General features: G+C 35.8%; 1 long non-coding RNA gene across 2 annotated transcripts; it reads right to left on the minus strand.

Moving 5' to 3' along the window:
- Window positions 1-30859: 30859 nt before the first annotated feature.
- On the minus strand, window positions 30860-43049 carry LOC127806009 (uncharacterized). 2 transcript variants are annotated; one of them, XR_008024317.1, is made up of 4 exons: window positions 42917-43049; window positions 41672-41750; window positions 34652-34946; window positions 30860-34549 (listed from the first exon to the last, which is right to left on the minus strand). It is a non-coding gene; the product is annotated as an uncharacterized LOC127806009 (long non-coding RNA). The 2 variants fall into 2 exon arrangements; XR_008024316.1 differs by lacking the exon at window positions 42917-43049 and having other exon boundaries at window positions 30861-34549; window positions 41672-42886.
- Window positions 43050-72089: the final 29040 nt, after the last annotated feature.

Raw genomic sequence — 72089 nt, forward strand, 5'->3', positions numbered from 1 at the left:
TATTATTATTATTATTATTATTATTTTCAGATCTTTACATTCTCCCCCCTTATAAAATTCGTCCTCGAATTTCAGGGGAATAAATAGGGATATTTCTCTTTCATGGCATCTTCCATCTCCCAAGTGGCCTCATCCTCACCATGATTGCACCACTGAACTTTAACGGAAGTTATTTCTTTAAATCTAAGTTTTCTGACTTGCCTATCTAAAATCTTAATAGGTTGCTCTTCATGTTGCAAGCTTGGTTGCATAATAATGGGTGCTGTCGGGGGCAAAACGTGAGAGGGATCTCCAATAACCTCGCGTAACATTGACACTTGAAATACGGGGTGCACTCCAACCATCGATGGTGGTAGTGCCAATTCATAAGCTATATTTCCAATTAGCCTAAGGACTTGGAAAGGTCCAACATACTGGGGACTGAGTTTGCCCTTCCTCCCAAACCTCATTACCCCATTCATAGGCGATACTCATAGGTACACTAAATCATCAACTGCGAACTCTAAGGGTCGACTCCTACGATCCGCATATGATTTCTGACAACTCTGAGCCGTCAAAAGTCTATCACGAACTACCTGGACAATCTCTATGCTTTGGCCGACCAAATATGGGTTAATAAGTCCTCTTTCAGCATCCTCAAACCAACCCAAGGGTGACCTACATCGTCGACCATACAACGCCTCGTAAGGTGCCATCTGTACGCTGGATTGATAGCTATTGTTATATGCAAATTCGACATACGACAAGTTCTTTTCCCAACTACCCTTGAAACCAAGGGCACACGCTTTAAGCATGTCCTCAAGTATTTGGATAGTCCTCTCTGACTGCCATCCGTTTGGGGGTGAAATGCAGTATTCAATGCTAATTGCGTACCTAAGGCCTCATGAAACAGGTACTCTATGATACCGTACAATCTCATGAATAAACTTCTGGGTTAATTGAGAGGTAGTAAATGACGTATGCACTGCAATAAAACGAGTTGTCTTTGTTAGGCAATCTACTACTACCCATACTGAATCATGTCCCGCAAGGGACCTTGACAATCCTGTAAACATATCCATGGTGATATGCTCCCATTTCCATTATGGAATTGGGATGTTCTCTAACAAGCCTCTTGGCCTCTTATGCTCCGCCTTCACTTACTGACAGACTTGGTAAGTTAGACACGTACGAGCAACATCTCCCTTAAGGTATGACCACCAAAACAATTGCTTTAGGTCCTGATACATCTTAGTAGTCCCTTGGTGAATGGCAAATCGAGAGTGATGAGCCTCCCTAAGGATCCTACTCCTCAACTAGTCCACCTCGGGGATACAAAGCCAAGTCCTAAATCTCAACACTTTAAAAGGGTCAACAGAAAAATCCAATGCCTTACCTTTTTCGATATCCTTAATAATCTTGGCTAGACTAGGGTCCTTAACTTGATCTACCTTAGTCTCCTCCATCAAGGTAGACCTAAACTCAATATGTGCCAAAAATTCTTGAGAATTAGATATCTCTAGATGTGCACCACTCCGCTCTAAACTACGTCACTGCTCCACTAACGGTCTCCTCCAATTGGAAATATGAGCAAGGCTGATCATAGACTTCCTACTCAAAGCATCTACTACTACGTTAGCCTTTCCTGGGTGGTATAAAATATGGACATCATAGTCTTTGAGGAGTTCCATCCACCTACGTTGTCTCAGATTCAGGTCCTTCTGGTAAAAAATGTACTTGAGGCTCTTATGATCTGTGAACACCTCACAGGTCTTGCTATACAAGTAATGCCGCCATATCTTGAGAGCAAATACTACGACATCCATCTCGAGATCATGAGTAGGATAGTTCTTCTCATGTTTCTTCAACATCCTAGAAGCATACGTAATAACTCTCCAACGCTGCATTAACACACATCCTAATCCAACCGTCAATGCATCATAGTGCATAACATAAGCCCCATTCCTTGACATTAGGGTCAACACTGGCGCTGTAGTCAAACATCGCTTCAACTCATTGAATCTTTGCTCGCCTGCATTTGACTACTCAAATTTTACATTCTTTTGGGTGAGATGCGTCATTGGTGCTGTAATCTTAGAAAAATCCTTCACAAAGCAACGGTAGTATCTTGCTAAACCTAGGAAACTACGTATTTCAGTGACTGTAGTGGGTCTAGGCCACTGTGCCACAACCTCTATCTTCTTTTGGTCCACTTAGATCCCTTGACTAGATATAACATGCGCCAAAAAGCCAACACTCTCTAGCCAAAACTCACACTTTGAAAACTTGGCATATAGCTTATCTCACGAAGGGCCTACAAAACCGTCCTAAGATGGTGCTCATGCTTAATATCACTCATCGAGTACACCAATATGTCATCTATGAACACGATGACAAATCGATCCAAGAAGGGTCGGAATACCCTATTCATCAAGTCCATGAATGCTACCGGGGCATTCGTCAACCTGAAGGACATCACCAAAAACTCGTAATGTCCAAATCGAGTGCGAAAGGTAGTCTTGGGAATATCCTGATTCCTAATCCTCAATTGATGGTATCCTAATCTCAAGTCAATCTTAGAAAATCGCCTCGCGCCTTGCAACTGATCGAATATGTCATTAATGCGTGGCAACAGATATTGGTTACGAATAACAACTTTGTTTAATTGTTGATAATTGATGCAAAGTCTCAAACTCCCATTCCTCTTCCTCACAAATAATACCGGCGCACCCCATGGCGACGTGCTAAGCCTAATAAATCCCTTATCTAAGAGTTATTGTAATTGATCAATTAACTCCTTTAACTCTGTTGGGGCCATCCTATACGAGGGTATCGAAATAGGTCGAGCCTCCGGTACTAGGTCGATACAAAACTCGATCTCTTGATCGGGTGGTAATCTTGAAAGCTCCTCGGGAAAAACATCTGGAAACTCACACACCATCGGGACTCTATTAACCTCCCTAGCTGATCGCTCTCAATCTCTCATAATCGCCAAGAACCCCTCATAGCCTCTGCCCAACATACGCCATGCCTTTATAGCTGATATCAACCTGTTAGCCTTTCGAGTCCTATCCCCCTAGATATAAAACAAATCCTCACTAGGTAGATCAAAGTAAACACATTTATGATGACAGTCTAGGCTAGCATGGCAAGAAGCTAACCAATCCATACCTAAAATGGCGTCAAACTTCATAGGACCGAGTAAGATGAGATCTGCTAGCGTGTCCCTACCCACGAGAGAAACAACACAAGCCCGATACTCTCGCTCTACTTGTAGGGCATCACCCACGGGAGTCCCCACTAACATGGGCTCAACTAGAGGAGTGGCACTTACTACCAAACAGAGAGCAAACTGTTGTGATACAATTGAATGTGTCGCCCCGGGATCGAATAACACGTGTGCATTGTGACCACAAATATGGACCGTACCTGTTACCACCTGATTGGATGCTTGGGCATCCTGAGTCATCATATGGTAAACCCTCGGTTAACTCTATGGGCCAAGTCCTCCTTAAGATTGAGGAGCGCTACTTTGAGCTCTAGGTGCTAGCTGTTGGGCTGAAGCTTGCCGTCCTTGAGGGCCTCGCCCTAGCTGTGGGCAATCCTTCTGCATATGAGCTGGTTGTCCATACATAAAGCATGAAACTGAAGCCCTCGCGTACTTGCACACCCTTGAGTGTTGCTTCTTACATATCGAACATTGAGGCCTCTCTTCTTGTCTTTGTTGCCACTATTGCTGTCTTTGGGAAGGGGGCGCAGGCAATGGTGGAAATGGTGACGCTACTGTCAATGACTGCGAACTCATCAAGCCCTTCCCCTTCTTCCTAGAAGAGAATGAAGTACTAGTATCGCCTCTAGCCCTCTTCAGGTCTCTAGCTACTCTCTCATTTGCTGCACGTGCCTTAAAGGCTAAGGCACTATCAACTGCCTCCTTATAAGAGTCCCAAAATGAGAGGCGTGCAAATCTTGAACCACGGCTCAATCAGTCGAGACACAAAGCGGGTGATCCTGTCCTACTCTTTAGGAACCAAAGCAGGTGTATACTGTGAAAGCTTAGTGAACAATGCATCATAGCACTCGACGCTCATATTCGGGGTCTGCCTTAGGGTAGTATATATTGAGGATAAGTAAGAAATGAAACAACAACAACTATTTACCTTTTGGGCTGAATGTAGGTAAAGAACTCTCAGGTTAAGAGTGCTTAAGCTGTGGAAGCTTAAGGATGGGTGATCATTGGGAAGTTCGCATAGGCCTATTAGGGTAAGTGGTTCTGGTCATTCCTATCGCTTGATGCGGGAAGTTATAGGTGGTATCGGATCCGACCCTTGGTGAAGGCGGTCCGATGAGGGCGGGGAGTGGCGTTAGGGCTCGAGGGCCTGTACAAGGAGCGACTTTTGGCAGGCTTCTAGGATGGCAGCCCCCAAAGGGGAGAAGATCTGGGACTAGTTGTAAGGTCGCATGACGAGGATGTCATGCGCTCAAGGAGGGGATAATGTAATACCCTAAGAGCCTAAAGAATGGTAGTATATATCGAGGATAAGTAAGGAAGGAAACAACACCAGTTAGTTACCTTTTGGGCTGAATATAGGCAAAGAACTCTCGGGTTAAGCGTACTTAAGCTGGGGAAGCATAATGATGGGTGACTCCTAGGAAGTTTGCGTAGGCCCATCAGGGTAAGTTGTTCCGGTGCTTCCTATCGCTTGATGTGGGAAGTTATAGTGATGGTGGAGAAGAATTCTCAACTCTGTTTTTTCGAAATGCACTTGTATTTCTCCGAAAGGCATTCTCCATTGGCAAGAATTGCCTTTAACAGTCAAAAAATGACGTCTTTCCACCATACTTGAGGTTGAAAGTTTTAGTTTTCTCCATACAATATGGACATGCTAATCTACCCAATGTCATCCAACCAGATAACATTCCCTATATAGGAAAATCATTGATGGTCCATAATAGAGCAGCCTTTATCAAAAAATTATTCTTTGTTGATATATCATAAGTTATAACTCATTCATACCACAACAATTTAAGTTCATCAATTAGAGACTGTAAAAACACATATATCTTATTTTTTAGATTTGATGGACCTATAATAACAGTCAGAAAAAAAAACTTTCTTTTCAAACACAATCCAGGAGAAAAGTTATATGGAGTCACAATGACCAGCCAACAAGAATATGGGCGACTCGATTTACCATACGGAGTGAACCCATTTGCACAAAGACCAAGTCTCACATTTCTAGGATCAACGAAGAAGTTAGAATATTTCTAATCAAAATGTTTCCATACTTCCCCGTCAAACGGGTGAGACAATACACCAAGCTCTCTCCGACTTTCACGATGCCATCTCATGCTCGCAGTTGTAACCGTAAAAGCATATATTCTCTACAGTCTTGGTATGAGAGGCAAATACAACATTTTTTTATAAGAAATTTGTTTAAATTTTCTCTTCCCACTTCTTACAGATTTTAAACAAGGATGACTACAAAACTTAAAATTCATCTCGTATTCATCATCCTTATAATACAACATACACCCATTTGAACAACAATCAATCTTTTGATTACCAGTTGTCATTGTTTGATGCATAAACTGCATGATTTCATTATACCCACCTTTTGAAATGTTGTAATCAGACTTAATACTCAATATTCTAATTGCAACAGAAAGTTCACTTTCTACTTCGTAGTTCGGATACAATAGAACTTGTACAGCAGACAACATATCATAAAATGTTTGCGCATTTTCATTCGGTGCTTCATCTACATTGTAAGTATGATAACCACTTCAACTACCAGTACCTTGTATTATATATGGCGCATTCGATGGTCTGACCGCATCCATTACCATTTGTTCATAGGAATTAAACGAATCCCTAAAATTGTTTTTTCTATAATATTCATTTTCAACAACCAAATGAGGCACAACAGACAATTCTTCACCATGATGCGTATAATAATAATAACTTTTCATGAATCTATGTTTACAAATATCTCTTTTTACCTCATTGATTGATTTGAACCTCAGACTCAAATTGAATAAACTCATAGACACTCTTATAAAATTCTCTAGTAATACCGCCCCTTCTTGGGTTACACCTATTTCAATCCACTTACGATGCGATAAAATTTTTATTTTAAATTTAATAATATATATATGACGAAAAAAACTTTCTTGAAAATCCACAAAGTCATCTTTTAGTACTACAGACCAACATAATTTTGAATTGCACTTTCAGGCATACACTACTTTAAATTTTTTACCAAGTAACAAATGTTTTAACTAAATAATAATATTGTATTTGTAGTTATAATTTAAAAATTATATTTAATAAATAACTAACTCGACAATAATATTATCGACATTCAACTATTAGATTTAAACATATTGTTGATCGTTAAACTAATCATTTTTTACACCAAACAACTAAACTAGATCACAAATTTTTATTTATTTCAATTATATATTATTGTCTAATTTTGTTAAGATTTGTCTTCATTAAACCTAGAATAAGAATATCTAATTTAATAGTCAAATTTTTTTATTTGTATCTACAATATTATTTAGCAGCCATATTATTAATTATTAATTAATATTAATAGCATTACAAATTTTTTAATTTTTAGTTTAGTTTTAATTTTTAATTACAACTAAACTAAATTTTAGTTAAAATTTTATTCAAAATTTTAATTTAAACCAATTTTTAAATTTTGGAACCCCTCCTTAAATCTGTCAACCAATCCCTCGCTCAATTAAATCCTCCCACTTAAATCTTGAACCTCACCCAATTATTTTAAAAAAATTAGAAAATATAAATTTAATATTTTTAATTAATAGGAGAAATACAAAATTTATAATTTTTTTTAATTTCTAATAAGAGATTTAATAAAACATTAAGTTAAAAATTAAAAAATATTCTTAGCAACAAAACTAATACACAATTTTTTGTTTATTTCAATTATATGTTATTATCTAATTTTGTGAAAATTTGTTTTAATTAAATTTAAATTCAAAATATTTCATTTAATATTAAAAAAAATTAATTTGTACCTACAAAAATTATTTAACAACCATATTATTAATATTAATGTAATACCCTATGTTTGTATGAGGTTGCCACGTAATTTTGATAATTTTAGAATACCGAAAAATTGGATTGATAATAATTATAAGTACTGAATTGACTGCAGGGAGTGCCTCAGAGTGAAATTGTCTGAGGAAAATAATATGGTTTCGATGAGCGTTCCGAGATAAGATTTATGGTATCGAAAGAAATCAGATCAGAAACGATTTTCAGTACAGCTAAAACCCAGCTGCCATTTAGGCTGCAAAACCGAATCTTTGTAGGAGACTTCCGGGAAATCAACAGAAGTTTAAGGGGGCTCCGATTTTTCGTAATGAGCAACTCTTCAGTGGTTTCGAGATGAAACGATGGCCCGGTGAGAACACTGGGGCAAAATCGTCATTTTTAACTAAGGTTCAAGTTATTAATTTTGTGTTTTCGATATCGCAATGTCAATTAATTCAGTGTTTGAGGATATTATTACAATTAAAGAATTATTCCAATGAAATTAAGAAGGAAATTGGGGTTTATGTGTAATTTTTTTTAGTTAAATGTGTAATAAATTAACGTAATATATAATTATATATATATATCTATGCGTGCTCAGACATGCAACAGTCACGCCTCTGCAAATCTCCATGCCCTGCAACTCTCAATCTCCATGTCCTGCAATCGTGATGGCTGGTAGTAGGGTTGATTGCACGCAAAGAAAGTATGGGTAAGGCAAGGGTGAGGCGATGAAAATGGCTATAAAAGGGGGAGGAGATGTGAGAAAGTGAAAGTAAGAAGGAAATGGTAATGAAATAGAAGCAGAGGAAGAAGGCAACCGCGACAACAAGCTATGGCCGAGAAAGGTAGTGAGCAAGCGATCGGGAGATCGTGAGGGAGAGGTCAGTCAAGGAGTGGCCATTTCTAGTGGCCAAAGGTAGCCATGGCCGCGAAGCAGAAGCTTCGATGCTCGACCATGGCAGATGAGGAAGAACGAAGCAGCAGCGGGGAGGCCGATTGCGGCGGATGATGGTGGGTGTGTGCGTGCAGGTGAGGCCGGAGGCTGGTGTAGCGACCAGCAGTGGCGCAACGCGGTGGCTAGTCATGGCGCAGGGGCTGCTCGCGTAGAAAGCAGGGGAGAGAAGAAGAAGAAGAGAAAAAGAAGGAAGAAGAAGAAAAGAAAAAGAAAAAATAAAGAAAGAAAAGAAAAAAAATGATGAAGAATTGCGTATACAGTTGTAGGAGCGGGAGGAAGAAGAAGAAGGAGGGAAAAAAAAAAGAAAAGAAAAGAAAAGAAAAGAAAAAGAAAAAGAAGAAGAAGAAAAATAAGAAAAATTCTCAAAAATAATCCCCAAAATAGGAAATGAATATTTATTAATATTTCAAAGATTTTAGATGAGAAAACGATTCGGGCACGCATTTCAAGGATATGACACGCATACCGAGAAAGCTTGAGGGGCTAAATCAAGGTGAGTAAAATTTCTTAGAAAATTTTAAAAATTCAAGAATATTATTTTATGAATTGTTATAGTGAAATATTTGAGAAATATTTAGTTTGAATTTATTGAGGAAAAATAGGTAGAAATAGAGAGAAAAATAAAGAAAATGCAAGAAATTATGGAAAAATAGGTTTTAATTCTTATTTAAATAAATATGGTGATTAAGATACTTTGAGGCTAAAGTTGAAGTGGCTTGTGCAAATTTTGAGGTTGGCACGCAAATCGAGGTGATGCGCGTATTTCAAGGCAAGGTACAAATATCGAGATAGTTCGACAAGCTTGAGAAGGTAAGTAATACTTCCCAACTTGACTTAGTTTTATGAGAAATGGTTGGTTGTAGGTGATTTATGTTTCAAACCCCGATTCTCGAGAATGCTTCCATCATATTAACATGCCTTGATATGTATTCATCACGTAGACTACATACATGACATGCTATGAAATGCATATGTACACGTTGATATTATTGATCACACGCATTGTGGCCGTAAAGAGTACAAACTGGCATCGCTGCTTTATTAAGGGTGCACCCACCCCCTTAACCCCAATGTACCCCTCCATGATAAATTTATAATTAAAATTAAATTTTTTTACTAACCTTCCCCCCTACCCACCCACCCTAAACTCCCCCGAGAAAATAAGAATAAGAGTTAAAGTAAGAAAGAAAAAATTTAAAAAAAAATAATAAAAATAAAACACTAAGAGTACTTGAAGAACAATGATTAAAGAAGGAAATAAATTATTATTTAATTAAAATATTTTTTAATAATATGCAAGTTTATTCTTAATTATAAAATGAGAGGTCAAGATTAATCTTTTATTTTTTAAATGATCAATAGTTTTTATGTTATAAATAATAATAATTATATAAATTATTTGACTAAGTAATTTTTAATTTTAAATTATATATATAGCTAAAAATTACTTTTAACAAGTGCATTTAATGCAGCTCAATCATCCTCAACGGCTCAACCGTTAACTATAAATACTTGGTGCAGCATTTATGGGGTTAGAGAGCATTCATTACAAGTGTCCAACTGTTCTAACTTATAGGTGCTCATATTTTATCTCTCATGTTTTAAATTGATACAATTTTTCTCAAAGCTATTGTTGCATTCATTGTTATTATTTATTTTTTAAGACTTGTATCAATTGAGAGATTGTAATTGAGAAATTTAATTCTCATATTCTCTTTTGTAAGACTTAACAAGTGCTATAGGGCCTACAAGTATTGTAGGAGATTGTATCATCTAATATTCTTGCTCGAAAGCCTATTTTGTGGATAGAATAAGTCTCCTAAGAGAAAAATAAAATGAATAATCATTTATTTAAAAGTGATCTCTTTGAGATAAAGTTGAAGATCATTTCACTGATTAAAATATTGTTCAAATGAGTAAAACAATATAGATATAATATAGTAGCAAAAACGACTTTATAGTTTTGCTTTTATATTTTTCACTAAAAATATTATTAAAAATTATACAATTAATTGGGTATGATATTACCTAATTAAATATATAATTTTGAGTATGATATTAGAATTAAAAATATGTATCCACTAATGGACACTTCTTACTCCACTATTAATAAAAATATGTATCTACTCCTGGGAATTATTACTTAGCGAGTCATTTTTGTCTTTTCCAATAATTGAACCCTAGACCTCCCAACCTGAAAAAACTTACACGCGCATGCGTGACCAGTTAATCTGAATGTCACCTTGATTTATTATGCGCATAAAATATTTTTATTGTATTTTTGTTTAAAATGTTTAGAATTACATTTGCACCCCAATATTTTTCAAACTTAAAAATATGTTTGAAAACTCATTTTGAATTTAATTTGTAATTTCATGTTTTATTAATTTGCAACTTAAAAAAAGAATATTCACTCACTAATTTTGAATTTAATTGAAATTTTTATAAATTCTATATTTAACTATGAAAATTTTCATTTTCAAATCAAATTTTAAATTTAATTTAAATATTTTATGAATTTCACATTAAATTTTTATAAATATTTTGTTAAAGGTTAATTTTACCAACATTACTAAGTTCCTGTGTAAACTCCTGAATTATATAGCGTGATATCATATAATTAATGATAAAATTTAAAAGAAGTAAAACGTATCATATGAACATCGTGGATATTATTTTTATTCTATCTGCTTATTATTCAATTAAAAATATAAGCATCCACTAAAGGATAATATATTACTCAATAGTAAAGATCAATATTTTTTTAAAAATGTATGCGTATATGGGGAATATCTAGATTTTTATTTGCATACTATTATTATTATTATTTTTTTTACAATCATTTGAATTTTTTATTTTTTAATTACACTTCTTTATTTATATTTTTAAGTTACATTTATTTTATATATCTATATTTTTAATTCAATTTAACCACTTTATTTTCGTAATCAAAATAACGAAAAGTTTACGTTGTCATAATTAAAAAAGTATATTTAATTAAATTAAGTCAAAAATATAAATTTAGTTACTAAAATATAAAATTAAAGTATGAATTTCACATTTTATAAATTTAGTTGTTAAAATATAATTTTTTTTAGCGATGAATTTGTTTCGTTGCTAATGTTTAAATTTTTTAATTTATTTTTTTGACAATATATTTATTCTGTAGCTAAAGTTCTTATTTTTTATTTTAATTTAATTTTTTTTAGCGATAGATTTACTCTGTTGCTAAAGTTTGAATTTTTTTTTAATTTTTTTCATTTTTTAGGAACGGATTTATTCCATCGTTAAAGTGTTAAAGTTTTAAAATTTTATTTTATTTTATTACTTTTTTTTGACGATAGATTTATTCAATTGCTAAAGTTTTAAATTTTAATTTTATTTTTTTACTTTTTTAACAACGAACATTTTTTGTCACAATTTTTTATTTTTAATTTTATTTTTTTTACTTTTTTGCTACAAACATTTTTCATTGCTATAATTTTTATTTTTTATTTTACTTTTTCAACGACGAACGTTTTCCATCAGAGTTTAAAGTTTTTATTTTATTTGTTTCTCATTTTTTAGTGATAGACGTTTTCTATCACTAAAGTATTAAGTTTTTATTTTTTTTCCATTTTTTAGTGAGACATTTTTCGTAGCTAAATATTTAAAATTTTATTTTATTTTTTCAATTTTTTAGCAACGAACATTTTTCGTCGCTAAATTTTTTATTTTTTAAATTTTGTTTCCCTTTTTTGTAATGGGTATCCCGTTGCAAATTTCTTCGCTAAATTCAAAAAAATTTAGGGACAAAATAAAGCGTTGCAAATTCGTCACAAAAAATTAATGACGAATTTCCATCTCTAATTAGTGACGAATTTTATCCCGTTACTAAGAGAACAAACCAAAAAGAATGCATACAAGAAACACCAACTCTTGCATTGCTCTAACCCTAATCAAGAAAACACCATTCCTTTGAAAATATAGGGTAAATCAAGACCCTATTGAGACTTCCAATAAGACTCATCAACACTTCAAGAAAAACCATAAGGTTTACTCAATACGAAAATGTAACTCACTTTGAAAAAAACTAAAGCCCACCAATGAAGAAACCAAGATAACTGAGCTGAGAAAAAGAAAAAAAGGTTTTGGACTTGTAGTTGAAAAGAAGATAGGAGAAGAACTTGCGTATGAAACGAAGAAAGAGAGGAACTTGCCTTGATATTTCCTTGGATGAATGATTCGAAGAAGCAACTTGCTTGAGATTTGCAAATCCCCACCCTTCTTGAAGCTCCAAAATTAGAAAGAAAAAGAAGGAAGAATGAGAGAATGAGAAGAAGAAGAAGAAAGAAGAAAGAAGAATAATGGAGAAGAAAGCTTACACGCCAAGCTCAATTTGGCCACTTGCTCCATCTTTTCTCTTATTCTTTTCGTGTTGTACTCCTCGCTTTATACATTCATATATATATGTTCATATATATCCATCTCCTTTATATAATTACAACTAATATAATATAAATATATATATATATATATACATGGTAGCCCAATTCCCAATTCCATCTTTCTAATTTTGACTTTTCCACCATTTCTCACAACCCCATTCTTTGACTTTTCAACCCCCCTCCTACACCATACTTTGACTATTCAACACAACACTTCTAAATTATTTTGACTTTTTAACTTTATTCTACTTGACTTACACACACATAATTTTCCCTTTCATAAGTTGACTCCCTTTTCATCACATAAAATATTTTCAACACTTTACTCAATTAATGACACTATATAACACACATAAAAATAACGACAAAATAATCTACACCCATTAACGGGTTGTTATAATTTCTCCTCCCTCATATTTCTCATTTTCTCTTGTTTTGGGGTGTAGGAAAGTGTAATGGCTTTTGTGGTGGATTTTTCAAGTAAGACTATGGGGGAAAGGATTATTAAGGCAAGTTCCTATCTCTTCTTCTTCATTTAACTTATTGGACTTGATGTATGGAGGATTTAGTCAAGAAAATCTTATGGTTTTCCTCAAAGAATTGTTGTATATCCTTCTATGTCGAGAGTTTTGTAAAACTCTCATTCTCTCAAATTAATCCCATTAGTTTCATTTGGATTTTGAAATGGAGGTTGTAGCACCTTTTGAGATGAGGGAAAATGATGTGAATTGAGTTTGATGGAGTATTGAAAGATTTGGGATGGTTTTGGGGTGTGCTCGATCATTTCTGTGCGTTTCTGGGTTCATTAGTCGACTATTTCGGTCAATAGTTCGAAAGATCAAGTCTTAGCCCAATCGACTAAGCTTTTAAATATTTGACTAATCTTCTCATTAGTTGTGACGCCCTGGCCCCACTACGAAGTGCCACCGTAACCTACGGTTACAACCCCGGCCTGTCTCGAAGGACAGTTATGCCCTGCCAACATAAAATATTAAAATAATATTGGGCGCCCTGGGTGGGGTCCAGGCTTTGCCGCATTCGACTATCAAAAACTCGGGTTTAAAATACTTAGGCAACAAAAATTTACCCGATTCTCGAACTCAATTAAGCCCTTAAAATATAAATCTAATTTCAAATAAAATAAATAAATACCAACATGCCCAATACAATACTCCAATGGTTAAGCATATATAGTTCACACTCACTGAGTTACTTATAGTTGGAACCTTAACTTGGCCTAAACCAAATTTTATTTAATTCATTATCATCTCCCATAGTTAAATACAAAACATATAAATTACATAAACAACACAAAACATGATCTACATTCTCACTGCCTGCAATCACTATTGACCGGCGACCTTTCCACTAGTACTGATTTCCCTTTCTTAGATCCCTGAGCTATCTGTTGGGTTAGTGGAGTGAAGGGGGTGAGTTCGGGGACTCAGTAAAGGCAATATGCAATGTAGTAAATTAATAAACGTGACATCATAGACAAAAATGAAGTACAGCATGCATGCAAGCCCGTCCATCGCACCTATATCAGGCTCTAGGTAGCGCCTAGTGGTTCCATCCATGACCTCGTCCTAGGACCCTCACGGTCAAAAATTCACTGTCCCATGTCTAGGCACTTTCTCAATATTTTATGCAAGCCATGATAAAAGTAATTTACACACAAAACATATTAAACCCTTACCTTAAATTATTTGTTACTCGGTGACCAACGTTACTTCGTTGTACAAGCTGGTAGCGTAGCAACACCTTTATCACAATTATATACATTCATAAGGCCAAATAATTTGTCGGCTAATCACAGATTAAATTACTAATTTAACTAATTCAAATATTAGCTACTGGTTTAATTTAGCTAACTAATTAACTAATTAAACTACATATTAAACTTAATTTAATTACCTCACTACCAAATTCTTCTTCTTCAGCTCACGGGACTTCTTCCTCACTTAATGCCTTAACCTCCCAGCCATGCTCGCCTATTTATAGGCTCGACCACCCCCTGAATTCTATCATAAACCATGGATTTACCCCCTGAACTAGGCTAATAAATGCTCTGATTTTACCTTGCTACGTGGCTGAAATTTGGCAAGCAATGGAGGTTAAATTGAGGCAAAACGGATAAGTGGTAGAGGAAGCGGAAGCACCAGCGTGCGCCACGTGGCGTGCCTGGGCCGCGCAAGGCCAGCACATGGCCTCCCCAAAACGACATCGTTTTGGTGTGCCTTGGCTGATTAAAATCAGCCTTTTTTTCCCAGCGCGCCCGCCTCCCTCACGAATCGAACCCGCGCCCCTTGCCCGGAGCCCTTGCGCTCGACCGCTCGTGTTACCACACGTCTTCAACCTATATATACATTTCATTCTATTTAACCAATCTTCCAGACTTTTTCTAGAATTACACTAGCACCCCAAAGCTTTCAAAATTCACACACATACCCCACACCTCATTTCTCTTTATCTCACTTACACTCTAAAATTTTCAAAAAAATCCACTAACTTAATTCATTTTATTCTTTCATTATTTCCATAAATATTCTCACAAAATAATTAATTATCCTAATTGCCCATTTTCTCAAAACCACACACACAACTCGATAAATCTCCTTAAAACCCATAAATTAATTATTTCCAAAGTCAGGGATGTTACATTAGTCGACTAAACTTCTCATTAGTCAACTAAAGGTTCTACATAGCTTTGTGCAGTAGTATGGTTTTGGCCATAACTTTTTGTGTAGATATCTGATTCATGAACCGTTTGAAAAGTTATAAACTAGAATCGAAGGGTTTCGATTTGGTATAAGACTTGGGACATTCGGACAAGTCTTGAAACTGTGAGTTTCCTTCGAAATTCTTGCATGAAATCGAGGAATTGGAAATTGTGTCTATTGAATATCCTTTGTTTTGTCTATCCTTTTTTATGGATGAAATCATGACTCGTGCCCATTTCGTTGTATTGTAAACCTTTTAGTATTATTACATTCATGTTGAATCTTGTTGAAAGCTTAAATAGGGTTTTATTCACCCTATCTTTCTTAGGGAATGATGTTTTCTTGGTTAAGGTGTAGTTTATGCAAGACTTTGGTGTTGTCTTGCTTGTATTCCCTGGCCAATCAACATTGCTATCTAATTTTTAGTGCAACCATTGAAATTGACATGTGTGGGCATATGATTGGGAAGGAAAGGGCATGGACATAAATACATGTGTTCATTTATGATGGTTGCGATATGGCGGGTGGGTATAGAGATTGTAATGTGATGAGGATATAACCTAGGCTTGTCAGAATATATCTATGTATGGGAGTTAGCCTATGAACTATAACTTGGTATAGCATGAATGCAGGGACTGTGGTTGTAACATCTCGCATCGAGCGATAAGAAGGACCGGAACAATTTACCCTGATCGGTCTACACGAACTTCCCAGGGGGTCACCTATCCCTGAGCTTCTCCAGCTCAAACACGCATAACCTTGGAGTTCTTTGCCTACATTTAGCCAAAAAGGTATCCAACTGGTGTTGTTTCCTTCCTTCCTATATACTATCCTTCTTTGAGCTCTTGGAGTATTACATTCTCCCCCCTTGAGCACATGGCGTCCTCGTCATGCGACCTTACAACTAGTTCCATATCTTCTCTCATTTGAGGGCTACCATCTTAGAAGCCTGCCAGGAGCCGCTCCTTGTTTAGGCCCCTCGTTTGTGGCATCACAAACGAGTGCTAGTGTTGCAGAGTGGATTGGATTTATAGGCCCAGAGTGGGTTGCCTTGTGACATGAATGTACGATACTCCAAGATAATAAGTATTGTGCTTAGAGCGTTAGATGGGTTCCAAAGACTATATAATAGCGAGGCTATCAGAGTGTGCCTTATCCATGCTATATATGGTAGGAGTTTATTACTTGTGTAGATTGTACAGATCTCGATTACGATTATGACCATGATATTCCATGTTACAATTATGCTTGTTTTACTCCATGCCATAATCCTACCATATATTGCTTGTTATTGTTTACTGAGTCTTTGCTTGGATATATCTTATGCTCTATTTTGTTGTATTATACTTGATGGGCCTTACGGCTCATTCATTCTCTTCATATCATTCTAAGTGCAGGTAAAGCGAAGAACAAAAGAGATCCTAGCAAGGCATGATCTATTGGATTAAATGTGTACAAAGGTCACCTGAATAAAAGGTTTTGGGGCATTTGTTAGCTGGTTGGGTTGTTCTACGTTATTGGTTGTATTTTATTATTGGGGTTTGTGGTATTCCCCTTTGGGATAACCTAATGAATTGTAAATGATAATTATTTTGCTGTATAAAAAAAAATGGTGAAATTATTGTTATTTGTTGTATTGGACCTCCGGGTCATTACAAATCTTCTCCAATCATATAGGCAATCTACATGGCCTGCTATAAAGTGCCTCGTAAGGAGGCATCCCAATGGTAGAATGCTAAATATTATTATATGCAAATTGCACCAATGACAAATCATCATCCTAGTTGCCATGAAAGTCCAACACGCACACCCTCAACATATCATCCGAAGTTTAAATGGTTCACTCTGTTTGCTCATTATTCCTTACGGCCACGATGCATGTGATCAATGATATCAACATGTACATATGCATTTCATAGCATGTCATGTGTGTAGTCTACGTGATGAATACATATCAAGGCATGTCAATATGATGAAGCATTCCCGAAGATCAGGTATAAACATAACTATTTATAACCGTACTAATCTTGAAACGGTACACTTACCTTCCACAATTTAAGTTGCTTCGAAAAATGTGTCATCCTCGAAAGATGAGCTATTTCCCAATCCTCGTGCCCCAAGGATTCTTAAAACATTAAATTTATTCCAAAATGTTAATTTATTATTTTCTCATAATTTCTACAATTTCTCTTTATTTTCTAAATCTTATTTCCTCAAAATTTTATAATAAATATCTAAACTTTCATATAACCCAATTTCTCTTTACTAATATTCTTTAAATAATATTTCTAGCCTTCTGGAATTTTCTTGAAATTTTTCAAATTAAATTCTTATGTTTTCCTTATTTCCATAGTAACAAAATTACTTAAATAATTAATTAATTTAGCATTTTCCAGAAAATTTTCACAAAATAAGACATAAACAAAATTCTAGATTTCTGGAAATTTTTGCAAAATTTTTTCAATTTTCTTTTTATTTTTCTTCTTTTCTTTTCTTCATTACTTTTTTTTCTTCGGACGGGCGTGTGCAAGCCACAAGCCTTCTTCCTATTGGCAGGCGTGTGCAGCCACACGCTCGACTGAGTCGCCTTCTCCGGCGGTTGCCCCGTCGCCGGCGACCCTCCGGCTGCTCAAAGCTTCGAAAGAGGCCTCTCTCCCTCCTAAATCCAACCCCCCGAACTCGAAAACAACCTTAAAATTTTGAAAAATCAATCAGAAATACCTCGATTTTGCGTTTGAAGGCGCGGCTCCGGCGGTTGTGCGATTTTTCGGCGAGGCTCGATTCTCCTTCTCTGCTGCTCCGTTGGCCACCAAACGCTCCAGAAACCTTGCCCACGATGCAAGGACCAAAACCCCACTCCCAAATCTCTCAAACGCTGCTCCAAATGCCCGATTTATGAAGTAAAAGTTTCGGATGAGTGGGGCTGCTCGATTGCGGCTATTTATATCTGAAACTCGAAGTGAGTTGTCCCATCACGAGCGCCACGCATCCTAGAAGGCCACTCCGACGACCATTTCTTAATGAATGCCCCTCATCTCCTCTGTACTCGATTGCAGGCACAGCCAGAGCATGGCCGCACGCCTACTCCGAATTTTTGTGATTTTCTGCTTTTTTTTTTAATATAATATACATATATACGTACATATGATTTTATCATATCTAATATACATATATACACTCAACATTATATAAAAAAATCCTAATTTAATACATAATATAATTTATGGTATTTAAGCTATGATTAACTATGCAATGAATTTAACTATGATTAAAACTTTATAAATTTAATTACAATATAAATAAATATACCTTACCCTATTAAATTACCGATAAACACTAAAATTCCACTAATTCTCTAGGGTCCAAAATTACAATTATTATTTACGGTGCCTTAGGGTATTACATTCTCCCCTCCTTACAAAAATTTCGTCCTCGGAATTTGATCATTCTTCGCTTATTTTGACTATAGGGTTCTCAAATAGGTATGAAAAATTAAGCTTCATGTCTTCTTCCCATTCCCAAGTTATCTCCTCACTCACCAGGTTTCTCCACAGGACTTGCATAAGGGGAACTAATTTATTTCTCAGAACTTGATCCCTATGATCCAAAATTTTAACCGGTTTCTCAAAGTACGAAAGATTTTCTTGAACTTGGACAGTTTCGGTCGGCATTACTTAAGAGGGATCTGGCTCATGCTTACGGAGTTGCGATACATGAAATATATCGTGGAGGTTTTATAGGGCCAGGGGTAAAGCAAGTTGATAAGCGACCCGTCCAATTCTTTCTACTATATCATTCAGACCTATATACCTGGGATTTAATTTGCTCTTTTTCTTGTTGCTTCGAGTTACCATTCTTAGTGGAGATATCTTTAGATACACTTTATCACCAACTTAGAACTCTAAATTCCTTCTTCTAGTGTCCGCGTAGGACTTCTGACGATCCTAAGCTTCTTTAATTCTTTCCCGAATGATTTTTATCTTTTCTGACATCTCCTGAACTATCTCGAGTCCCAAGATTTGACGTTCACCTACCTCAATCCAGCATATCGGGAACCTACATTTCCGTTCGTATAAAGCTTCATATGGAGCCATTCCAATGCTGTTGTGATAGTTGTTATTATAAGCGAACTCCACCAATGGTAAATGTTCCTCCCAGCTTCTTGGAAAATCAATAGCACAGACTTGCAACATATCTTCTAAGGTTTGAATGGTTCTTTCTGATTGACCATCAGTCTGGGATGATAGGCTGTACTTAGCCTAAACTGAGTACCTAAACACTTTTGTAGGCTTCCCCAAGGCATCAGCCACAATGTTAGCTTTACCTGGATGGTATTGGATAGTGCAGTCGTAATCTTTTAACAACTGCATCCATCTCCATTACCTCATGTTCAATTCTTTCTGCGATAATACGTATTGCAGGCTTTCTGTGATCAGTAAAATTTTGAACTTCTCACCATATAGATAATGTCTCCAAATCTTTAAGGCGAACACCACTGCGGCCAACTCCAAATCATGGGTCGGGACCCATAGGCAATGACCCTACCGTGCTACATCAGCACACATCCCAAACCGTTTCTTGAGGTGTCGGTATACACCATAAATCCTCCCGATCCGTTTGGCATAGCTAGTATTGGAGCGGTTGTGAGTTTATTTTTAAGCGTCTGAAAACTTTCTTCGTACCACTCGTTCCAATCAAACTTCACCCCATTTTGGGTTAACTTGGTAAGGGGCGTTGTAATCCTGAAAAATCTTTCCACAATTTTCTATAATACCCAGCTAATCCCAAAAAACTCTTAACTTCTGTAATAGACTGAGGTTGCTTCCAATTCTGCACAGCCGCTATCTTCGCTGGGTCGACCGATATTCCCTCGGCCGATATAACATATCCTAAAAATGCCACTTGGTATAACCAAAATTTACATTTCGAGAATTTGGCAAACAACTTATGTTTTTGCAACGTTTGCAATACCACCCTTAAATGCAACTCGTGCTTTTTTTTTGAGGGAGAATATATCAGTATGTCGTTTATAAATACGATCACGAACTTGTCCAAAAATGGTCTGAAAACTTGGTTCATGGTATCCAAAAAGGCTACTGGGGCATTGGTTAGCCCGAACGACATCACCATAAATTTGTAGTGCCCATATCAAGAATAAAAAGCTGTTTTAGGCACGTCATTTGCCTTGATCCCCAATTGGTAGTACCCTGATCTTTGATCAATTTTTGAGAAGACTTTAGCTCCTTGTAACTGGTCAAACAACTCATCTATTCTAGGGAGTGAGTACTTATTCTTGACAATTATCTCGTTCAGCTGTCGATAGTCTATGCATATTCTCAAACTCCCATCCATTTTCTTAACAAAGAGTATTGGTGCATCCCATGGTGACATGCTCGATCTGATGAATCCCTTGTCTAACAGCTTTGAAGTTAGGCCTTTAATTCTCTTAATTCTGCGGGAGCCATTTTATATGGCGGTATGGAAATCGGTCCTACCCCCAGCACAATTTCTATTAAAAAGTCAATTTCTCTCTGGGGTGACAATCCAGGCAATTCTTTGGGAAACACATCCCCGAATTCTCTAACGATTCGCACTTCTTCGATTTTTAATGGTTCCTCATTTTTCCCTTGAACACACGCCAAGGATCCTTATGTCCCTTGTCGCAATAGTTTCTTGGCCATTAGAGCCGAGATCTACTTCCTTTCACTTGCCCTCGAAACTTGACATTCGAGTCTCCGCTTTTGAGGCTGACTATCTTAGTTTTATAGTCTAATGTAACCTTGTATTTGGTTAGGAAGTCCATTTCTAGAATCACGTCAAAATCTTGAAATTCTAGGAGAATTAGATCCACCAGAAACTCAACTTCTCCTATCTGAATCTTCATATTTTTGTATCCTAAGGAGGTTTCTAGAGACTTCCTCACCAGGGTTGCCATGATCATACGACAATTCAGGTTTTTCTCCTAGTACTTCAGCAAATGCATGCGATATGAATGAATGACTTGCTCCTGAATCTATTAAAACATGAATAGGAATACCAGATGTAGACATGGTACCTTCGATTACAGCTCGATCTTCTGCCGTATCTTGCCGAGTTAGATGAAATACTCTTCCTTACTGTACCCTGACATTTCCTGACGACCCTTGAGGTTGGCCCATCTGCCGCGGCTTGGGGCAATTCCTTGCAAAATGTCCTGTCTACTGGCAGTTAAAACAAGTGATTCATTTCTTGGGGCAATTTAGATTGATATGTCCTTCATCTCCGCAGTTGTAGCAACATTTCGTTCCTAGTTGGCACGGCCTTCCGGGGTGTTGCTTCTGGCATCTTGTGCACGGATTACTAGGCTTGAACTTAGGCCTCTTGAGGTCCAGCTTCTTGCTTGCTCTTTGATTACTTGCTTGCTGACTTTCTCCCTGAATAGTTTCGATCCAACTCAGATTAGTCTCAGTTGTGATGGCTTGCAGCACCACTTCTGCATAAGACTTGGTACTTACGCTGCTCAAGGCTCGCCGAAGCCTCAGATTTAGCCCCCCTAAGAACTTTCGGGCTTTGATCATTTCATCTCCTTCATAAATGGGCATGTACCTGATCAACTGGTTGAAAGCATCTTCGTACTGGGCAACGGTCATGTCCCTAATTTGCCTTAATTCCATAAATTCTCTCTCTTTCTTCACTCTCAAAGTTAGAGGAAAGTACTTCTCATCAAAGAGTTCTTTGAACCACTCCCAGGTGACGTATGGTGCCCTAGCTCGAGGGGTCAATGCTCGTTTAAGTCCTTTCCACCATCTGTCTACCTCGTTTTGAAGCATGAAGGTGGCACAGTTGACCTTCTCCTCTTCTCCACAGTGTAAGTGGTCTAGCATCTTCTCTGTTTGTTCAATCCAGAATTCCCGTTCGCTGGGGTCCGCGCCAAGTTTCCCTTGAAAGATGGGAGGGTTCTGTCGACGGTAGAGGTCAAGCATGTTGACTGCATGGCCGTCCCGGGAATGAGTTCCTTGCATAAATCCCACCATGCTTCCCATTATTTGCTCCATTTGGTCAAGTCGACTGCTTCCCGTCTCCTGGCTAGAGTCGCCTTCCAGGTTACCACTTATGTTTCTCTCTGCATTGCTAACTTATTGATTGGGTGCCCTAGGTCCTACTGTTATCTCCCTTTGAGTGTTCACCATTTGAAAAGAGAATAATATTCTCGATTAGCTAACAGGGTCTTACCATTCGATAAAACTAATCCTTCATTAATTTTACAGATATTATACATCCGATTACAAAATGTCATAGGCAACACACTACATAAGTCATGGAGATAGTTATGGCATTTCTAGCTATATCTACTTTGGTCCGGACGACCTCTAGATCCAGATGTTCTTTTTGTCTTCAGACTCGTATGGTGGTCCCTCAAGATCGTCCATAACCACTTCGTTCTCTTCCTCATCTTCGGAGTCTGTGTCCTCAAACTCAAGAGGGTTAATATTGATCCAGAATACGGGTACTTCGTCTTCCTCTTCTGCCTCGATCGGGTCTCCCATTTCTTCTTCCTCTTCCGCCTCGATCGGGTCTCCCATTTCTTCGTCAGACTCCTCCACTAGCATCGGCTCATATAGCTCTACCAGTTGCTCGTGAATCCGCTCGCAATAAAGATGAATTCTGGGAATTGCTCACCCTGCCGGACGATGATTTCTTTCATTTGGACCAGATACTCCATGATGCCTTCATTCGGTTCCGGGTCTCAAGACGATGTGCCCAATGACCGACTAATACCTATTCTGAGAAGTTTCCCGCCATCCTGTCATCACAACTCCCATTAGTACCCCTAATTGATCTCGAGTTGGTACTTCTAATCCTCTTAGATTCTCGATATAAGTGCTAACGTTTAGTCTAAGTTCTCATTTCTAGGTACTCTACTTAGTTGAGCTCTGATACCAACTATAACACCCCACCTACTCAAGGTGTGTTATGTCTTAAGGAATTTAGGATTTTTTTTTTCCACTACCTCACCTCGAAATTCCCTTAGACCTATCTAGTGCTTGACGAAATAATTTATACTCTAGAGATAAATAAAATCTCATAAAGTGGAAGTTAAAATTGAACTTGATCATAGCATTTCATACATAGATAAGTGAACATGGCACTTATTACAAAGTTGATACATAAGCTTCTAAAGATAATTTAAAACGTACATAATACTTGAAATATTCATACTACAACATAACATGGTACATTTGCATATTCCTTGACGACTCGTGTCGCTACACATCTTCGACTTTTGTACCATCACTGCAAGTCCCGACTGGAACGTTGAATATTTCAGGGGTAAAACCCAAATTAGATGATGAACCATCTAAGTAAGGTACAAGATGTTTTTAACATGTGTGTATGTAATGTCTTACTCATCGTAGGTATCAACTGCACCATTCATGCTATTTACCATTTTTACGGCCACCTCTTTCGAAGCCGAGGTGTATGGGGGCACCCTTGATACAGTAGCGGTGCTAGTTCGTACTCCCTACGGCCACGATGCATGTGATCAATGATATCAACGTGTACATATGCATTTTATAGCATGTCATGTGTGTAGTTTATGTGATGGATACATATCAAGTCATGTCAATATGATAGCATTCCCGAAAATCAGGTATAAACATAACTATTTGTAACTGTACTAATCTTGCAACAGTATACTTACCTTCCATAATTTAAGTTGCTTCGAAAAGCGTGTCATCCTTGAAAGACGAGTTATTTCCCAATCCTCGTGCCCCAAGGATTCCTAAAACATTAAATTTATTTCAAAATGTTAATTTATTATTTTCTTATAATTTCTATAATTTCTCTTTAATTTCTAAGTCTTATTTCCTCAAATTTTCATAATAAATATTTAAATTCCCTAAGACATAACACGCCTTGAGTAGGTGGGGTGTTACAGTTAGTATCAGAGCTCAACTAAGTAAAGTACCTAGAAAGGAGAATTTAGACTAAACGTTAGCACTTATATCGAGAATCTAAGGAGGTTAGAAGTTCCAACTCGAGAACAATTAGGGGTACTAACGGGAGTTGTGATGACAGAATGGCGAGAAACTTCTCAGAATAGGTATTAGTCGATCATTGGGCACATCATCTTGGGACTCGGAACCGAATAAAGGCATCATGGAGTATCTGGTCCAAATGAAAGAAATTATCGACGACGTACCCCCGAGTTACCGACTCTGGCCTGACCCAGTCCAGCTCCAGATAAATATGCTGGTTGGTGTTTTGAAAGGCGATCTGCAAGACTTCGCGGATTGGGTTCAACAGGGTGAGCAATTCCCCAAATTCCATCTTTATTGCGCGCGGATACGTGAGCAACTGGTAGAGCTATATGTGCCGGTGTTGGTGGAGTTTGATGAAGAAATGAGAGACCTGATCGAGGCAGAAGAGGAAGAAGAAATGGGAGACCCGATCGAAGCAGAAGAGGAAGACGATGTACCTATACTCTAGGTTAAGAACAACCCTCTTGAGTTTGAGGACACAGACTCCGAGGACGAGAAAGAGATCGAAGCGATTATAGACGATCCCGAGGGACCACCATACGAGTCCGAAGATGAGAAGAACGTCTGGATATGGAGGTCGTCCGGACTAAAGAAGGCATAGCTAGAAATGCCCAAACTATCTCTATGACTTATGTAGTATGTTGCCTATGACATTTTACAATCGGATGTATAATATCTATAAAAATTAATGAAGGATTAGCTTTATTGAATGGTAAGACCCAGTGAGCTAATAAGGAATATTATTTTCTTTTTAGATGGTGAACACTCAAAGAGAGATAACGATAGGACCTAGGACAACCAATCAACGAGCTAGCAATGCAGAGGGAAATGCAAGTGGTAACCCGGAAGGCGACTCGAGCTAGGAGACGAGGAGCAGTCGACTTGACCAAATGGAGTGAATAATGGGAAGCATTGTGGGATTTATGCAATGAACTCACTCCCAAGACGGCCATGCAGTCAACATGCTCGACCTCTACCATCGACAGAACCCTCCCGTCTTTCAAGGGAAACTTGGCGAGGACCCCAGGGAAGGAGAATTCTGGATTGAACAAATGGAGAAGCTGCTAGACCACTTACACTGTGGAGAAGAGAAGAAGATCAACTGTGCCACCTTCATGCTTCAAAATGAGGCAGACAAATGGTGGAAAGGAGTTAAACGAGCAATGACCTCTCAAGCTAGGGCAATATACGTCACCTATGAGCGGTTCAAAGAACTCTTCGACGAGAAGTACTTTCCTTTAAGTCTGAGAGTGAAGAAGGAGATAAAATTTATGGAGTTAAGGTAGACCGAGGACATGACCGTAGCCCAGTACGAAGATGCTTTCAATCGATTGATCATGTACGTGCCCATTTATGAAGAAGATGAAAGGATCAAAGCCCAAAAGTTCTTAGGGGGGGCTAAATCTGAGGCTTTAACGAGCCTTGAGTAGCATAAGTACCCAGTCTTATACAGAAGTGGTGCTGCAAGTTGTCACAACTGAGGCTAATCCGAGCCGGATCGAAGCCGTTCAAGGAGAAAGTCAGCAAGCAAGTAATCAAAGAGCAGACAAGAAGCTGAATCTCAAGAGGCCTAAGTTCAAGCCTAGTAATTCGTGTACAAGATGCCAGAAGCAACACCCCGGAAGGCCATGCCGGCTAGGAACGAAAGGTTGTTACAATTGCGGAGAAGAGGGACATGTCAACCTGAACTGCCATAAGAAAAGAATCACTTGTTTTAATTGCTAGCAGACATGACATTTTGCAAGGGATTGCCCAAAGCTGCGATAGATAAGTCAACCTCAGGGGTCGTCAGGAAATGGCAGGGTGCAGCAGAGAAAAGTATTTCATCTAACTCGTCAAGATACGGCAAAGGACGTAGCTGTAGTCGAAGGTACCATGTCTACATCTGGTATTCATATGCATGTTTTGATAGATTCAGGAGCAAGTCATTCACTCATATCGCATGCATTTGTTGAAGTACTAGGAGAAAAATCGGAATACCTGAACTATCGTATGATCGTAGCAACCCCGATGGGGAAGTCTATAGAAACCTCATCAGGATACAAAAATAGGAAGATTCAGATAGGAGAAGTTGAATTCTTGGTGGAGCTAATCCTCTTGGAATTTCAAGATTTTGACATGATTCTAGGAATGGATTTTCTAACCAAATACAACGCTACATTGGACTGTAAAGCTAAGACAGTCAGTTTCAAGAATGGAGACTGGAATGTCAAGTTTCAAGGGCAAAAGAGGGCAAGAGAAAGGAAATGGATCTCGGCTTTAAAGGCCGAGAAACTATTACGACAAGGAGCACAGAGATACTTGGCATGTGTTCAAGGGAAAAATGAGGAACCATTAAAAATTGAAGAAGTGCGAATTGTTAGAGAATTTGGGGACGTGTTTACCGAAGAATTGCCTGGATTGCCACCCTAGAGAGAAATTGAGTTTTCAATAGAAATTGTGCCGGCGGCAGGTCCAGTTTCTATACCCCCGTATAAAATGGTCCCCGCAGAATTAAGAGAATTAAAGGCCCAACTTCAAGAGCTATTAGACAAGGGATTCATCAGACCGAGCATGTCACCATGGGGCGCACCAGTACTCTTTGTTAAGAAAAAGGATGGGACTTTGAGAATGTGCATAGACTATCGGCAACTGAACAAGATAACTATCAAGAATAAGTACCCACTCCCTAGAATATAGGAGTTATTTGACCAGTTAAAAGAGTTAAAGTCTTCTCGAAAATTGATCTAAAATCAGGGTACTACCAATTGAGGATCAAGGCAGAGGACGTGCCTAAGATAACTTTTCGTTCTTGATATGGGCACTACAAATTTATGGTGATGCCGTTCGGGCTAACCAATACCCCAACAGCTTTTATGAATACCTTGAATCGAGTTTTCAGACCATTTTTGGACAAGTTCGTGATCATGTTTATAGACGACATATTGATATACTATCACTCGGAAGAAAAGCACAAGTCACATTTAAGGGTGGTATTGCAAACATTGCAAAAACATAAGTTGTATGCCAAATTCTCTTAATGTGAATTTTGGTTATACCAAGTGACATTTTTAGGGCATGTTATATTGGCTGAAAGAATATCGGTCGACTCGGCAAAGATAGCGGCTGAGAAGAATTGGAAGCAACCTCAGTTTGTTACGGAAATTAAGAGTTTCTTGAGATTAGCTGGGTATTATAAAAAATTCATGGAAGGATTTTCCAGGATCGCAACGCCCCTCACCAAGTTAATTCAGAAATGGGTGAAGTTCGATTGGAACGAGCAGTGCGAAGAAAGTTTTCAGACCCTTAAAACTAAACTCACAACTGCTCCAATACTGGCTATGCCAAACGGATTAGGAGGATTTATGGTGTATACTGACGTCTCAAGAAACGATTTGGGATGTGTGCTGATGTAGCACTGTAAGGTCATTGCCTATGGGTCCCGACAACTTAAGAACCATGAGCGAAATTACTCGACCCATGATTTGGAGTTTGCCGCGGTGGTGTTCGCCTTAAAGATTTGGAGACATTATTTATATAGTGAGAAGTTCGAAATTTTTACTGATCACAAGAGCCTACAATACATATTCTCGTAGAAAGAATTGAACATGAGGCAACAGAGATGGATGGAGCTGTTAAAAGATTACGATTGCATTACCCAATACCATCCAAGTAAAGCTAACGTTGTGGCTGATGCCCTGAGTAGGAAAGAAACCACCTATGTGGCTGGAAAGATGGTATCTGAGTGGAAACTAGTTGAGGCTTTTAGTTTTATGACAGTGGGAGTGGTCTACCAATCTGCCTATGCAGCTAGTCTCACTCTGCAATTATAATTAATGGATCAAATACGATAGACTTATTCAGAAGATTCCCGAATTAAGTTATGGATTGATGAACACGGACAAGCAAAGAGACCGGAATTTGATGTAAAAGAAAACATCATTCGGTTTCAAGGAAGGATATATGTACCTCGCGTGAGGGAATTGCGACAGGTAATTATGGGAGAAGCCCACAGATCCAGATACTTGATACACCCCGGTGCCACTGAAATGTATCAAGACTTAAAGGCTGTGTACTGGTGGCCGAGAATGAAGAAAAACGTGGCAAGATACGTTAGTCAATGTGACATGTGTCAAAGAATCAAGATTGAGCATAAAAAATCGGGTGGAAGTTTGCAGCCATTAGCAATCCCGAAATGGAAATAGGAACATATTACGATGGATTTTGTGACAGGGTTGCCAAGAAGTTCCAAAGGGAATGATGCAATTTGGGTGATTGTCGACAGATTGTCTAAGTCTGCTCATTTTCTGGCTATGAAAGTAGGCCAACCAATCAGCAAGTTAGATCAGCAGTATCTTAGCGAGATTGTCAGATTGCATAGAGTGCCTGTAAGTATTGTGTCAGACCACGACCCAAGGTTCACTTCTAGGTTTTGGGGAAGCCTACAAAAGTGTTTAGGTACTCAGTTTAAGTTAAGTACAGCCTATCATCCCCAAACTGATGGTCAATCAGAAAAGACCATTCAAAGCTTAGAAGATATGTTGCGAGCTTGTGCTATTGACTTTCCAGGAAGCTGGGAAGAACATTTACCATTGGTAGAGTTCGCTTACAATAACAAATATCACAGCAGCATTGGAATGGCTCTATATGAAGCTTTATACGGACGAAGATGTAGGTCCCCGATATGTTGGATTGAGATAGGTGAACGTCAAATCTTGGGACCTGAGATCGTTCAGGAGACGTTAGAAAAGATAAAGATCATTTGGGAAAGAATCAAGAAAGCTCAGGATCGTCAAAAATCCTACGCGAATATTAGAATAAGGCATTTAGAGTTCCAAGTCGATGATAAAGTGTATCTAAAGATATCTCCACTAAGAATGGTAACTCGAAGCAACAAGAAAAATGGCAAGTTAAATCCCAGGTATATAGATCCGTATGATATAGTGGAAAGAATTGGACCAGTTGCTTATCGACTTTCTCTGCCCTTGGCCCTATCAAACCTCCACGATGTATTTCATGTATCACAACTTCGTAAGCATAAGTCAGATCCCTCTCAAGTAATGCCAATCGAAGCTGTCGAGGTTCAAGAAAATCTTTCGTAAATTGAGAAACAAGTCAATTTCCCTTGTGCAAGTCCTATGGAGAAACTTGGTGAGTGAAGAGATAACATAGAAACGAGAAGAAGACATGAAGATTAATTTTCTATACCTATTTGAAGACCCTATAGATAGAATGAGCAAATAATGATCAAATTTCGAAGACGAAATTTTTCTAAGCATGGGAGAGTGTAATACTCAAAGACATCATGAATAATAATCACAATTTTAAATCCTACAGAAATTATTAGAATTTTATTGTTTATCGGTAAGTTTAATAGGGTAAGATATATTTATTTGTACTATAATTAAATTTATTTATATAGTTTAATAATAGTTAAATTCATTGTATAAAATATATAGTTTAAAAATAGTTAAAAAAATTCCAAAAATTATTTATTTGGATTTCTTTACTGATATAGGTATATTAAATATGATATAATCGTAAGTATGTATATATGTATATTATATATGTATATGTATGTATATATGAATATTATATATATGTAAAAAAAAGCAAAAAATTAACAAAATATCGGAGCAGGCGGGCGGCCATACTCTAGTCGCGCCTGTAAACGGCTATCAGAGGAGATGGGGGCCATTAATGCTGAAATGGCCGTCGGGATGGCCTTCCAGGACATGTGGGTGCTGTGATGGGACAAGACATGTCGAGTTTTGGTTATAAATAGCCGAGTTCGAGCGAGACTCTTCATCAGAATTTTTTACTTCATAGATCGGGCGTTTGGGGCAGCGTTTGAGAGCTTCGTGAGTGGAATTCTAATCATTGCATCGTGGGCAAGGTTTCTGGAGCGTTTGGTGGCCAACGGAGCAGCGGAGAAGGAGAATCGACCCTCGCCAGAAAATCACACAACCAGCGGAGTCGCGCCTTCAAACGGGAAATCGAGGTATTTCCAATTGATTTTTCAAAATTTTAAGGTTGTCTTCAGGTTTGGGGGGTCAGATTTAGGGGGGAAAGAAGCCTGTTTCGAAGCTCGGAGCAATCAGAGGGTCGTCAGCGACGGGGTAGTCGCCAGAGAGGATGACCCAGTTGGGCGCATGGCTGCACGTGCCTGTGAGTAGGAAGAAGGCGCGTGACCTACACGCGCCCGCTAGGAAAAAATAAAGATAAGAAAAAGAAAAGAAGAGAAGAAAAATAAAAAGAAAATAGAAAAAATTTTGCAAAAATTTCTAGAAAATCTAGAATTTTGTTTATGTCTTATTTTGTAAAAAATTTTCTGAAAAATGTTAAATTAATTATTTATTTAAGTAATTTTGCTATTATGGAAATAAGAATTTAATTTAGAAAATTTCAAGAAAATTTTAGAAGGTTAGAAATATTATTTAAAGAATATTAGTAAAGAGATATTGCCTTATATGAAAGTTTAGATATTTATTATGAAAATTTTTGAGAATCTTTGGGGCACGAGGATTGGGAAATAGCTCGTCTTTCGAGAATGACACGCTTTTCGAAGCAACTTAAATTGTGGAAGGTAAGTGTACTGTTACAAGATTAGTACGGTTATAAATATTTATGTTTACACATAAATATTTATGTATATGTACACGTAGATATTATTGATCACATGCATCATGGCCGTAGGGAGTACGAACTAGCACAGCTACTGTACCAAGGGAGCCCCCATACACCCTGGCTTCGAAAGAGGTGGCCGTAAACATGATAAGTAGCATGAAATGTGCAGTTGACATCTAATTTAAATATTTTTTTTTGTCTTCCAAAGCTTTATTTTATTAAGAAAAGGCTTGAGCTGAGTTGTCGACAGCCCTGGTACTGTAAGAGGTTTAAAAGTGAAAATCTAAGACAAGTTCTTTTCACTCTCCTCCCATTTGGTCAGCTCTCTATCCTTTTATGCAAGTTCTCCTCCTTTTTACGTGAGTTCTTATACTCTTTGATTGTTCGATCAATTGGTTCCTGATTGAACTGTGATTTATACTTAAAAATTCTTATCCTTGAACACTTGCATAATTTTATAGGGTTTGCATCGCCTTATAACTCTTGTGGAATGATTCCTAACCATGCGGGGATAGGTTTCTAGATGGTATTGAAGGTGGTGTTTGTATGCTTAGAGCTTTATTTTATTGTTACATGGTTAAAGGTGGCTGGCATTTGGGGGGTTCATGTGTTCAATATGCAAGGGCATGAGCATGTTAATGTGTCGCGAGTGTGCGTTTAGGATGCATCTGCATGGCATTCGTATTCCTATGTGGGCATAGCATGGCTTTATGCGTGGCTTATGGAATTATGTATCATCGTTAATGCTGCATTAGCCTTGCATCCATATATGTTGCATTGCATGGTTATTGTTGTGTACGACTGATTTATTCGCAGAATGTACATCCACGAGCTCGGGTGACAGGAAGACCATTCCGAGGGAGCTTCGGCTCGGTTGTTGTGGGAGCTTTGGGCTCAGGAGCATTTGGCTCGGGATATGTTAGCCAATTCATGGCTGCATGCAGGTTTGTATGGAACCTTGGGTGCCAGTCTGCATCTTATGTGTAGGCTCTTGGTTCATTATTTGTGTATTGTTGCATCTCTTATTGTGTAGCTTGAGTTGTGGTTCATGGCATGATTTGTATGCGAAACATGTGTAAGGTAGTTTCTAGCCTTGTAGCCTTTTTATTTCCTTATGTTTGCTGAGTCTTGCTCCTCACTTTTGCTCCCCATCATTCCAAGTAGGGGAAAAGCGAAGGTCGAGGGCAATGTCTAATTTGACAATGTAGAGTGTGTACAGGGCAATCCCAGTCAAAGACCCTTGGGAGAGTGGTTGGTGTTCTTGGGTGCAGGAGGATGTCATTTTGTTCTTTTTGTAGTTGTGTATGGTAGTACGCTAGCGACTGGCTAATGGTTCTTGTGGTGTACTTAACAGCTTATCTATGTATATTATGCTTCCGTTGTGTTTGTATATGTCTTTTTCTCTTCTCAAGGGACTCCACCTTGGCTTCCCTGGCTCAAGGGTTGCTGAGTTGGGGTTTCCTACATATTTTGTATCTTTTTTATGTGGGCTTCAATATATGTATTGCCTTTGTCTCATGGTATATGTATATATATGTATTTTGTATCTCTTTTCCTTTGGCTTTAATATATTTTATGCATGTTACAATTTTTGTGCACTATGTTACAGTTTTTAGATTTTCATTTGCATCATCATCATCATCTTCTTCTTTTTCTTTGTTCCTTCTTCATTTGCATCTTCTTTTTCCTCCATTTTTCTGCTTGCTTGGAGTTTCAAAGAGTAAGGATTTCAGCTTCAACGAAAGGCTTCTCTTTTTCTTCAGTTTTCATTAATAAGGCAAGTTCCTCTGGCACTTTTTTTATATTGTGTAAGTTTTCCCCTTCTTTCGGTTGGAATGTCAAAATATGTCTTTGTTTTCCATATCCTTGTTAAAACTATTTTGTATGGGTTGTGTGATTATCTGTATTTTCCCCTTAAATATTGTGGCTTGTCTAAATCTCTTGTCGGGTCTTGTTGTTGGTCTTGTTGGGGTTGTTCATCTCATTTTCTTTAAGGAATGGCAACTTGGGGGTTAGAAAATCATCCATAAGAGTTTTTGTGTATTGTTGCTCATATTTTTTGTTTCTGGGTTCTTCATAGTCGATTTTGTAAGGGTAGGAGTCGACTGTTTTGTGTAAAAGTCAACTCTGCATGATAAGTTATTGGCCCAGTTGACTAAGGTGACCAAGAGTCGACTCCCATATCCCTAGAGTCCACTCCTCTTTTCCAAAAGTCTACTCTTTGCCCTAGACAACTTTGCGTTCCTTGTACTCTTTTAACCATAACTTTTTGTCTAGATGTTGAAATTAAAATTCGTTTTTTGCGTTGTTAACCTAACTCAATAAGCTTTGTTTTGAGACAAAATATGAATCATTTGGATTCAAATTGAGCTTATAGTGATTTTTTAATCCAAGCCTAAAATTTGAAAATTTTTAGCTTCTTAAATGCCTATAATCTTTTCCCCAAACATCTTGTAGTGTTCAAATGAGACTTAAAATACTTCTTGATGATATGTGGGTGTCCTAAGGGGGAGAAATTTATCATGTGTTATAAGAAACGAATGGCATGAGACTTTTATGATGAACATATGTAATTAATCTACTTGATATTGAGAAATGGTATGGAAATGAAACTCAATGAAGGATGTTAAATTTTGTGGATAAAAATACAACAGGCTCATAAATGAAAATGATATTGAAATGTTTAAATGTGCATGATAATCGTGATGTGAACATTTCTATAATGAAGCATGCATGTCATATTTACACGTGACCTCATGAGAATTCCATGGCATTATTTTTAGCGCCCTTATTATTATTTTAGTGTGGCGGTTATGTTGCGTGGGATGAGAAAGAAAATGATATCCTATAGAGCGCTTGACGCGGGTGAGGTGGCCATATAACCCAATAGACAATGCTCAAGCCAAGTGAATAGCTGATTGATGTTTCTATATATATCTATACACATGCATGCATGTGAATGGAAGACTATGTGAGTCGATATGATTCATGTGAATGGAGGCTTTGAGAGCCGATGTGATCATATGGAGGGCCGTGTGAGCTGATGCAATGCTTGGAAATCTATATGTTTATGGGAAATGAAATGTTGCATAAAATGCATAATGACGATGGTGAGGGATGGTATTAATGATGGGAAATTAATAATGAAATCTTTATTGTATTTTGGGGAGTTGGGTATACTCTATTTGATCTATCCATGACTTGATTCTACGATCTCACTTGTTGATTATATATACTTTTTGAGTCTTGTGCTTCACAGTGCTTACTCTTATCATTCTAGGTAAGGGAAAGGAAATTGTAGAGAGCGAGTCTAATGGAATTAGAGCCCATGTCTAGAGGTGTACAAAGGCATTCCCAACTAAAAGGTCCAGGGTGTATTTTGTTTATTTTGTTTGAAGGCTTGTAGAGTGAAAAATTTGTTGTGCAATTTGTAATATTGTCCTTTTATTTTGGATGGTATGGCCATTTAGCCTAAGGGATTATATAAGTCAAGTTGTTAATGAAATGTATTATTTTTGGCTTCTGTTATTTAGTGAGCAAGAAAAAAAAAATGTTAAGTGTTTTATTTAAGTATCGTTCTATATGATTTTTGTGATGACCTCTTTTCGAATTTTTCTATGTTAGTGGGATAATCCGAGAGTGGGCCACTACAACTAGAGCTTACAAGAGAGATAAAGAGGACTAAAACTTGCCTTAAAAGCTTTTCTTGATGATCATACTTGAGATGATGCTTTCAAAAACCCTTTACTTCACATCCCCAACAAATGAGCCTAACAAGAAGATAAAAAGAAGGAGAAGATGAAGATAACTCCAAATCCCACAATCCTTTTGAACCATAAACAAGTAAGAAAGAGAAAAGAGAAAGAACGTACCTTCTTGCTTCCTCTCTCCCGATCGACCACTCCTCATCGTCTTCTTCTTTCCTTTGCCTTCTTGTTTCTTCCTCTCAGGCAAAATGACCATTTCTTATATATATACAAATATCTCCCTTTTTACTTAAATGCCCATATGACATAGTCTCTTAAATGAAAATCATTCTAATGTTAGATTAGACATAAATAAACATCACCAACACCAAATAACATTTCCATGAATACCTTGATTTATTTCAGGTCCCTTTACCACTTAAGTCAAATATTTGACTTTTCCACTTTCTTTGCACATCACCTAAAAATATCACAAATAATTCGTTAAACATTATCACTCTAGTAAAATAAATGTTCCATTCCAATTATACCACTCAGGCCCACTAATGGGTCATTACAAATTATCTGCCCCTACTAGGTTCACCTTCTGCCTTACTTTTGCCTTTACTTGGAATGATGTAAATAAGAAAATGAGCCACAAGACCCAACAAGTATAACAACGGGATATGAAAAACATGATCAATAAGAATAAGCCACAAAGAAATATAACCCAATACGAGTAAGCTATGGTGCCCCATACAAGATACACATACCAAAAGGTGAAACACTAGCCCAACCACACCATGCACACAAACCTAAGAACAAAGGATGATACAGGCACACACCCATATCCTAGCACTATATACATAGATAATATCGGACACTTAGGGCTAGATAACTTACTCCCAAGGAGATGCTCAAGGCCAGTTAGCTCCTAAGGTCTATATACATATTAACTGTGTAACGACCCATTAGTGAGTCTAGACGTTATTGGTAATTTATTTCGGCATTTGAACTTTTGCCTTAATTAATTGTTGAAAATAATTTGTCTCGACGCAATTAATGAAAATAATAATTTTGTGGGATGATAAATGTAAGTGAAATTAAAATATAACTTAAGTAGGGAAGGCAATTTATCCAATTTTAGAATTAATAAAACTAAATAAATGGATGTAACATGATATATAGAAATTGACAATGATAACCTACAACATTCAAGTTCAAGATTACCAGATGCACATTAAGATTCTGAAAATGATGATTTACACAAGACCATTTTCATTAAAATTTATCACTTAGCAATTGAGAATTGTGCTTCTTTCATGAATACATTACCAAATAACAATAGAATTACTTGGTCTACTCAAACTTCTCAAATTAGTGTAGAAAAATGGCATGCTCCATATACTAATAAACATAGTTAATACCTGCATGAATGAGTCTCTAGATATTTATTGGGCACAAATATAAAAGGGTTTCTTCAGGCCCCAGTCAGCGGCCACAAGTAAACCGTAATTGACACTAGAAAAGTATATATTCAAGTTTGTGAATTGAAGTGAAGGAAACTAGGAAAGACAGAGTGAGGAAAAGATAGAGATTCAAGAAACATGAACAAGTAGGTGAAAACCCAAGATGGTCAAATTAGAATGAAAATATGACCAAAATTTAGATCATTTAATCTGAAATTTTAAATTTCACCTGCCTGTTGAAATAATAAACAAAACAAGACAACTCTGTTATGAGCACCATGAAACTTGTGATGCAAAATTATTATGTAATGGAACTCAAACTATGCGTATCCTTCCATGCTCAAAATTATAAATGTATAGAAACTGTCAACGCAATGGCAAGGTTCCTCAGAAGTAATAAGCAGAAAAATTCCAATTTCACTAAGGAAAATAATCACTTTAATGCAAAAAGTTGGAAACCAGCCCATGTACACAATGAGAACATATAAGAAAATGATTAATACAGTAGTCAATTACAAGTAATGGTGATTGAAAACTAACTATTAACTAGTAATGTAGGCCTAACCATTTCACAAACTATTCAAATATAATGGCCACAACTAAATCATTTTTAGATATGACAGTCAAGCTAAGCGATAAAAGGTCCAAAAAAGAGTTACCTGAGCACTGTGAATTACACTGACATTTATTAATAGACTGAGAAAAATCATTCAACAGTTATAAGAAGAAAATTGCAAGAAACAACACTCAACTCTGCCCAAGATTGAAGAAAAATAAGAACAATGCTCTTCAACCTTCACAAGCTATAAGATTTCTTTCTCTATATCCTCCACATCATGAAAGGAGGAGATAGACAACCTTAGAGGACCAATCTTAACCCCAATAGGACAAAAAATCCATGTAGATGGAACCATTGCGCCACAAGGTGAATAACCATTCCTCAACACCCCCCGGTCCCCCCCTCCCAAAAAAAAACAAAAAAACAAAAAAGGTCAATAAAAAATGACGGGGAACTTATGCAAAAACGCACAACTATAAGACTATCAGTATCCTTGCTCTCAAATTATTTGTTATAAGAATGAAGCCAAGAGCAACTACCCAAGCAAACACGACATTTTTGGGTGGGGATTTTGTTTCGAGTAAAAATAATAATATAAAAAATAAAGTTAACCCCCTATTTATCAAGTTAAACTTTTAGATTAGATGGTTGTTAACAAATCAACAAGGTGTTAAAGCGGGCAAAGGTCTTAAATTCAAACCTTAACCGCTAACCCAATGTTTAAATAGTTACACGCATTTAAACTAGTTATGTAGTGAAGCCTAGCCATACGTGAGAGGGTGCGTTGAGAATAAACATAATAATATAAAAGAATAAAGTTAGTTCTCTAACTACTAGCTTAAGGTTTTAGATTAGATAATTGTTAACAATTCAACATATTTCAACCCCAAATCATTGTCCAATAAGAAAAGAATCCCTCACTTAGGTAGGTAGCATTAAAACAAATGAATTGAAAAGTTGAGGGCACAAACTTCCATTTATCCACCCCTTTGTCTAGAAATGCCTTGGCCCACATAAAAGGTTTGTTTTGGGGTAAAAATAACCAAAAGGGTCATCATAGAGTAATGTTAGGACCCTAGCCTTAACTGTTATTTTCTTTGCAGATAGAATCGGAAATTGAGGGAGAAATAGTAACAATTGAGGGGGAAATAAACAAAATATTAGGTAGAACAAATTGAATGAGAGAGACCGACAGAAAATAGGGAAAAATCGGGAGAAATTGAGGAGAAATTTAAGAGAATTGAGAGGGAAATTAGAGAGAACAATAGGGGAAAATGAGAGACTTCAATAAATTCTTCATAATTCATACATTGACATCTGACTATGAGGGTTATGGTTTTATATATAAGCAACCCACAATTCTATAGAGCAGTTATCACTCCTCCACTACTAGTAACTGCTCCTTTAATTACTCCACTACCTCCCCACTACTCCAATACTAAGAATAATTAGAAAATAAAAGCAATAACTAACTACTTCAGCTAAATAAGTAAAAATAGAAATAAAAATAACAAGCTGGTTGCGATAAGTAAATTTTCTGATCTTACAGATTCCACGTAACACTTGGAGACCATATAATACCATTAAAGGATAACTTGAACCACCCACTAACAGTCACATCTTCAGCCCTCCCAACTTAAAAAATCAATAAAAGCATTCCAATAGCCAGTAATGCAAAGAAAATTCAACCATGTACCCATCCCCAATATCAAAACCACGTTGCCTAGGAGAAGAATCAACAATAGGATGATGCAAGGAAACTATAGGTGAGAAAGTAAAATTGCCAACGCATGAAGGAAAATGTGGACTGTTTTGATGAATTGTCAATAGTGTGTGTTGGCTGGGCTGATGTCACCTTGATTTGAGCTGAAATTCTTGAAAAGTTGATATGTAGTAAGCTGAGGCATATCTTAGTAAAAATTCAAGGATCCAATAACAAGAAGTTGAAAATAAGCAACTTAATCAGTCTCTCACCAGCCTTGGGATTGTGTAAGCACAAGAAAAAATCAGTATTATCTTCATCTCTTTGTGGGATTGGCTTTTAGTCCTAAGCAGCTCTTTGTGTAATTATGCATACTTGAGCGCTGCTAATTGTTTTATGCTATATATCGTTCCTTTTTCTTGTGAAAATTTAAGCTGGGAAGGATAAAGCAATGTTATGCTGGCTGCATTTTTTCCTCTATATATAGCCAAATACCCTTATGAATGGGTGTGGCTGCTTGAGAAAGAAACAGAGAAAGAGAGAGAGAAATAATTTTAATTGAGTTTCAACTTGCCTTTAGTTCAAAGGACCAGTGTGAAAGTTGAACAAATTAGGGGTCGGTAAGGAGCTTATAAACATCATTATGCTAAGCATAGAATTAAAGTTGGATTCTATACTCTTGTCGAACAAATTGAAGCAACAAGCCTGAAATATTAACAAACCAGCCCTTAGAAATTGAATGTTGCACACCACATGTTGTCATCTGCATTACATTGTTTTGCATTCTTTTATTTCATGCATGTTATGGTTATTTCGTGCTTGCACCTACAGCCACGCGAGGCCAAGTCAACATGATATTTCCCGAGATGGCAGTGAACTGAGGTTTCCATTAGGCCATAGGCTAGTCACTATATTGAGAAATTGCATGTTAATGTAATGTCACATGTAATGTCACGACCCTAAAGGGCGAACAAGGGCATGAATGTAATTAGTAGTTAGAACTTAGAGGGGTATGGCCGTAATTAGACTAGTATTGTACTAAGCCATAGTTGTACTAATCGGTTACAACAATAAGTACTTGTACATGGCGATTACAACCATGAGACTGCCTATAAAAGGAAGAGAGGCGCTAAGGGATTTAAGCAAATGAATAGAACATAAATCTTTCCCTCCAAAATTCTCTCTTTTCTTCTCAATTCTCTCTCCTCTTCAAATTCTCCCTCTCCCGCCAATTGAATTATGCAATTCCAAATTTACAACCATGAGACTGCCTATAAAAGGAAGAGAGGCGCTAAGGGATTTAAGCAAATGAATAGAACATAAATCTTTCCCTCCAAAATTCTCTCTTTTCTTCTCAATTCTCTCTCCTCTTCAAATTCTCCCTCTCCCGCCAATTGAATTATGCAATTCCAAATTTACATAAGTCTCAGATCCGAGACATATCATGTAATTTCCATGATTATCAAATGAGCATGTTGCACATATATTTGGGTGAGTTCTCTTACTAAGCTTCATAAGTCCGTGGTGTTTGCCACACAAATTGAGTTGGCTTCATAGATTCCATTGACAACGGCTCAAGCCCTTACTTTCTGCATCATTCTAATAACCCTAGGTTGCTGCTCGTTAATCAACTGCTGACGAGAGACAACTATGCGTTGTCGAGCCGCGCAATGTTGATTGCCCTCTCGATAAAGAATAAACTAGGGTTTGTTAATAGTTCGATTTCTCGGCCATCAAGTGATGATCCTATTCTCAATGCTTGGATCAAAAACAATAATATTGTGATATCTTGGATATTGAATTCTGTTTCTAAAGAGATTTTCGTAAGTGTGATATTTTTTGATTCTGCTCAAATACCATATTGCAATAGGGAGAGAAAAAATAATACCTCGAATATTATTGCAAACGCTAAGAACAACAACTTAAATACAACGAATGCAAACACCCTGCTTTCTAACTAAACTATCCTTAATTACATAAATGCCACTACTAATTAACCAACAAGGCAAAATAACAGTAACAACAAGTAAAAATAACAATGAAATTTATTATGGATGGAGTTGGTTTAGAAGACTAGAAGACATGTACAAGACAGTAATTTGTAGTCTTGGATGCGTGATTGCCTTTGAAGGCTTATTGTGGTGTATTTTATTTTGGATCAATGTTGTTGTATCATTTTGTACTACTGGTCATGCTATTGTATTCCTTTGGTTTTGCAGTCCTTCTAGCATATAAAATAACAAGATATGTATTTTAGAAACCTTTAGCTATGTCGAGTCATTTGTCGTGTTTCCATGTTATATAGGTTTGTTTCATAGTGTGAACTATGTGATGGAAGACAATCGTATCAATTATCTTCATTCCCCGCCATCTCATGAAAATTTTCTCCATAATGATGAAGACACTAAGGCAATCAATCAGTTATAGTTGTCTTGATATTGTTTGTCACTCTATATGTTGTGTTTGTAATTGGTTGAGTGTTTGTCCTCCCTACCATTTCTTGAATGTTTATTGGGAAAGCAAAGGAACCGAGGCCCTCAACCCAAGCTATCGACAATATTGCTGAGAAAACCAAATTGTCAATAGTGACAAATGAACTTCAGACTCTTGAGATGTATAATCTCGAGCTAAAAGAGTTAGGTTCACAACCACTTGAAATTCAAATTTAAGATGATCTAGGAGGTAAGATAACTAGGAATTATGCATCACACTCACGTAAGAGTCCTTTCTAGCTTCGTAGCAGAGACACAGATTTGGGCTATGCTAAGTTCTGTCATGTTGGGTGAAGGTAAAAGTTAGTGACTTTGGTGGTTAGCCCTACATAATATTATGAAACGTCTGTATGAACTAGTAGAGACGAGGTAAAACCAAAATGAGCTAACAACCAAGTGAAAACTTGAGTTCATGATTGACTAAGGTCATAAGGAGCTGACATCAAACTAGAATTTTACTATAAGGTCAAGTGGGAAAATAGAATGCAAATACGATTGTCTATTTAAAACTGTACGATAAGGCTAATTGTGGAAAATAGACTGTATAGAGGATCGACTATTGGCCAATCCAGAATGGGCATTGATTGAGCTTATGATAGTGGACATACTATGATATCCATTCTCTAGGCTAGTAGACAATTTTTCAGTGTTTGACAATAAGCTAATTTTTGAGACATTAATGAATTACAATGCAAATTCCCAATATGTTAGTAGTCTCGAATAAGGAGATTTAGATATACCAAGATTTGTGTATTTTCGTTTGGATTTAGAAAATTGAATATTAGGCCATACTTAGGCCCCTCTTAAGGACCAAATATCCTCAAGGCGTGCTCAATCTTTGAATAAATCTTCATACCAATTTTTAGCATGTTAATAATTGAGAATGTAAAGGTTCAAAAATGATAACTGGTATGAATTTCAAAGAAAGGGGACAAAAGCAATTAGAGTGCACAGTGCATGAGTGATTTAGGTGGAAAACTTTACCAAGTGTTTGAGGATGTGTAAGAGACCCTTTAGATGCCAATTTGGTCATTTAAGAAATCATTCTTTAGTGTTATACAACCTGTAAAATAAGAAATATAAAATGGTTAGGAGAGATAGTGAGTGGAACGAGCAGGGTAATCATAATGGTTTTAACTTTCCAACTTTTTCTTAACTTAGCATGTATTAGGCAAATCTAAAGTGTTGCAATGATGTGGGTTTGGGAGCTGGAAGTTTAATACCCCAGATTACATGGTCTTATAAATAATATTTTAATAGAAGTGAAATTGCATCTTTTGCAATTGATTATTAACTTTGGCAAAGTTAATAACTTAAAAGTGGAAGGAACAATGTAAAACACTAGGAAATAGGCTACTAAAAGACTTCGGTCTGCCGGAGATGAAGCCATAGTCGATTGAAGATAATAGAAAATTTAGCAGGCATTTTGGTTAACTATGGTCAACTAAAATTGGGCCACAGTTGATGTAAGTGCCCAATATTAGCAATACTGTGTTCCTTTATCTAAAACGTTTTTATACACAACCCAAATACTAACGAATGTACCCATGCAACACAAGGGTAATGTAGAGGTTTTCATGGTGAACTTGAGGATGGGTTTGGATTGAAAACTAGATGCAGAAAATATACATTATAAATTCCTATGTGGTTATGGAATACCAACAAATTTACAGCGTCAACTTTGTAATAGTAATTTACCAGGAATGATCTAGTAACGTACAAAGGTCAACTACTTAGTGACTCTAAGGTACCATGAGATTCAAGAGAATTAAGGATCAAAAAGCAAACAAAAAGAGAATGAATAATATTGCTTATTCCATAAGTTTCGACTGACTTATGTTCAAACTTTGTTATGCAGTGACCATTTTTTACATGGAGTTGTAGGAAGATAATGATGAGAAAGACGAAGATGAAACGTAAGGAACGAGGAAGAGCGAGAGTGTCAAAAACCATGATTATCACACCATAGATAGACAAAAAATAAATATGCATATATGTGGAGAAAACAAATTCCATAACACAACATTCAATAGACAAACATAAAACCAACAAAAAATTAAAATTTAATAAATGAAAGAGGTGATACTAAGAGATTAAGGTCTTGAAGAAATGCAATCTCTAATGTAATTAAGCTCCAAGGTACAAGATTAACAAGATCCCTGCATTACCATATAACAAAAAAAAAAAAAGTGTGCAAGACAAACTCGTGAAAAAAAGTGAATTACGTACCTCAACTAGTCAAAAACCTTCGTAATTGTATAATACAATACACAATAAGAAGTCATAATTTGAATCCCATCCTACAGAACCAAAAGGCAAATTACGTATATGAAAAAAATAAGAGCCAAAAATGAAAAAAAAAATACAACATTACCTCAACCAAAAATACTCGTTCCATCAATTTTGCCAAGTTTAAGAAAATAACATAACGCATAACAAAATTAACATGCCACAAAAACTAATAAAGTAAAAAGATGGAGCTAGTCCAAACATTTGCATAACTCCGTAAATCAATGTTGGAAGTAAAAAGTGAATGAAATCAATAATTTTCAAATTTTCACCTTTTGATTTCAAAAATAAAGATAGAAAAAAAGAAAAAAAATAAGACATAAAGCCTGTAACCAAATATTTTTGTTCAATGGTCAAGGTAATATCTAAGATGACGAAGTAAAATTAGTCTCAACCATAGAGCTTGTTGCAACCAGAATACAAAATCCTTGAAATACAACACACTATTCAAAGTAAAATCTTCTTCCTCTTAAGTAAAAATATCACACAAGTAAAAATATACAATTTTACATGATTTACACTATTCAAAATATGCTTTTTTGCATGGTTTGAAAGGTAAATAGAACCCCAATTCATTAAATTTTATAACAATTTATTTTTTTCACCAACTTTAACAACAACAGTTTTCTGGCACTTTTTTTCATGTAAATACAAGAATGTGTGAAAATTGGAATACGAGGTGGATGCAATGATGCAGGAATTTGTTTTATATATACCAACAATCAATTTTTTTCTATTATCATTTTGGCCGAGGACAAAAGAAAAGATTGGGGTTCTACTTACATTTTAAATTTAACTTAAACAGGGAAGGCAATGCAACCATTTTTAGAATGAATAAAACTACATAAACCACAACATTCAAGCTCAAGATTACACAACAAATATTAAGTTTAAAAAAATGACACAAGACCAAGAGATGTGATCTAGAAACAATACTCGATAAATTGAAGTCATTAGCTAAAAACAAATAGACAGTGATAAACGACAATATTCAAATTCAGAATTCTCCACAAACATTAAGTCTCAAAAAGCTATAGTTTACACATATTACAGGACATAGAGATATGATCCAACAACAATACTAAATAATTGATATAAATAGATTGTTGATAAATTATAAAATTTATTTTCATAACAATTTATTTTTTCTCCAACTTCAATAAACACCTATTGTCCAGCACTTTTTTTTTTCATATTAATAGAATAATGTCTGCAAATTAGTATTTGAGGCGGAACACAATGTGTGCAAAATAGCATTCTAGGTGGAATGCAATGATATAGGAATTAGTTATGAACTAACAATCAATTTTTATCTATTATCAATATGGCCAAAGAGCATGGAAGGATTGTCGTTCTAATAACATTTTAAATATAACTTACGTAAAAAAGGCAACGCAATCATTTTTATAACAAATAAATACTAAATAAATGGATGTAACTATCTAAAAAGACGACATTAATAAGTCACAACATTTTGGTTCAAAATTTCGCCATGGACATTAAGTTTCAGAAAGTGATGATTTACACAAGAACATGAGAGATGATCCAACAACAAGGCTAGATAAATTGAAGTGACTAACTAAAAAGAAATAGGCAGTGATAAATTGCAAAATTCAAGTTCAAAATTCTCTACAAACATTAAGTTTCAAAAGGTGACGGTTTACACATATTACAAGGCAAAGATAGATGATCCAACAACAATACTAAAATTGATGTAATTAGATTGTTAATAAACCACAAAATTTACTTTCATAAAGATTTATTTCTTTCACCAACATTAATCCACACCTGTTTTTCAGCATTTTTTTCATATTAATAGAAGAATGTATGAAAATTAGCAATCTAAGGGGTAGCAGGATCTCCGGGAGTAGGGTTCCCACCCTAACTTTAATCCAAACTTGTTTTTCACCATTTTTTTTTTCCATATTAATAGAAGAACGTGTGCAAATTAGTTATATGAATCAACAATCAATTTTTATATAGCATAACATGATTGTGTTCTACTAATATTTTAAATATAACTTACGCAAGGAATGCAATGCATCCATTTTTAGAATAAATGAAACTAAAGAAATGGCTATAAAAAGACTAAGAGAGATGATCCAACGGAATTTAAGTTTTACAAAGTGATGATTTACACAAGACTAATAGAGATGATCGAAAAACAATACTAGATAAATTAAAATGATTAACTAAAAAAAATAGGCAATGATAAACCGCAACATTCAAATTAAGAATTCTCCACAAACATTAAGTATCCAAAAGCGATGATTTACATGTATTATAGGACAAAGAGAGATGACCCAACAACAATACTGAAATTGATGTAATTAGATTGTTGATAAACCACAAAACTCCCTTTCATAACAATTTTTTTATTTCACCAACTTTAATTCTCACTTGTTTTTCAGTAAACGTTTTTGTATTAATAGAAGAATGTGTGAAAATTAGCATTCTACGGGGAATACACTAGTGCAAAATTACATATATGGACAAACAATCTTTTTTTTTTCTATAACATTTTGGCTAAGTATAATTCCTGCTGTAACTCCGGAAATCTGATCAGGAAGTCAGATCCTGCTGTAACTCCCTTATAATTCCTTCTAAGTAGGCGCCTTTCCCCACCTCTCGGGCCAGCTGTTGAACCACCTTTGTAACCGTTAGAGCTAATAGGGCTGTCAAGTGACTGATTCTCGAAAGACTATCCGCTGCCTCATTTTCTAACCCAAGGTGGTAGTGTATCTCGAAGTGAAACCCCATCAACTTCATCATCCATCTTTGATATTTCAGGCTCACCATTTGCTGCTCTAATAAAAACTTCAAGCTTTTCTGATCTATCCTTACAATGAACTTTCTTCCCAAGAGGTAATGCCTCCATTTTTGAATTGCAAACACCATGGCCATCAGCTCCCTTTCGTAAAACGATTTCTTTCTCTCCAACAGCTTAAGAGCGTGGCTAAAGTATGCAACCGACCTGCGATTCTGCATCAACACTGCCCCCTTGCCGACTCAATGATAAATGGCTGATCAAAATCTGGTAGTGCTAGAACCAGAAGTGACACCATCATTGTCTTGAGCTGCTGGAAGGCTCGCTCATCTTCCCCATCTCAAAAAAAATTATTCTTCCTTGTCTCCCCGTGAGGGGCCACGCTATCTTACCATAATCTCTTACAAACCTTCGATAGTATCCTGTGAGATCGAGGAATCCCCTCAATTCCTTCAAAGATGTGGGAATGGGCCAATCCACCATGGCTAGCACCTTACAGCGATCAGCTGACACGCCTCGTTGGCAGATAACGTGGCCAAGATACTCAACTTTTGATTTACAGAAAAAAAAAAAAAAGATACTCAACTTCCAACTGCCCGAAGGAACATCTTTTTTTTGTTTGCAAAAAACTAATTTTTAGCCAGCACCTACAGAACACAACGCAAGTGTTGTGCATGTTGTTCAAAATCTTAGCTGTAAATTAATATATCATAAAAAAATACTAACACAAATCGTCTCGAATACTCCCTGAATACATCATTCATTAAGGATTGGAAGGTGGCTGGTGCATTCGTCAATCCGAAGGGCATGACGAGGAATTCACAGTAGCCCTTGTGTGTTCAAAATGCAATTTTAGGCTCGTCCCCAGCCTTGACTCGAATCTGATGATAACCAAATTTGAGATCCAGCATTGAAAAAACCTTAGCCCTACGTAATTCATCTGGCAGCTCGTCAATGACTGGGATTGGAAACTTGTCGAGGTCTGTTACTTTGTTTAGGGCCCGATAATCTATATAAAACCTCCATCCGTCGTCCTTTTTAACGAGCAACACCAGGCTAGAATAGGGGTTGATGCTTGGCTTTATAATTCTAGCTGCAAAAATCTCACATACCATCTTCTCGATCTCGTTTTTTTGAAGATAAGGGTATCGGTAAGGCAGAACACTAATCGGAGGAGTGTCGGGTAACAGGTTGATGGCATGGTCCTTGTTTCTGGCGGGTGGCAGTTCCTCCAAGTTTGCAAAAACCCCTTCGAACTCAGCCAATAATTCCTCTAAACTCCAAGGCAGTCCTACTTGCAATTCGTAAAACTCTGTCGCCACCTTTCCCATTTCCAGCAGTACTCCCTCCCCATTTTCTTTAAACACCTTCATCATAGCTTTTAGGGAGACTAATGTCTTACTTAAGCTAGGGTCACCCTACAAAGACACGGCCATTCCCCCCACCTGGAACTTCATGGTCAGATTCCTCCAATCCATACTCATTTTCCCCACCAATGCCAGCCACTTCATGCCAAGAATGACATCGGAACTCCCTAACTCAAGTGGAAGGAAATCTTCCACTATCTGCAGATTATCAAGGATCAGTTTCACCCCCTTGCAAATTCCCGCTCTTTGTACAGCCATCCCGATTCCCATTATCACCCCATATCCAGCCGTTTTTGTCCTAGGCAAACTCAAACGTTGCACCAACTCGAACGCTATGAAGTTGTTAGTAGCTCCTCCATCCACAAGAACCACTACCAGCTGCCCTTCTATGTGTCCCCTTAGCGTCATCATTTGTGGTGTAGTCAATCCCACAACCGATTTCATGGACAACTCGATCACTTCCCCCCCATGTCCCAGCTCCTCATTGCCCACCTGCATTGTTTCTTCCTCTCCTACCGCCTCGCCTATTTCTTCGTCATAGATCATCAAAACTTGGAGCTCCTTGTTTTTGCACCTATGACCTATCGAATATTTTTCATCACAACGAAAGCAAAGGCCCTTCTCACGCTTGGCCTTCCATTCAGCCTCACTAAGGCGTTTAAAAAAGGGAAGCTCCCAACATTTCTAGAGGCGTGATACCTGGGTCCAGCTTGGGTCATCAGCTTCTGGAACGAACCCGAACTCTTCCCTGGTACCGGGGACAATGGGGTGTGACCGATGGTGCCAAAGGGTAGCTACTCTTTCGTTGGTTTGCCACCTTACAACAGTTCCGAAGAGCTGCATTCTTATCCTTAATATTTTGTGCCACCACCATGATCCGATCAAGCACTCGAGCTTGCAGCACTCTGATCTCCACTATTATCTCCAGGTTGAGACCGTTTAGGAATTGGCCTTCCAAAAACGGCTCCGGAACATCTGGCACGGATGCAGCCAACGTCTCAAACTACAACCTATACTCCTTAACAGTTCCCTCTTGCCGAAGAACCAAGAAACGCTCCTCCAACAACCTTTCTTGAGTGGAGCGAAACCTGCCCAAAATTCCCTGCTTCAACCCTTCCCAACTTCGAATTCCTCTTTACCTAGACTCCCATTGAAACCAAGCCAAAGCCGCAGCTTCAAAACACAGTGCGGCATATTCGATCTTCTCCTCCTTGGTTAATTGAATGACCGCAAAATACCTCTCAGCTCTGAAAATCTACTCGTCGAGATTCTCCCCTTCGAATATGGGCATCTACAGCCTGCTTCCCCGTGATTCTGACCTTTACCCACCTCCGATTCCTCATTCCAAGTCGCAGCCTCCCAAAATCCAAGGGGTTACTTCGGAATCCATGGTGAATTCCGAGGGTCACTCTCGCTCCTTGGTCTTGCTCTTCCTCTCTCGCTCCTACTCGTCCCACTTCATTCGCATGACAGCAAATTGCTCTACCATCATCGCCACATTTCGTTCCATCGCCTGGATGTCGCCTCTCATGGCTTCGACTCTCCTTTGCATGCCCCCTCCATCTTCGACTCTAATTCACCCACTCTCTCCGTTAAGTTCACCATGAAGATTGACCAGGCTCTAATACCAAATTGGTGGGATCCCTGATAGTTACTAGCTTTGTAACCAAATCTCAATAGTTTTCAGTAATTTCCAGCAAGAAAACAAGAACAATCCAGGGAATTCGAGAGGCCCTTACTCTCCTGAATCTTCTACCAAAAACCAACTACTCTCTCCCACTTCTTCTCAACTATTTATACCTCTCCTCTGCCCCCCTCTAACCGAATTCCCTTGCACATGTAGATTATTCCCTCAGCATGTGGATTATGTTACACCTGCATGTGTTGATTCCCTATTCTAACCTTCAAGCATGTTGTTGTTTGTGGCGTCTTTGGTAGGTCTGGTACACCGGTGGCCTATCATTACTCCCCTCTCGCACTTTCACCTTGTCCTCAAGGTGAAAAGTAGGAAATTGTTGCTGAATCATATTGTAGGACTCCCAAGTTGCCTCTAATAAGAGTAAAACCCTTCCATTGGACGAAGACATCCAGCCCACGCAAATTAGTACATCTTCCGGGCCAAACTCCTAGCACCGCTTCAGATACCCTCATCTCTAAATCTGCATTCAGTTGGTATGGAATATCGACTCTTGCCCCCCCCCCCCCCTTTTCTCCCCTTATCTCCCTTAGTTGTGACACATGAAAAACAAGGTGAATATGATAGTGTGCTAGTCGCAACAATTGGTAAGCTACTGGCCCAACCCTCTGCACAATTTCAAATGGCCCATAGAACCTAGGAGCTAGCTTCTCATTAGGATGGACAGCCAAGGTCTTCCTTCGGTAGGGCCTTAGCTTCAAATAGACGAGGTCACCCACAGCCCATCACACTCAATCTGCCTTACTGGGGGAGGGGGTGTTTAACCCCGAGCAACTTGAGAAGTTATATGATCTTTTTTCAACCTTTCAAGTCTCAGGTCAATCTTCTACTTCTCTGCCATTAGGTTCCTTAGGCCACAAAGTTACTTTTTTGACTGCTCTGTCACAAGGTCACTCCCTGGATTATTGACTCTAGTGCATCTGACCATATGACTGATGCCCAACATTTATTTTCCACATATTCACGTTGTGCTGGTAACTTGAAAGTAAAAATTGCAAATGGTACTTTATCCCTGGTAGCTAGCAAAGGCAGTATCCGTATCTCTGAATTTACTACTTTAGAGTCTATCATTCATGTTCCTAATCTAATTTGCAATCTGTTAGACGTTAGTCACCTAACCAAAGAATCTCATTGCTCAGCTACTTTTTTGTCTTCTCATTGTGTCTTTCAGGATCTATCATCGGGGAAGACGATTGGCAGCTACTTTGATGACGCTCACGAGTAAACAGTGTCATCCTTGTAGTTATAATTTTGCATCTAGTCCTAGGGATAATGACCTTTTAATATGGCACAAACAAATGGGCCATCCTAGTTTTCAATATTTAAAACGTTTGTTTCGTTCATTTTGTTCGAATAAAACTCCCTTAGATTTACAATGTAAAGTCTGTGAACTTGCAAAACATAATCGCGCTACTTATCCCTCATCTCCTTATCAACCATCACTGCCTTTGACCCTGATTCACAATGATCTTTGGGGGCCTTCACGAGTTCCCAATAGGACCCACAAAAAATGGTTTATTACCTTTATTAATGACCATTCTCGTCTCTATTGGGTGTATTTACTACATGATAAATCTGAGGTTAGTTCTTTATTTATAAACTTCTACACTATGGTTCACACCCAATTTCACACAAAAATCCAAATTCTTCGCACGGATAATGGCACTGAGTACTTCAATTATTCTTTGAGCTCCTATCTTCAAGATAAATGTATTATTCACCAGAGTTCTTCCGTTCACACACCCCAACAAAATGGGGTTGTTGAATGGAAAAACCAACATATCCTTGAGGTAGCGTGTGCCCTACTATTCACCACTCACATGAAAAATAAATTTTGGGTTGATACCATTCTGACCTCTGCATTCCTCATCAATTGAATGTCTAGTCAAGTTCTCTCATTTGCAACCCCTCTCCAAAAGTTCCAGGAGACCTTCCCTGATTCTCGGCTCAGTTCATCTCTCCCACTTCGTGTTTTCAGGTCCACGATGTTTGTCCACATTCACACCTCCCAATGTAATAAGTTGGCTTCAAGAGCTCTCAAATGTGTCTTCCTTGGCTACTCTCTCATTCAGAAGGGTTACAAATGTTATGACCCTCTCTCACAAAAATCATATGTTAGTCTAGATGTCACATTTTTTTAGCATACCCCCTACTACTCGCTTCAGAGGGAGTCCTTGAGTGAAGCTCGATCTTCAGACACCGACTTTGATGTTGCGATCTTTGAATCTACCCCATACAATACACCCTCTCCTTCTTTGTCCAACACAGAAGGAATCTTGAACTCAAGGGGAGGTGTGGGAGAACAAACAAACAGGGAGACACTTGTCTACTCAAGGAGACCTAAATCAAAGCCCGATGAGACTCTCGCATCCGAAGCACCAGAAGAGTCAGAACCAGTGATAGCTCCGACTACTCATGAGCCACAACCCAATCCTGACCAGGAAAAAAATCTTGATGGCTTACTAATTGCTCTTAGAAAACAACCTCATTCATGTACTCTCCATCCTATCTCAAAAGTTGTATCTTACAATGCTCTTTCTGCCAAGTGTCGTGCTTTTACATCTAACCTTGACATAATCCAAATTCCTAAGAATATTCAAGAAGCCTTGGAGGTTCACAAATGGAGAGAAGTAGTGATGGAAGAAATAAGGGCATTAGAAAAAAATGGAACTTGGGAGGTGATGACTTTGCCAAAGGGGAAGAAACCAGTGGGCTGTAAGTGGGTGTTCACGATGAAGTACAAGGCGGATGGCATAATAGAACGGTACAAAGCCCGCCTAGTTGCAAAGGGGTACACTCAGACTTTGCCAAAGGGGAAGAAACCAGTGGGATGTAAGTGGGTGTTCACGATGAAGTACAAGGCGAATGACACAATAGAACGGTACAAAACCCGCCTAGTTGCAAAGGGGTTCACTCAGACATACGATATTGACTACACCGAGACATTTGCACCAATAGCAAAGCTGAATACTAGGGTTCTCTTGTCCTTGGCAGCAAACCTGGACTGGCCACTCCATCAATTTGACATCAAGAATGCTTTTCTGAATGGTGAGCTAGAGGAAGAAGTGTTCATGACGCTACCGCTAGTAGGGGTGTTCAAAAAAACCGGTGCACCGCGGAAACCGGACAAACCGAACCAAACCGATCCGATCGGGTTTTTTTTTTTGGCGGTCGAAAACGGTTTGGATTCTGTCCAAACCGCGCGGTTTGCGGTTTGGACAGTTTGCGGTTCGGTTTTAAACCGAACCACCCAAGAAAATAATTAAAAAAATTATAAAAAAGTTATTATTATAAAAATCTAATAATTGGCAGCCCATCTTATTTATTTTTTACACTATTTTGTCTTTATTTTTTGCTCATATTTATTTACATTTAATTGTCTTTATTTACCAATATTTGTGTCTTTATTTACCATTTTTAAATATTTTTTTTAGTGATTTTAAATAGCATTTCAAACCGCAGTAAACGGCACCAAACCAGACCGCGGTCTGATTTGGTTGAAAAACCGCACTAGCGGTTTGGCGTGCTGAAAATGATTCAGACCGGCCAAACCGCACCGCGAACACCCCTAACCGCCAGTATTTTACAAGGAGGGAAAAGAAACCAAAATATGCAAGTTGAAGAAATCCTTGTATGGACTCAAACAATCGTCGAGAGCGTGGTTTAATAGATTTGCGAAGGTGATAAAGAATCAAGAATACCAACAGGGACAGTCAGATCACACTATGTTCTTCAAACAATCCAATGATGGAAGGAGAACCATCCTGATCGTGTACGTCGACGACATCATTCTCACTAGAGATAACATAGGAGAGGTGGAAAGGTTTAAGAAGGTCTTAGCCACAGAGTTTAAGGTAAAAAGCCTAGGTCAAATGCGATACTTTCTAGAATGGAAGTTACCTAATCAAGGAAGGGAATTAGTGTCTCCCAGAGAAAGTATGTGCTTAACCTTTTGACTGAGACTGGTATGCTTGGTTCCAAGCCATGCGATACTCCAATCAAGGCAGGAAAAAGAACGGAAGACGTTGGAAAGCCTCTGGATAGAGAAAGATATCAAACACTAGTAGGTAGATTGATCTACATATCTCACACTAGACCTGACATTGCTTTCGCTGTAAGTATGGTCAGTTAGCACATGCATTCGCCAAAGAAAAGTCACCTAGAAGCAGTACATAAGATTCTCATATATCTGAAAGGCTCTCCAGGGCGAGGTCTATTCTTTAAGAAGGGAGACAGTAAGAAAATAGAGATCTATACAGATGCAGATTAGGCAGGATCAGTAGAAGACAGAAGGTCGACGACCAACTACTGTACACATGTTTGAGGAAATCTATTAACATGGAGGAGTAAGAAGCAAAGAGAGGTAGCCAGAAGAAGTACCGAAGCTGAATTCAGAGCTGTTGCACAAGGGATGTGTGAAGGGCTATGGTTACAAAAGCTTTTGGAGGAACTACATATCACGGTAAAGTTCCCCATCAAACTCTACTGCGACCACAAAACTGCTATCAAATAGAGCAACAGTTTCCTGAGGTAACTTGGGAGCCCTACCATCAGATAATGCAACAGTTTCCTGAATTTCACCTTGAGCACAAGGTGTGTCTCTTGGGCGGGGGTAATGTTAGGACCCCAGTTATTCATACCTATCAGAGGCGTAAAAGGAGGGGAGAAATCAAGGGTAGCTAAGGAAATTGACCAAGGGATAGAAGAGTCCAAAGTTGGTTAGGGGTAGAATATTCCTTCACGTGGCTGTAACAGATTGATGAGAAGGTATATAAGGTGAGGGGAAAGGAGAGAGAAGGTGTGGAAAAATCTGGGCAATTCTCGTGGGGAGAGAGAAGGCCCTCTTGAATAGGCCGATTGGTTGTTTTAGCTTTTTCTCATCCTAACAATTGCTGGGATCCTTGTAAACACTAATTCGTTCTACTATTTTAGTGTGAAATTTAATCCAAAAATAGTGGGTTCTATCAGAATCCTAACCCCAAAAATAGATGGTCGGGACAAGTAAATTTTCTGATCTCACAAATTCCACGTAAACACTTGGAGACCATATAATACCATTAAAGGATAACTCGAACCACCCACTAACAGTCACATCTTCAGTCCCCCCAAACTTAAAAAGATCAATAAAAGCATTCCAATAGCCAGACCAGTAATGCAAACAAAATTCAACTATGTACCCATCCTCAATATCAAAACCAATATACTTAAGAACTCAACAAAAAGTTCATAATTATAATGTCTCATGAATTGGCCACAAATAAGCCAGTCATAGTGTGACACTCCATGCCCTCAGTGTGTCTGCAAGGCTATGTGAATAGCAAATGAACAACCATAAAGATGGTTGAGACTAAGTTGCCTAGGAGAAGAATTAACAATAGGATGATGCAAGGAAACTGCAGATGGGAAAGTAAAATTGCCAACAGCTTGAAGGAAAATGTGGACTGTTTTCACGAACTGTCAACAGTGTGTGTAGGCTGGGCTGATGTCACCTTGGTTTGAGCTGAAATTCTTGAGAAGTTGATATATGGTAAGCTGAGGCATATCTTAGTGACAAATTCAAGGATCCAACAACAAGAAGTTGAAAATAAGCAACTTAATCAGAGTCTCTCACCAGCCTTGGGATTGTGTAAGGCGCAAGAAGAAATCAGTATTATCTTCATCTCTTTGTGGGATTGGCTTTTAGTCCTAAGCAGCTCTTTGTGTAATTATGCATAATTGAGCGCTGCTAATTGTTTTATGCTATATATCGTTCCTTTTTCTTGTGAAAATTTAAGCTGGGAAGGATAAAGCAATGTTATGCTGGCTGTTTTTTTCTCTCTATATATAGCCAAATACCCTTATGAATGGGTATGGCTGCTTGAGAAAGAAACAGAGAGAGAGAGAGAGAGAATCTTAATTGAGTTTCAGCTTGCCTTTAGTTCAAAGGACCAGTGTGAAAGCTGAACAAATTAGGGGTCGGTAAGGAACTTATAAACATCATTGTGCTAAGCATAGAATTAAAGTTGGATTCTATACTCTTGTTGAATAAATTGAAGCAACAAGCCTAAAAGGTTAACAAACCAACCCATAGAAATTGCATGCTGCACACCACATGCTGTCATATGCATTGCATTGTTTTGCAATCTCTTTTATTTCATACATATCATGGTTATTTCGTGCTTGCACCTACAGCCACGCAAAGCCAAGTCAACATGATATTTCCTGGGAAGGCAGTGAACTGAGGTTTCCAATAGGCCATAGGCCAGTCACTATATTGAGAAATTGCATGTTAATGTAATGTCACGACCCTAAAGGGCGGGCAAGGGCATGAATGTAATTAGCAGTTAGAGGGGTATGGCTGTAATTAGCCTAGTATTGTAATAAGCCATAGCTGTAATATTCGATTACAGCTATAACCACTTGTACATGGCGGTTACAACCATGAGGCTGCCTATAAAAGGAAGTGAGGCGCCGAGGATGAGATTTATGGAAATGAATAAAACATAAATATTTCCCTCCAAAATTCTCTCTCTTTTCTTCTCAGTTCTCCGTCCTCCTTTTAAAATTCTCCCTCTCCCTCCAATTTGAATTATGCAATTCCAAATTTACATAAGTCTCAAATCCGAGACTTATCATTTTGTATCAGAGCGGGAAATTCTCGGTGAGTGAAGGTGATAGTACTCGGAGCAAAAATAATGGCGGAAGGCACACGTATGAAGCAAATGGAGACGCGCATGGAGGCGCTGGAGTTTGGAATGAACCAAACTCACGAGGCAATCGCTCAGGGCTGGGAAGATCAAGCTGCTGCCAGAGAAGCGATGCAGAGGGAATTGGAGAAGCATCAGGAAACCATCGATCAATATGGGTAGAGAATTCATAGCATATTCAATATGCTCTCTGCCCTCCCACAATTCAAGTTGTCGCCTAAATTTCCATCTCGATCGACGACTGATCCCAGCCATTCCGGCCACAAAATACTCCCACGACCTGACGGGTTCATTAAGCCGTCAGAGGCAAACATCGGGACACCGATAAGAGGTTTGAATTCTCACAATAATGTCTCCACTCCTATGCCTCGTTTGGAGATTCCTTTGTTTGACGGATCCAAGCCAAGTTGGGGGATCCGTCAATGTGAGAGATTCTTTCAGTTGTATAATGTGCCCAAGGTGCAGAGGATTACCATGGCTGTGGCGTATCTCAATGATATTGCCGACTCATGGTATCAAGGGTGGATCAAGGCAAGAGAGGTGAAGGCTAGAAGGAATGAGTTCAGGGAAGAATAGTATTGTTGAGAAAAACCAAATTGTCAATAGCGACGAATGAACTTTAGACCATTGGGATGTATAATCACACGCTAAAAGAGTTAGGTTCACAACAACTTGAAATTCAAATTTAAGATGATCTAGGAGGTAAGATAACTACGTAAAAGAGTCCTTTTTAGCTTCGTAGCAAAGACGCAAATTTGGGCTATCCTAACTTCTGTCATGTCGTGTGAAGGACTTTGGTGGTTGGCCTTGCATAATATTATGAAACGTTTGTAAGAACTACTGGAGATGAGGTAAAACCAAAATAAGCTAATAGCAAGTGAAAAGTTGAGTTCGTGATCGACTAAGGCCATAAGGAGCTTACATCAAATTGGTATGGGTGATTTAGGTGGAAAACTTTACCAAGTGTTTGAGGATGTGTAAGAGACCCTTTAGATGCCAATTTGGTCATTTAAGAAATTGCTCTTTAGTGTTATACAACCTGTAAAATAAGAAATATAAAATGGCGAGGAGAGAGAGTGTGTGGAGCGAGAAGGGTAGTCATAATGGTTTTAGCTTTTCAACTTTTTCTTAACTTAGCATGTATTAGGCAAATCTAAGGTGTTGCAATGATGTGGGTTTTGGAGTCGGAAGTCTAATACCCCAGATCACATGGTGTTATAGAGAATATTTTAATAGAAGTGAAAATGCATTTTTTGCAATTGATTATTAAGGAAATACGCAACTGGAAGACTTCGATCTACTGGATATGAAGCCAAAGTTGATTGAAGATTATACAAAATTTAGCAAGTATTCTGGATAACTATGGTCAACTAAAACTGGGCCATAGTTGATGTAAGTGTCCAATTTTAGCAACACTGTGTTACTTTATCTAAAACGTTTTTATACACAAACCCAAACACGAAGGGATGTACCCATGCAACACAAGGGTCATGTAAAGGTTTTCATGGTGAACTTGGGGATGGGTTTGGATTGAAAACTAGATGCAGAAAGGATTGAAAACAAGATGCAGAAAATGTACATTATAAATTCCTATGTGGTTACAAAATACCAACAAATTTTCAGTGTCAACTTTGTAACAGTAATCCACTAGGAATGGTCAAGTAACGTACAAAGGTCAACTACTTACTGACCCTAAGGTACCATGAGATTCAAAAGAATTAAGGATCAAAAAGCAAACAAAAAGAGGATGAATAATACTGCTTATTCCATAAGTTTCAACCGACTTATGTTCAAACTTTGTTAAGCAGTGACTATTTTTTACGTGGAGTTGTAGGAAGATAATGATAAGAAAGACGGAGATGAAATGTAGGGAACAAGGAAGAGCGAGAGTGTCAAGAAGCCATAGATAATAAATAAAAGAGGTGATACTAAGAGATTAAGGTCTTGAAGCCATAGTTAATATGTGGAGAAAACAAATTCCATAACACAATATTCAATATGCAAACATAAAACCAACAAAAAGATTAAAATTTAATAAATGAAAGAGGTGATACTAAGAGATTAAGGTCTTGAAGAAATGCAATCTCAAATGTAATTAAGCTCCAAGGTACAAGATTAACAAGGTCCCTGCATTACCTTCTCACAAAAAAAAAAAGTGTGCAAGTCAAACCCGTGGAAAAAAAGCGAATTACATACCTCAACTAGCGAAAAACCTTTGTAATTGCATAATACAATACAAAATAAGAAGTCATAATTGAAATCCCATCCTACAAAACCAGAAAGAAGATTAGGTACACCTAAAAAACGTGGAACCAAATATGAAAAAAAGTGCAGCATTACCTCTTTCAAAATGCTCGTTCACTCAATTTTGCCAGGTTAATGAAAATAACATAACAGAGCGCATAACAAAATTAACATGTCACAAAAACTTATAAAGTAAAAGGATGGTGCTAGTCCAAACATTTGTATAACTAACTTTAGGACAATTTAATTTGTCACTAACTTTAATCCACACCAATCTTTCAATAGTTTTTTCACACTATTAGAATAATGTGTGCAAATTAGCGTTTTAGCTGGAATGCAAGAATTAGTCCTATGGACGAACAATATATTTGTATATGTTATTACTTTGGCCAAGGAGCATGAAAGTATTGTGGTTCTAGTAATATTTTAAATATAACTTATGCAGGGAAGGCAATGCAACCATTTTTATGATGAACATAACTAAATAAATGGATGTAACTACATAAAAAGAAATTGTCATTGAAACACCACAACAATCAGGTTTAGGACTCTCCAACAGACATTAAGTTTCAGAAAATGATAACTTACAAAAGACGAAAGGATTTGGTCTAAGAACAAATATTAGATAAATTGAAGTGATTAGATAAAAAAAATAAGAAAAATAAGCAGTGACGAACCAAAACATTAGAATTTAGAATTCACCACAAACATCAAGTCTCAAGAAGCCAGGGTTTACCAATAGTAAAGGGCACAAAAATCACTTTCACGACAATTTAATTTTTTGCCAACTTTAATCCAGGCCTGTTTTTTAGAACTTTTTGTCATACTAATAGAATAATGTGTGTAAAGTAGCTTTCCGGTTGGAATTCAATGATGCCGGAATCAGTTCTGGACCAACAATCAATTTTAATCTCTTATTATTTTGGTCAAGGAGAAAGAAAGGATAGTGTTCTAATAATATTTTAAATATAACTTATGTAGGGAAGACAATGCAACTAGTTTTGGAATGAATAATACTCAATAAATGGATATAACTAGATAAAAAAATTGACAATGATAACCCACAACATTCAAGTTGGATCCCCCAACAGACATTAAGTTTCAGAACGTGATGATTTACACAAGACCAATAAAGCTGATCCAAGAACAATACTAAATAAATTGATGTTATTAGCTATAAAGAAATAGGCAGTGATAAACCACAATATTAAAAGTTCATAAATCTCCACAAACATTAAATTTAAAAAAGACCAACAATACAAAACAAGTCATCCAACAACAATAATTGATGTAATTAAATTTTTTCAAAACCACAAAATTTAGGTTCATGACAAGTTATATTTTCACCAACTTTAATCCACATCTATTTTTCAGCATTTTTTTCATATTAATAGAAAAATGTGTGAAAATTAGCATTCTAGTTTGAATGCAATGATACAAGAATTAGTTATATGGACAAATAATCAAATTTTTTATATTATCATTTCTGCCGAGCAGATGTTCTAGTAATATTTTAAATATAACTTAAGCAGGGAAGGCAGCGCAACCATTTTTAGAATTAATAATACTAAATTAATGGTTATAACTTGATAAATAGAAATTGACATTAATAATTCACAACATTCTGGTTCAAGATAATCGAACGGACATTAAAGTTATGAAATTGATGATTTACACAAGACCAAGAGATGTCATCCAAGAACAATACTGGATATATTTAAGTGATTAACTAAAAGGAAATAAGCTATGATAAACCACAACGTTCGAATTCAGAATTGTCCACAAACATTTAGTCTCAAAAAGCCACGGTTTAAACATATTATAAGGAAGAGAAAGATGAGCCAATAACAATACTAAATAATTGATGTAATTAGATTGTTGATAAACTACAAAATTTACTTTCATAACAATTTATATTTTATCCCACTTTAATTTACACCTGTTTCTTCGCAACTTTTTTATTATTAATAGAAAAATGTGTGCAAATTAGCAATCTAGGTGGAATGGAATGATACAGAAATTAGTTATAGGCCAACAATCAATTTTTATCTATTATTATTTTGGCCAAAGAGAATGAAATGACTGCGTTCTAAAACTATTTTAAATATAACATACGCAGGAAAGTCGATGCAACCACTATTCAAATGAATAATGCTAAAAAGAACAAGAAAGATGATCGAAGAACAATGCCAGATAAATTGAAGTGATTAGCTAAAAAGAAATAGGCAATGATAAATCGCAACATTCAAGTTCAGAATTCCACATAACATTAAGTTCCAAAAAGAGACGGTTCACACATATCACAAGGCAAAGGAAGATGATCCAACAACAATACTAAAATTGATATAATTAGATTTTTGACAAGCCACAATATTTACTTTCACAACAATTTATTTATTTCACCAATTTTAATCCACATCGATTTTTCAACATTTTTTTTTTCATATTAATAAAAGACTGTGAAAATTAAAATTCAAGGTGGAATGCAATGATGCAGGAATTACTTATATGGACAAACAATCAAATTTTTTCTATTATCATTTTAGTTGAGGACCTTGAAAGGATATTGGTTCTAGTAATATATTAAATATAACTTACACAGGGAAGACAATGCAACCATTTTTAGAATGAATAAAACTAAATAATTGGATGTAACTAGATAAATAGAAATTGACAATGATAAACTACAACATTCGGGTTCAAGATTACCGAACGGACATTATGTTTCAGAAAGTGATGATTTACGCAAGACCAAGACCTGTGATCTAAGAACAATACTAGAAAAATTGAAGTGATTAGCTAAAAAGAAATAAATAGTGATAAACCACAAGTTCGAATTCATAATTGTCCACAAACATTAAGTCTAAAAAATCCACGGTTTACACAAACTAGAAGGCAAAAAGAGATGATCCAACAACAATACTAAATAATTGATGGAATTAGATTTTTGATAACCACCAATTTCTATTTCATAGCAATTTATTTTTTCTTCAACTTTAATCCACACCTATTTTTCTTTCTGCACTTTCGTCCTTATTAATAGAAAAATGTGTGCCAAATAGCATCCCAGGTGGAATGCAATGATACAGGAATTAATTATGAACCAACAATCAATTTTTATCTATTATTAATTTGGCCAAAGAGCATGAAATGATTGCAGTTCTAATAATATTTTAAATGTAACTTAGGTAAAGAAGGAAATACAACCATTTTTATAATGAATAAAAACTAAATAAATGGATGAAACTATCTAAACAAACGACATTAATAAGTCACAACAATTTGGTTCAAAATTTTGCCCTGGACATTAAGTTTGAGAAAGTGATGATTTACACGAGAAAATGAGAGATGATCCAACAAGAAGGCTAGATAAATTGAAATGACTAACTAAAAAAAAATTGCAGTGATAAATCGCAAAATTCAAGTTCAAAATTCTCCACAAACATTAAGTTTCAAAAAGCGTCGGTTTACACATATTACAAGGTAGAGATAGATGATCCAACAACAATACTAAAATTCATGTAATTAGAATGTTAATAAACCACAAAATTTATTTTCATAAAAATTTCTTTCTTTCACCAACTTTAATCCACACCTATTTTTCAGCATTTTTTCGTATTAATAGAAGAATGTGTGAAAATTAGCATTCAAATGGGAATGCAATGATGCAGGAATTAGTTATATGGATAAACAATCAATTTTTTTCTATTACCATTTTGGCCGAGGAGCATGAAAGGATAATGGTCCTAGTAATATTCTAAATATAACTTAAGCACCGAAAGCAATGCAATCATTTTTAGAATGAAAATTCTAAAGAAATGGATGTAACTAGATAAATCGAAATTGACATTGACAAACCATAACATTTAGGTTTAGGATTACAGAACGAACATTAACTTTCAAAAAGTGATGATTTACACAAGACCAAGAGATATGACCCAGGAACAATACTAGATAAAATGAGGTGATTAGCTAAAAAGAAATGTGTAATGATAAACCATAACATTCAAATTTAGAATTTTCCACAAACATTGAATCTCAAAACGGCATGGTTTACACATATTACATGGGACAGATATATGATCTAACAACAATACTAATAATTGATGGAAATAGATTGTTGATAAATCACAAAATTCACTTTCTTAACAATTTATTTTTTCTCCAACTTTCATCTACACCCGTTTTTCAGCACTTTTTTCTTATAAATAGAAAAATGTGTGCAAATTAATATTCCAGGTGGAATGCAATGATGCAAGAATTAGTTATGGACCAACAATCAACGTCTATCTTTTACTATGTTGGCCATGGAGCATGAAAGGATTGTGTTCTAAAAACATTTTAAATATAACTTATGCGGGGAAGGCAATGCAACCATTTTTAGAAAAAATAATACAAAATAAATGAAACTAACTAGATAAAAAGAAATTGAAATTACTAAACAAAAACATTCAAGTGTATTCCCCAACGAACATTAAATTTCAGAAAGTGATAATTTACATAAGCCCAATTAAGTTCATCTAAGAATAATCCTAGAAAAATTGATGTTATTTGCTAAAAAGAAATGGACAATGATAAATCACAACATTCAAAATTCAGAAATTGCCATGAACATTAAGTTTCGAAAAGCCATGGTGTACACATATTTCAAGGCAGATAGAGATGATCCAACAACAATAATAAATAACTTATGTAATTAAATTGCTAATAAAACACAAAATTCATTTTCATAACAATTTATTTTTTCACCAACTTTAATCCACACTTGTTTTTCAACACTTTTTTTTTCATATTAATAGAATAATGTGTGCAAATTAGCATTAAAGGTGGAATGTAAAGATGGAGGAATTAGTTATATACACCAACAATCAATTTTTATATAGGCAATGATTTACACAAATTCCTGGGCAGCGACGGATGATCCAACAACAATACTAAATAATTGATTTAATTAGATTGCTGATAAATCAAAATATTCACTTTCATAACAATTCTTTTTTCACCAACTTTAATCCACACCAATTTTTACGCACTTCTTCTCATATTAATAGAAGAATTTGTGCAAATTAGTGATGTAGGTGGAATGCAATAATGCAGCAATTAGTTATATGGACCAACAACCAATTTTTTATCTACTATGACTTTGGCAAATGAGCATGAAAGGAAGGCAATGCAAACATTATTAGATTGAATAATGCTAAACAAATAGGATGTAACTAGATAAAAAGAAATTACACTGGTAAATCACAACATTCAAGTTAAAAATTCCGCCAAGGACATTAAGCTTAAGAACGTGATGATTTACACAAGACCAAGAGAAATGATCTAAGAATAATACTAGATAAATTGAAGTGATTAGCAAAAAAAAATAAAAAGAAAAAAATAGAAAATAATAAACCGCAACATTTAAATTAAGAATTCCCAACAGATATTAAGCTTCGAAAAGCCATGGAATTCACATAATACAGGGCAGCGACAACAATACTAAATACAATAATCTTTTGATAAATCACAAAATTCAATTTCATAATCCTTTTTTTTTTTTCACCAACTTTAATCCACACCTATCGGCATTGTAGGTGAAATACAATAATGCAGAAATTAGTCATATGGACCAACAATAAATTTTTTTATCTATTATTATTTTGGCCAAAGAGCATGAAAGGATTGTGGTTCTAGGAATACTTTAAATATAACTTATGCAAGAAGGCAATGCAACCATTTTTATAACAATTAATACTAAATAAATAGATGCAACTAGATAAAAAAAAATTGACACTGATAAATAGTAACATTCAGGTTTAGAATTTCCCCACCGACATTATGTTTCAAGAAATGATGAATAAAAAAGACCAAGAGAGATGATCCAAAAACAATGCTAGATTACCTAAAAAGAAATAGGAGTGATAAATTCCAACATTCAAGTTCAGAATTCTCCACAACCATTACGTTTCAAATGGCCAAAGTTTACACATATTACATAGCAGATAGAGATGATCAAACAACAATACTAAATAATTGATGGAATTAGATTGTTGATAAACCACAAAATTCACTTTATTACAATTTATTTTTTCGCCAACTTTAATCCACACTAATTTTTCAGCACTTCTTTTCATTCTAAGAGAATAATATGTGCAAATTAGCATTATAGGTGGAATTCAATGATGCACAAATTAGTGTTATGGACAATCAATCAATTTTTATATATTATTACTTTGGCTAAGGAGCATGTGGTTCTAGTAATATTTTAAACATAACTTAAGCAGGTAAGCCAATGCAACAATTTTTAGGATGTCTAGACCTAAATAAAAGGATGTAACTCGATAAATAAAAATAGGCAGTGATAAAAGATTCCCCAACAGACATTAAGTTTCAAAAAGTGATGATTTACACAAGACCAATAGAGCTGATCCAAAATAAATACAAGATAAATTGAAGTTATTAACTACAAAGAAATAGGCAGTGATAAACCACAAGATTCAAAATTCAGAAATCTACCCAAACATTAAGTTTAAAAAACCATCCTTTACACATATTATAGGGAAAAGAGAAATGATCCACAACAATACTAAATAATTATTGTAATTAAATTCTTTAAAAACTGCATAATTGACTTTCATAACAATTTATTTTTTTACAAACTTTAATCCACACTAGTTTTCAGCATTTTTTTCATATTAACAGAAGAATGTGTGAAAATTAGCATTCTAAGGTCAAATTAGTTATATGGATAAACAATCGAATTGTTTCTATTATCATTTTGGCCGGGAAGCATGAAAGGATATTGGTTCTAGTAATATAATGAACATAACTTAACCACAACATTCAACTTCAGGATTACCAGGACATTTAAGTTTTAGAAATTGATGATTTACACAAGACCAGGAGATGTGATACAACAACAATACTAGATAAATTGAAGTGATTAGCTAAAAGGAAATAGATAGCGTTAAACCACAATATTCGAATTCAGAATTATCCACAAAAGGCCATGGTTTACACATATTACATGGCAGGGAGAGATGATCTAACAAAAATACTAAAAAATTCATATAATTAGATTGTTTGATAAACCACAAAATTCACTTTCATAACAATTTATTTTTTTTTCAACTTTAACGTACAGCTGTTTTTCAGTAATTTTTTTCTTAGTAAAAGAAAAATCTGTGCAAATTAACATTCCAGGTGAAATGCAATGACGCAAAAATTAGATATGGACCAACAATCAATTTTTATCTATTATTATTTTGGCCAAGGAAAATGAAAGGATTGTCTTAAAACTTAAGCATGGAAGTGAATGGCAAGGCAACCGTTTTTAAAATGAATAATACTAAATAAATGGAGGTGACGAAATAAAAAGATATTGACTTTGTTACACCCCAACTTTCTGGTTCAGATTTCTCCCACGAGTATTAACTTTCAGAAACTGATGATTTGAAGACCAAAAGAGATGAACCAAGGACAATAATAGATAAATTGAAGGAATGAGATAAAAAGAAATTGGCAGTGATAAACCGCAGTACTAAAACTCATAATTCTCCACAAACAATAAGTTTCAAAAAGCCATGGTTTACACATGTTACAGGGAGATAATCTAACAAGAATACAAAATAATTGATGTAATTAAATTGCTTAAAAACCACAAAGTTAACTTTCATAAAAATTTATTTTTTCACCAACATTGACCAACACCTATTTCAGCACTTTTTTTCATATTAATAGAAGAATGCATGCAAACCACCATTCTAGGTGGAATGCAAGAATTGTCACTGATGCAAGAATTAGTCCTATGAACCAACAATCAATTTTTAGGTGGAATGAAAGAATTTTAGCTTGAATGCAATGATGCAAGAATTAGTCCTATGGACCAACAATAAATTTTTATCTGTTATTACTTTGGCCAATGACCATGAAAGTATTGTGGTTGAAATCATATTGAAAAAATAAGTTAATTAGGGAAGGAAATGCCACCATTTTTACGATGAAAAAAACTAAATAAATGGATGTAATTAGATAAATAGAAATTGTCATTGAAAAACTGCAACAATCAGGTTCAGGACTCCCCAACAGACATTAAGTTTAAGAAAGTGATGATTTACAAAAGACAAAGAGATTCGGTCTGAGAACAAATACTAGATAAATTGAAGTGATTAACTAAAAAAAATAAGCAGTGATGAACCAAAACATTCGACTTCAGAATTCACCACAAACATCAAGTCTCAAGAAGCCACGGTTTACCAATAGTAAAGGGCACAAAAGTCACTTTCACAATAATTTATTTTTTTTTTGCCAACTTTAATCCAGACCTGTTTTTAAGAACTTTTTGTCATATTAATAGAATAACGTGTGCAAAATAGCTTTCTAGGTGGAATTCAATGATGCACGAATTAGTTATGGACCAACAATCAATTTTAATCTATTATAGTCTTCGTCAAGGAGTGTGAAAGGATATTGTTCTTATAATATTTTAAATATAACTTGTGAAGGGAAGGCAATGCAACCACTTTTAGAATGAATAATACTAAATAAATGGATATAACTAGATAAAGAAAATTCACAATGATAACCCACAACATAAGTTCAAGATTCCCCAACAGACATTAAGTTTCAGAACGTAATGATTTACACAAGACCAATAGAGCTGATCCAAGAACAATAATAAAAAAATTGAAGTTATTAGCTATAAAGAAATAGGCAGTGATAAACCACAATATTAAAAATTTAGAAATCCCCACAAACATTAATTTTAAAAAAGACCACACCTGTTTTTCAGGGCAAAGAGAGATGATCCAACAACAATACTAAATAAATGATGTAATTAAATTGTTTAAAAACCATAAAATTAACTTTCATAACAAGTTCACCAACTTTAATTCACACCTGTTTTTCAGCATTTTTTACATATTAGTAAAAGAATGTGTGAAAATTAGGATTCTAGGTGGAATGCAATAATACAGTAATTAGTTATATAGACAAACAATCAAGTTTTTTCTATTATCATTTTGGCCGAGGAGATATTAGTTCTGGTAACATTTTTAACATAACTTAAGCAGGGAAAACAATGCAACCATTTTTACAATGAATAATACAAAATAAATGGATGTAACTTGATAAATAGAAATTGACAATTATAATCAACAACATTCAGGTTTCAAATTACCGAGCGAATATTAAGGTTATGAAATTGATGATTTACGAAAGACCAAGAGATGTGATCCAAGAACAATACTGGATATATTGAAGTGATTAACTAAAAAGAAATAGGCTGTGATGAACCACAACGATCGAATTCAGAGTTTTCCTCAAATATTACGTCTCCAAAGGCCACAATTTACACATATTACATAGAAGAGAGGTGATCCAACAACAATACTAAAATTTATGCAACTACATTGTTGACAAACCACAAAATTTCCTTTCATAACAATTTTTTTTTTCACCAACTTTAATCTACACGAGTCATCTAGCAATTTTTTTCATACTAATCAAAGAATGTGTGAAAATTGGCATTCTAAGTGGAATGTAGGAATTAGTTTTATATGGACCAGCAAAGAAAGGATTGTGGTTCTATTAACATTTTAAATAAAAATTAGACATGAAAGGTAATGCAACCATTTTTAGAAGGAATAACAGAATATAAATGGATGTAACTAGATAAATAGAAATTGATAGAGCACAACATTCAAGCTCAGGATTATCAAACGAATATTAAGTTTTAGAAAGTGATGATTTACACAAGACTAAGAGATGTGATCCAGGAACAATACTACATAAAATGAAGTGCATTAGCTAAAAAGAAATAGATAGTGATAAACGACAACATTTGAATTCAAAATTCTTTTCAAACATTAAGTCTCAAAAATCCATAGTTTACACATATTGCAAGGAAGAGAGAGATGATCCAACAACAATACTAAATAATTGATATAATTAGATTATTGATGAACCATAAAATTCACTTTTATAACAATTTATTTTTTCTCCAATTTTAATCAACACCTGTTTTCTACCACCCTTTTCATATTAATAGAAGAATGTGTGCAAATTAGCATTCCAAGTGGAATGCAATGATGTAGGAATTAGTTATGGATCAACAATAAATTTTTATCTGTTATTATTTTGGCCAAAGAGAATAAAAGCATTGTGTTCTAATAATATTTTAAATATAACTTGCGCATGGATGGGAATGTAACCATTTTTAGAATGAATAACACAAAATAAATGGATGTAACTCAATAGAAAGAAATTGATAATGGTAAACCACAACATTCAAGTTCAAAATTCCCCCACAGACATTAAGTTTCAAAAAGTGATGATTTATACAAGACAGAGAGATGATCCAACAACAATACTAGATAAATTAAAACGATGAGCTAAAAAGAAAGTCGCAATACCAAACCGGAACACTCAAATTCAAAATTCACCACAGACAATAAGTTTCAAAAAGTCATAGTTTACACATATTACAAAGCAAAGAGAGATGATCCAACAACAATACTAAATAATTGATGCAATCAGATTGTTCATAAACCACAAAATTAACTTTACTACAATTTATTTTTTCACCAACTTTAATCCACACTAATTTTTAAGCACTTCTTTTCATACTAAGAGAATAATGTGTGCAAATTAGCATTCTACGTGGAATGCAATGATGCAAAAATTAGTGTTATGGACCAACAATCAAATTTTATCTATTATTACTTTGGCTAATAATATTTTGAATATAACTGAAGCAGGTAAGGCAATGCAACACTTTTTTGGATGAAAAACCTAAATAAAAAGAGCTAACTAGATAAATAAAAATTGTCATTGAAACGCTACAACATTAAGTTTCAAAAAGTGATCATTTACAGAAGACCAAGAGATTTGATCTTAGAACAATATTAGATAAATTGAAGTGATTAGATAAAAAGAAATAGGCAGGGAAAAACAAAAACATTCGAATTTAGAATTCTCCACAAACATCTAGTCCCAAAAAAACACAGTTTACGCATATTATAGGGCAAGCATAGATGATCCAACAACAATACTAAATAATTGATGTAATTAGATTGTTGATAAAACAAAAATTCACTTTTACAACAATTTATTTTTTCACTAAATTTAATCCACACAAGTTTTTCAAAACTTTTTTTTCATATTAACAAAAAAATGTGTGCAAATTAGCTTTTCAAGTGGAATTCAATAATGAAGGAATTAGTATGGACCAACAATCAATTTTAATAATATTTTAAATATAACTTATGCAGAGAAGGAATGCAACCAGTTTTAGAATGAATAATACTAAATTAATGGATGTAACTAGACAAAAAAATTGACAATGATAAACCACAACATTAAAGTTCAAGATTCCCCAACATACATTAAGTTTCAGAAAGTGATGACTTACACAAGACCAATAGAGATGATCCAAAACAAACATATTATAGGGCAAACATTAAGTTTAAAAAAAACCATGTTTTACACATATTATAGGGCAAAGAGAGATGATCCACAACAATACTAAATAATTCTTGTAATTAAATTAGTTAAAAATCACAAAATTCACTTTATAACCATTTATTTTTTCATGAACTTTAATCCACACTTGTTTTTCAGCATTTTTTTCATGATAATAAAAGAATGTATAAAAGTTAGCATTCTAAGTCGAATTAGTTATATGGATAAACAATCAAATTTTTTCAATTATCATTTTTGCCGAGGAGCATGAAAGGATATTGGTTCTAGTAATATTTTAAATATAACTTAACCAAAACATTCAGGTTCAAGATTACCGAATGAAGATTAATTTTCAAAAAGTGATGATTTACACAAGACTAAGAGATGTGATCCAAGAACAATACTAGATAAACTAAAGTGATTAGCTAAAAAGAAATAGGCAGTGATAAACCACAGCATTCGAATTCAAAATTTTCCACAAACATTAAGTATCAAAAAGCCACGGTTTACACATATTACAAGTGTGAGACAGATGATCTAATACAATACTAAATAATTGATGCAATTAGATTATTGATAAACCACAAAATTCACTTTCTTAAAAAAAAAAAAATTCTCCAACTTTAATCTACACTTATTTTTTAGCATTTTTTTCTTATTAATAGAAAAATGTGCGCAAATTAGCATTCCAAGTGGAATGCAATAATACAGGAATTAATTATGGACAACTATCAATTTATTTATATTACTATATTGGCCAAGGACAATGAAAAGAATGTTGCCTAATAATATTTTAAATAATTTACGCAAGACGTCAAGGCAACTATTTTTAAAATGAATAATACAAAATAAATAAATTGAGGAAACTGTACAAAAAAAAATTGAAAAAGATAAACCCCAAAATTTAGATTCAGAATTCCCCCACCGATATTATGTTTCAGAAAATGATGATTTACACAAGTACAAGAGAGACGATGGGCAATACTAGATAAATTGAAGCGTTGAGATAAAAAGAAATTGGCAGTGATATACCGGAACATTCAAATTAAGAATTCTCCACAAAAATTAAGTTTCAAAAAGCCATGATTTACACATATTACTGGGTGGATAGAGATGATCCAACAACAATATTAAATAATTGATGTAATTAAATTGTTTAAAAGCCACAAAATTCACTTTCATAACAATTTGTTTTCTCACCAACCTTAACTCACACCTATTTTTCAGCACTTTGTTTCATATATATAGACGAATGTGTGTAAATTATTAGTATTCTAGGTGGAATGCAGGAATTACCTATATGGACAAACAATCAATTTTTTTCCATTATCATTTCGGCTGAGGAGCATGGAAGGATATTAGTTCTAGTAATATATTAAATATAACATATGCAGGGAAGGCAATGCAACTATTTTTAGAATGAATAATACTAAATAAATGGATGTAACTAGATAAAAAAAAAATTGACATTAACAAACTACAACATTCAGGTTCAGAATTCCCCATGGACATTAAGTTTCAAAATATGATGATTTACAAAAGACCAAAAAAAACAATACTAGATAAATTGAAATGATTAACTAAAAAGAAATAGGCAGTGATAAAGGGCAACAGAAATAGGTAGCGATAAAACCGCAACATTCAATTTTTGAATTCTACATAAACATTATGTTTCAAAAACCCATGATTTACACATATTATGAGGCAAAGAGAGATAATTGAACAACAACACTAAATATATGATGTAAATAGATTGTTAATAAACCACAAAATTCACTTTCATAACAATTTTTTTTTTCACCAACTTTAATCCACACCAATTTTTCAACATTTTTTTTATGTTAAAAGAAGAATGTGTACAAATTAGCATTTTAGGTGAAATGCAATGATACAGGAATTAGTTACAGCGTGCCAAGGCACAAGGCGCACCTAGGTGCACCTTTCGTGCAAAAAATGCTCCTAGGTAGGCACAAACAAGCCAGGCACGCCTCCCACCATGTGCAGCCTTGTGCATAGGCACGCTCGGCTTTTTTTGACTGTTTCTAGGATTTATATTTACTATTTATTACCATTGATTCCCCGCAAAAATATAAGGAATGTTTGACTGGAATCATTCCATAATCTAAGAGATTGATTGGCCAAATCATCCCTAGTTCGGAGACTAAATTTAAGGAGTAATTACAAGCTTGTCTTTTTGAATACTTTCCTATTTTCTGTACAGTCAACCTTTACTATTTTTCTGTACAGCCTATATTTCTTAGTTTAGCACAAATGTATACTTTCCTATGGTGTAAATTTCTAACCCTATAAATGGGGTTGTATTACACAAGCAAAAATATACAGTTTTATTACTCCTATTTCTTACAATTACATTATTTAATTCTTTTACTGTTTAGGATTCATATTTCTTGCTGTAACTTTATTAAAAATGAACTATATCTAATAGAATCTTCATAGGAAAAGAAAACTTTTGAGACTCCAATTCTAATTATTACTCAATACAAAATAAAAAATAAATCAAGAGAAAGAAAAAACAACATAAAAGCGGATAGCAGTAAATCATAAATAAGATTTAAGACATATAAATTGTTTAGAATTTAATTTAAATTGAATCACAACATTCAAATTCAGAATTCAAATTCACAACATTTAATTTGAGTTGAATCACAACATTGAGATACAATTGTTTAAGTTAAACAACATCATTCAAATTCAGAATCCTCTACATTCATTAAGTTTTAAAAAGTCATGATTTACTCATATTACAGGGCAGCGAAAGATGATACAAACACAACACTTGCATTTCCGATAAACCATAAAATTCACTTTCATAACATTTTATTTTTCCCCCAACTTTAATATACCTATTTTTCAGAACTTTTGTTTTCATACTAACAGACAAATGTGT

The sequence above is a fragment of the Diospyros lotus genome, chromosome 7, assembly GCF_014633365.1.
Source record: "Diospyros lotus cultivar Yz01 chromosome 7, ASM1463336v1, whole genome shotgun sequence".
NCBI classification, from domain to species: Eukaryota; Viridiplantae; Streptophyta; class Magnoliopsida; order Ericales; family Ebenaceae; genus Diospyros; species Diospyros lotus.